Source organism: Asparagus officinalis, chromosome 6 (genome assembly GCF_001876935.1).
Source record: "Asparagus officinalis chromosome 6, Aspof.V1, whole genome shotgun sequence".
Classification (NCBI taxonomy): domain Eukaryota; kingdom Viridiplantae; phylum Streptophyta; class Magnoliopsida; order Asparagales; family Asparagaceae; genus Asparagus; species Asparagus officinalis.
Genome location: NC_033799.1, coordinates 51,135,931 through 51,206,397, shown reverse-complemented (window position 1 = coordinate 51,206,397; position 70,467 = coordinate 51,135,931). Strand labels below are relative to the sequence as shown.

At 37.5% G+C, this 70,467-nt stretch overlaps 3 protein-coding genes across 3 annotated transcripts; 1 reads left to right on the top strand and 2 right to left on the bottom strand.

The window, feature by feature from the left end:
• Window positions 20,070-21,836, bottom strand: LOC109846176 (galactokinase-like). The gene is made up of 5 exons (XM_020415399.1): window positions 21,737-21,836; window positions 21,518-21,600; window positions 20,886-20,954; window positions 20,442-20,502; window positions 20,070-20,296 (listed from the first exon to the last, which is right to left on the bottom strand). Exons 1-4 carry the CDS (start codon window positions 21,834-21,836, stop codon window positions 20,458-20,460), a joined length of 297 nt encoding a protein of 98 aa, XP_020270988.1. The 3' UTR covers window positions 20,070-20,296; window positions 20,442-20,457.
• On the bottom strand, window positions 24,601-25,224 carry LOC109846175. The gene has a single exon (XM_020415398.1). The coding sequence runs from the start codon at window positions 25,222-25,224 to the stop codon at window positions 24,601-24,603; it is 624 nt and encodes a 207-aa protein (XP_020270987.1).
• Window positions 26,578-32,160, top strand: LOC109846174 (putative disease resistance protein At1g63350). Its single transcript, XM_020415397.1, has 4 exons — window positions 26,578-27,517; window positions 28,104-29,962; window positions 31,731-31,880; window positions 32,134-32,160. Exons 1-2 carry the CDS (start codon window positions 26,616-26,618, stop codon window positions 29,944-29,946), a joined length of 2,745 nt encoding a protein of 914 aa, XP_020270986.1. The 5' UTR covers window positions 26,578-26,615; the 3' UTR covers window positions 29,947-29,962; window positions 31,731-31,880; window positions 32,134-32,160.

Sequence of the window (70,467 nt, the reverse complement as noted above, 5' to 3'; positions counted from 1 at the left end):
CCGACAGAGAGTTCGTCGGTCGACCGGTCCGGTCGACCGAGAGATTTTTCGGTCGACCAGACCGGTCGACCGACGCGCTGTCAGTTCTCCCAACGGCTATTTTTCTAGCCGTTGCAGAACTTCTGTTTTGGACTTTTTGGTCATTTTGTTTTGGGGGTTTTTGCTGAGATTTCTAGTGGGTATATATACCCCATTGCTGATGTCTTTTCAAGTTAACTAAGAGAGTTTTTAATCAAGTTTAATAAAGTTTTTAACAAGGGTTTTAGTTTGGTTTAAGTGTGTTTAAAAAGCTTTTAAGCAAATTGAGAGTTTGTTTTTGTGATTCAATTCTACAAGAGCTTGAGGAGATCATCTATTGGTGTTTGGGCATTCAACTATTCTCCCTCCAACTCTTGATATATTGAGAAGTTTTCTAAACTCTATTTCTAGCTTTTTTATATATTTGATTATCATTGTTATTAAGCTAGAACTACATTGAGTTTAGTTTTGATTTATATCTCTTTGTTCACACACAACCTATTGAGCTTATTGTATTTACATTCATAGTATAATTTAGGGTTGTGGGTTTGTGACATTGAGAGTGAGCTTAATTGAGTTCTCATCTTGTTAGAGAGAACAATCATTTGTTATATTGTGCTTATTGTGAGAATCACTTTGTAATACACTTGTACACCGAGTGAGGAGTGTGTGGTGAGAGTCGGGGATCGTCCCAAGAGGAGTGGCGTCGGTTGACGTGCCTAGGGAGAGGTTGTAACCGAGCACTTGAGGGAGACACGGCTAGGTCCAACACTTAGTGGGTGTAGAGTGTGATTACAAGAGTGTGAGTTGTAGAGTTTTCGGTTAGCTAGAAAACCGAGTGTGTAGAAGAAGTTCCGGCTTCCAAACCGGATTGTGTTAGTGGATTTCTCCCCGGGAGTGGGGAGCGGAGACGTAGGACGGAAGGTCCGAACTCCGTGATCATATTGCTTGTTTGAGTGTGCTTTGGCGTTCTTTCATATTTATGTTCATATCTTATATCGCCATTGTCATTAGCTCATTATCTATATCATCCACTATCTTGTTTACATTGTTTACCATTGTGTTTATATATCCTTGCATATATAGTTCATCATATAGGATATATTTCATTATTCATATTGCTTATCCTAGCTCATATATCTTGTTGTATTTCATACTTGCTAGGATAACGTATTAATTAGTTTTAATTGGCATTTAATCGGATTAGATTAGCATAAGACCCTAATCACCCCCCCTCTAGGGTCTAACACAGATGACCAGAAGTATACAGCTTTCAGGATCCAGAGCAACTTATCAATGGGTTATGAACATAATCTTTCATGAGCATTTGCGTAAGACAGTGGAGTGCTATGTTGATGACCTTTCAATCAAAAGTCATCATAAGCAAAATCACGTCAGTGATTTGAGAACGATATTCGAAATCATGAGAAAACATCAACTCAAGATAAATCCCACCAAGTTTTTCTTGGAGGTATCATCAAGTAAATTCCTAGGATTCATTGTAACATCTAAAGGAATACATGTCGATCCCAAAAAAGTGAAAGCTATCTAAGAATGCCATATGCGAGAAATCTTAAAGAACTCAGAGGTCTGCAAGGATGATTAGCCTATAACTGTAGGTTCATCGCCAACTTGTTTGGAAAATGTCAACCATGTCAAAGGCTTATGAAGAAAGGTGTCTCGTTCATTCTGGATGACGCATGTCAAGAACTTTCATTGACATCAAGGGTATCTTATGAAGCCACCCATTCTAGCCGCATGAGTATCAACCATTCTTGATCTATATCAGGGTGATGAATCACTCTCTTGGAGCACTTCTCTTTAACCCAAAAGAATGACAATGGTCATGAGTAAGCTATTTACTACATCAGCTAAACTGTAATCAGTGCTGAACATTATTACAATCCAGTCAAAAAGGAATGTCTAGCATTATTCTTCGCCATTGAGAAGATACGGTACTACCTCAGTTGGTGAATCCATCCACATCATGTAAAGTGTCAATCCTCTACTGATGCTCATGATGAAACTTGGATCACTGAACTCCAGGTTAGCGAAATGCACAATACTACTTTCACAGTACAACATGACATTCATACCATAGAAAGTAGTTAATGGTCATGTAATAGCTAACTTTTTAGCAGAGCATCCCATCCTCGAGTCTTCCAAACTCTGTGAAGCCATCCTAATGAAGTCCTCAAGTCAAATGCTACATCAAATTATTAGATATGGGAACTTTACTTTGACAGGGTATCAAGGCGCATCTATAAATGAGCAATTGTTATAGGAGGCGGGGTAGTACTAATTGATGCCCATGGATATGTCCTTCCTTAAGCCTACTCATTGGCCAAGCCATGCTCTAATAACATAGCCAAATATAGTACTCTTGTAATTGGGTTGTAACTTGCTTAAGATATGGGTGCCAAATACCTTGAAGTCTACAATGATTCCAAGTTGATCGTAAATCAGATCAAAGGAGGATATGAGGTCTGCTATGATGACCTCATGCCCTACCATGAATCAGCAATGAAGCTTGCACATTCATTGAAAGGCTTCTATATCAGTTATGTAGCGTGCCTTGAAAACACTCATGCGGATGCTTTGGCATCCCTTGCATGCATCACAGTGGCTAGCCATCAATTATACTCTCCAGAATAAATTCTTGAAGCTAACAAAGTGCATGTCATGCTAGCCTATTTCGAGACTAATGATTGGCAGTTCTTGATCATTGATTATGTCTTGTATAAGATACTATTTGATAATCCAAATCAAGCAATTTCTATTCAAAGAAGAGCTTCATGCTTCTTCTATGATTCCTCTACACAGATTTTGTACCGACAATCATTCAACAGTGTGTTGCTCCAATCCTTATCACCAAGTAAAGCTCGAGAAGCATTGAAGGAAGCTCATTACAGTTCACGTGGAGCTCATCAACCAAGTCCCAAACTCCAAGATTAACTTCATTGTCTAGGTTACTACTGCCCGACAATGATAACAGATGCGATAGTATATTCTAAACGGTGTCATGCATCAAGTCCATGTTGACTTTCAACACCAATCTCCAAAAGAATTGCATCCGACTGGCACCTTGTTGTCATTGCAAACATAGGGCATAGACATGATTAGACCAAATCATGTCCATCATCCACTAAAGGCTATCGCTTTTTCCTAGCCATTATAGACTATTCTCTAAATTGGCTAAAGTTTCTTTGCTCAGATAAGTCAAGACATCTCAAATAATTAAATTCTTGAGATATCACATGATTTACCGATTCGGCATCCCTAGAAGGATCGTCCATATTAACAGTCCGTAGTTCATCAATCAGTCATTCTTTAAATTCTGTAACAAGTTTAGGATTCAAGATGTGGCATCTACGCCATACAACCCCGCTACTAATAGTCTAGTCAAAGCTATCAATAAGACCATCATCAAACTTCGAAAGAAGTTCGTCTCCTCCAACAAACAAGATTGGGATGAGAAACTCGGAGAGTTATTATGAGTTTATTGAACAATAGTCCACACTCCAACTAGCTTTATGCCTTTTTCTTTAGTCCACGAATGTGAAGCCATGATCCCAATGAAATTCAGGTACCATCATTGAGAATCACATTTGTTGAGAAAATAACAACCGAAGAACATCATCAAAAATGTCTCCGAGATCTACAGGCACTACATGTTATGTTAACATTACACATCTATCAGTTTGATCCCATCATTTTCTCCCTAGCAAATATATAAATATAATTTGTTAACATTACTTCTTTATTGTATGCACGTCAAAGAAGATAAAAGCTCTTTGCTACCAAAAGAGCTAAATTATTACAAAGATTTTAGAGGGAAAATGGATAAAAAGTGTGTATCTATGCAATACACCAATGATCCTAGAATCCCTAACCACTTGAGTAGCTTGAGCCTTAATGAACACTAACCTCTTCATCTTACCCTCAAGCTTCGTAGCTCTGAGGCCCTACCCCTTAGTTAACTCATATGACTTGAGTTCGAGCTCCTCCTTTAAATATTGAACTGCATTTTGACCGTTCTTGAGTAGCGGCAATGGTTGCTTTAGCCTCATTGATTAATAGCATTCTAAAGCTCTGCTTAGTAGCTGTTAGCCATTACAATGCTATCACTCAGCCCTTGAAGCTTCATTTTAATTTACTCCTATCTCTTTGCGAGTGCACTCTTCAACATCATGATGCATTACTGAGAAATGATAAAATTTCAGCTCAATAATACTATCAATATCGCTCGCACGAAGCCGTTGTAACTTTTAAAATTGGAGTCTACTTCATCGATTATTAACTTGAATGGTCTAGTGCGTTCAAGACCTAGGACTGAAATCAAAAGACCAAGCTAGTTTCTCAACAAGTTAAGGATTCGAGAAAATAAGCCTTTCTGCAGATTCAAGGTAGATTCAATGCTTCGATTGAACAACTTCACCAAGCTCTTTGTTAGAATTTGAATCTCCAATGCAATCAAATCATTGAGATTAGGAGATTGATGAGTCCCTACATGACTTGAAGGACCTGCTATTGTGAAATCTACCAACGCATCTATGGTGGTTGGAAGAATAGTTGGCAGGCTTTGTATTCTTTTGCCCGCAGGAGGTATGGCGCAAGCATAACTAACATACTAAAAACATCTACCATGGAAGAAGTCACAGGTGTAACCCCGGCAGATGAGACAACAATCCTCATAATCATTTCCATAGTCATCGACACATCCATAGGCACGATCTCAATGCCTATAGACGTAACCTAGCTCATCAGAGACAACTGCAGCTATGATTGGGCCTCTATTAGAATGTGGTTTAGGGCTTGACGGTACTACCCTCCTAACCCCTGTCAGGATGGGAGAGACCGATGCACTATCATCTTTAGTGGAAGACTCATCAGTAACTAGTTTGCGACGCACTACTGAAATAGGTGCTGGTACAGGATCTACTATCATACTAGTAGGTGCTACAGATTCCAAGACACTAGAAACACCTTGAAAATCAGCCATAAGCTTAAAACTAACACTAGCAGTGACTGAAGTATGAAGTGCTCCATCCCTGATTTTCAAATCAGGTTCATCATCTGCTAAGAGGATAGATAAAGCGTCAATTACTGAAGTGAAGAAATCACACAAGACCGACTAGAAAAAATAGGCCTGGGATGTAAGAGGTGTGCCCAATATCGCCATCGAAGCTTATATCGCTAGGCTCACGCAAATAAGCATCAATATCATCAAGCTCATAACCCACCTGCTCCTCATCATCTTGACTAAGAAGAATGGGTTCCTTACTTGCATATAAGAAGCACATGTCAACCAATTGCACTTCAAACAAATTGATATAATCACATGAGTAGAAATCACCTGAAGAGCCAACTCTAGGTTCCTGTAGTAGGACCACGAGAGGCTCCTCTCTGATCCTTGAAGAGCCTTCAGGTACAAGCTCAGGCTCTAGAGGTGTCAAATGTTCTTTCTTTGAAAGTGTCTGAGAAGGAGGAACTTGTAATGGTCTCTTCTGTCCGTTGCCTCGACCTCTTCTAAGTGCTCCTCAATGAACATCAAATTCAGATAGTACTTGGATACTATTGCCAATTTGCCATTGAGGTGTAGGGTGCTCACCTGGTGCTTCCTAATCTTTATCATCTGGCAAACTTTTGCTGGTAAATATTGAAGTCTAGGAGCCCTATTCTTTGAATCCTTCTTGAGATGCTCCTTATACTTTTGAGTGATCCAATACAAGCCAGTCTTGTTCACGTGAAAGTTAGAATTATGAGCATTTACCCTACTATACTATTTGCAAAATTCCAACGTCATATAGCAGCTGGGCATTTAGTGGGGAAGCGAATGTCTAGCCCCCCGTAACCTCAGTAGAAAAATGGTACCAAGTACAAGCTCCATCAACCAAGCTTCCCATGCGTTAGAAAAACAAAAATCTAGCCTTTGTAGCCCCAGCAGCATAATGGTACCAAGTGTAAGCTCCGTTGACCAAGCTTCCCATGTGTAGCAACCCGTGATTTGGATTCGTGACATAGAACTGATCATAACCGAATTGACGAGCAAATCAGTAAGGCAAGTAAGGCTCAATATAACATTCCTGTAATGCCCTGCCCCGGAATCCCAGAATCGGTACGCTATTAGATCTGATGGAATGACTTCACAAACCACCACATGTCTTTTCAGCACGTTTTGTTCTCACTCACGTGCTCCCTAGAAAACTTCCCAGGGGGTCACCCATCCTAGAATTTCTCCAGGTCAAGCACGCTTAACTTTAGAGTTTCTAAGAGTTGGGTTCCCCAAAAGAAAATGCATCTTGGTGGTATGAGTATTCTAATCAAATCTATCAATACTAATCACATCACCCTCTCAAGGGTTGGGGTATTACAAACTCCCGCACTTAAACTCGCAACGCTCTCGTTGCGCCAAATCATATCATCTAAGACCGTACCATCCGTGTGAGATTCTAGATGTGGCTCCTACGGCCTCAAGAGGTGGCTCCCACCCTCTCGACGTAGCACTTTACGCTGCATAGCACTTAGCTCTCACAATTCCGGTTGGCTTTTCTCTGATACCAACTGTGATGCCCCTAGCTTCACACAAGGCTACAGTCCAAGGTGAAACCAAGAATGTTAAACCTGTCATGCACCACACCGTGCAATAACATATTTTACCATCACAATTACTATCTCTCTAGTAGAGTCAATAACAGATGTAGGTAAAAAACAAGTAGAAGATAAATACAAGAGATAACTGAAGAAATGATAGTGGTCAAATAGATATTTCATCATCCAACATACTGAAATAGAACTCAATGCCTGAAATGAGTAAACTGAAGTTCCAACAAGTCTCAAATACATAAAGTCTGAAAAAGAGGAAATAAGGCACACAGCCTTTACAACTTCTAGAAATAAACCCTCAAAATGTCTAAACAAAACCCTACAGTGGAGCTCAAAAGTAAAATATAACTATAATAGAATAGCTGAAGCTAAAGTGCTTCGCCATCAACCTACGACTCTTCGGGCTCCTGGCTCGTTACCTGAAAGGGAGAGGGACAACGAGCGTCAAAGTGCTAGAGAGCAACATCACAACCAACCCTAAGGAAAAAGGGCTCGTTGTATACAGAAAATACAGTTATAACATATATATAAAATCACAGATCTTACCTAGGTAATTACAACGTGAGCATAAGTACGTCGAGCGAAATAATCTAAACAAGGAAACCCCATGTATATACCATGTAGCTCAGATTGTAAATACCTATGTATAAGAGGGTTTTAGTATTTAGGAAGTTACAACACGAGCATAGGTACATCGAGCGAAATAATCCAAATAAGGAAACCCTCATGTATATACCATGTAGCTCAGATTGCAAATCCCTAAATACCAAACCCAAAATCTGATACAAGAGCATTAATAAAAGAAGGCAAACTCATCTCAGACTTAATTATGGTGTCGTGTCACAACTCATATAAGTGTCATGTCCAACTTATGTAAGTGTCAGTGTAAACTCTAAAGGTCTAAACTGATGTAGTGGATGTCCAACACATGGACTGCATATGAAAACTGTCCAACACATGGACTTAATGTGATAAATGTCCAACACATGGACTACACATCATAATTGCCCAACACATGGACTAGATGAATTATATGAACATGTGTATATACCCTAATTTCTTACGTGTCTCGGTTCGCAAACCTAAACTCGTATCCGCATGTCATCTCACAAATAAAGATACAGATTAAAATAAATCTTTAATACTCATCATTCGGGGTGACTTTTCGTTTATATTAAAGCACGCCACAATAATAAACAAACATATACAGTTTCAGTTAACTTGAAATAAATCAAACAGATCCAAACTGAAGAATTGCTAAGAATTGCTAAAAATTGCCAATGGAAGAGGAACTCTGCGGACATCAACAGGAGAAGGGCAGGCATTGATTCCCGCATCGATGGGGGCATCGATGCCTACATCAATGCCTGTATCGATGCTGGTATCGATACACATATCGATGCTGGTATCGATACACTGGGCAGTTAGTTACGAATGTAAGGCTAAAATTTGCTGTTTTTAGATAAGATTTCAATCCAATGGCTCTCATTCACTGATGTTTACTATAAATAGGGGTAGAGAGTGAGGGGTTAGGGGGTAAAAATTTTTATAACTCCTTTTGGAGAGGAGAGCTACTCTTAATTGAGAAGGTCTTTCAAAATTATAACTTTTTGTTACAATTAATAATAATAATTTTTTCACCACTTTAAATTTTTCTCTTATAACTTTTTGTTACAATTAATAATAATAATTTTTTCACCACTTTAAATTTTTCTCTTCTTCTCTTTGTTAGATGATGAAGATGATAATAATTTTTTCACCACTTTAAATTTTTCTCTTCTTCTCTTTGTTAGATGATGAAGATGAAGATGAAAATGAAGAATTATTTGAAGGTTTGTATTTCTTTTTTATTTCTTTTTTATTTTTTATTAGTTTAGATTTATTTCTATGCTTGAAGTTAGATTTTATTTTCTTATTAAATAGCCAAAAGGCTAGAACCCTCTTACCTTAGATTTATTTCATGCTTATAGAGTAGATTTATTTTCTTGCATTTAATTCTTATAATTTTATTTTGTAGTTTAGATTTTACAATTTATTTTGTAGTTAGATTTTAATTTCTTACACTATTCACCTTGAGGCTAGAACCCTCTTAGGTTTAGTTTTTCTTTTTTGTTTATTTTTATTTTTTTTGATTCGCCTTTAGGCTAGAATCCTCTAGGGAATCACCCTTTTCTAAGAAGTGGGTTCAATTTTAGATTACCCATATCTATAATTGAATCCATCATCTTTAATTTATTGCATTTTCTTTTATTCTAGAATTTTGTTCTTCATTCTTGATTTTGTTATTTGTTTCTTGATTTTATTCATTTTTCCTTCTCACCTTATTGATCATACTCATTCTTTTTCAAATCCACTCTCACTTACACTTTGCACCTATTTACACACCATTTTCACTCTCTCAATTCTTCACAATCAAATTCACTCATTAATCTTATTTGTCACGCATACAACATAAGAACCGATTTTATATTTTTTCCTACAAAACACCTTCCTCGTGGGATCGATGTTTTTATACTATAACTTGACACGGTTGTGCACTTGCAACCTTTTTGGTACATGTTTATGCCGCATCAAGTTTTTAGCACCGTTGCCGGGGAAGGTACTTAAGTAGGTTTTAATTATTTTGGTTCTTTAACTTGTGTGTTTATTATGAAGGAACCGCTTAGAGCTTAAAAATCTTAGATTGAAGATCAATAATTTGGAGCATTGCTTTCGGGTAAGTCTTCTTTCTAGTTTTTAATTCCACCCTCTTTAGTTAGCTTCACAATTAGAGACAATTTGGATTTAAAAAAATTATTTTTGTTGACCATAATAAAATCCATCTTTCTCTTGAACATTAACTAACAAGATAATAAACTCAAATAATGTTCCCCCTTCTCATAGTTGTTTGATTGTTAACCCTAATAAAAAATATAAAGATTTTCTTTTTATCATCCTTTTTAGTTGTTTTTAATTTCTAGGGTTGCATTTCATATAGTGTAGGAATTCACCAAAGTGATTGTAGCACTTGATTTAGCACACACTCAAAACATTCTTAAGGGCAAAACCCATAATCAAGATAAGGTAAGGGATTTTATCACCCTTTCCTTAGCCCACAAATCACTAATTCCTCACTTTAAAAACTCAAGCCTTCTAAAACTCATTAGACGTTGGCCCCTAAGGATTCGAGCTCAATATGGAACAAGAAATCCTTAAGTGAACCGGTTTAAGTTTTCTTAGATTAGTTGGTGTCTAAGGTAAGTTTTAGGGGTTGCGTAAAGCGCTCCGCAAGGAAATAGGTACTTAATTGATCTTTAATCACCCTCTAGTACTATCCTTACCTGGCTAACTACCTGGGTAAAACTTTAATCTTTTCACTATAGGAGTTTTTGGTTAGGAGCTGGTCTAGTTGAGTTAGGCTAAACCCTAGAATTAGAATTGATTAAAAAGTGATTGCTTTGATTTGTTTTAGTTAGGATTTTTCTTTTTCTTTATCTTCTCATAAAAAAAACTAAATTTTTTTTCTTTAAAAAAATAATAATAAAATAAAAAGAAATATTTTGGTGTATGCAACAGTGGATTAGGGATAATACACGTCGATTAATTTTCTTTGAACCAATCATAGAAATGGAGCATCCTAATCCACCCATTCTTCATGATATGTGCTATCCTATTAGGAATGCAATCCCCTCGTGCATTAGGCTCTCCGAAACAAATAGAATAAATTTTGAGCTTAGACCGCAATACATAAACATGCTTCCCAAATTCCTTAGTAATGAAACAGAAGATGCATATATTTTTATTTCGGAATTTGAGGAAGTGTGTATTATGATTAAAATGAGAGAATTAACCGAAGATGCGATTAAGCTTAGATTTATTCTATTTGTTCTTAAGGATAAAGCTAAAAAATGGCTGTACAGCTTACCAACAAATTCCATCTCAACTTGGGATGAATTTGTCACTGTTTTTCTTAAGAAAATTTTCCCTATTCATAAAACGGTAAAGCTTAGAAACAGCATTCAAAACTTTAAAATTATCCCGGGAGAACCTTTTTGGAAGTATTTTGACCGATTTAAAGATCTTCTCATCCAATGTCCTCATCACGGTTTAGAAAAATGGTGATTGTGCCAAATAATTTATGAGGGATTAGATTATTCTGTAAAAACATCCTTAGAATCAATGTGCCATGGGGATTTTATGAGAAAAAACACTAATGAAGCTTAGGAGTTTTTAGAGAGTCTTTCTGAAAAAACAATACAATAGGAACACTGCGATGATAGGGTTTTATCAGTTCTCCAATCTAAGTCTAATGGTCTTTTCTTAGAGTCAAACATTGCTTCTGAAGCGAAGATGGCGACGATTCTACGGAGGTTAGAATCTTTAGAAATTAAGGAACGAGCTCCAGCTCAAATCAATCATGTTTCTGCCTCAGGATGTCATAATTGTCAGTCTCCTACCCGCGTTTCAGAGGAATGTCCTCTCCTAGGAAACAACAATGTATTAGAACAGATGAACGCTGCATTCCAGCACCCTAGAAATGATCCATTTTCTCCAACCTACAATCCAGGGTGGAGAAATCATCCCAACTTTGTATGGAATCAAGGAAATTCTCCCAGAACTCAAAACTTCACTCCCGCTTCGACCCAACATTTTCCTAGGGGAAACACAGTTCCTTTCAATTCTCATACACAATTTCAACAACCCAATCTGCCGTATCAAAATTAGTCTCCTCTTCATCAAGCTGTAATTCAGACTCATCACAATCCAGATGAGGATAAACGTCTCAACATCTTGGAAAGGGGTTTGGAAACCATAATTAAGGCCTCCACTCAAACTATGAATATGTTGACTCAAACGTCTAGCACTCTGAATTCCTTCATGCAATCAACTGGACAAATGCTCAACTCCAACACTCAAGCCATAGCTAGATTAGAATCCCAACTTGGTCAACTAGCTAGTGCCGTGAGTGAAAGAGAGAAAGGAAAATTCCCGAGTCAACCCGTGGGTGGTCAACCCTAAGAACACAGGACGCAGTTCATCCTATGAAGCCCAAGTGAATGCAATCCATTCACTTCGGTCAGGTAGACAGGTCGATAATCAAGTGAGAACTCCTCCAAGTCAAACTCCTCATCCTGTACAAATTCCTTCTCCTTCTCCTTCTGATGAATCTATTCAACAATCACTCCCCTCAGATGACCAAGAACCTGAACCCGAACCTAAGCCTGCTTTTGATAGATTTAGACCGGTTGCTCACTTTCCAGATAGACTCAGGTCTAGGAAACACTCTCCTCAGGGGGAGAAGATCCTAGAAACATTCAAGCAGGTTAAGGTCAACATTCCTCACTTAGATATAATTGAACAAATTCTATCTTATGCTAAAATTTTAAAAGAATTGTGCACTAAGAAGAGGCAAATAAATGTTCCAAAGAAAGTCTTTTTAGCCGCCAATATCAGTGAAATGCTATCAAATCCCATATCTTTGAAATGTAAAGATCCAGGTTTCCCCATCATTTCATATATCATTGTGAATACTCACATTGATAAGGCGCTTTTAGACTTAGGGGCCAGTGTCAATTTGCTTCCATATTCAGTCTACCAGCAATTAGGTCTAGGTGTACTGAACCCAACCAAATGCACCTTACAGTTGGCTAATAGATCTATCAAGATCCCTATGAGTGAGTTAGAGGATGTTCTAATTAAGGTTAGAGATTTTATTTTTCCAGTAGATTTTGTAGTCTTGAAAACACAGCTTGTTTCCAATCCCAAAGGACAGACACCTGTCATTTTAGGACGACCCTTCTTAGCCACTTTTAATGCTCTCATCAACTTTAGAAATGGTCAAATGAAGCTGTCCTTTGGGAATTTGACTGCTGATCTCAACATTTTTAATCTAGGGGACCAACCAAATAATTAGCCTCTAGAAATAAACTACATTCAGGAAAGATCAGAAGAAGAAGAAGAAGAGTCTGATTTGAGTTTTGAGGAAATCTTTGATGAAGAGTTAAGAGTTTTTAGAAGAAGCGGATCAGGTCCTTGAGAATAATAAAACTGTGTTAAATATGTGATGCTTTGAATTAAATTTTGAAGAACTCTTTCTTAATGAACTTAGATTCTTGGAGAATAATCAACAACCAAATTTTCAGAACTTCACAGAAGAATTGGTTGTTAGAAAACAAAACTTCACAGTACAAGAGTCTAAGTTCATTAAGAAATGCAAAATACATGATACCAATAATACCTACCTTACCTTGTTGCAAAAATTATTGAACACCCTAAAATGTCTGGAAATTCACATTATTGATTATATCATTCTGAATTTGTTTAAAATCCGGGGAAGAATTTTCAGCAATAAGGTAGGATTCAATGTAGAACAGGAACTCTTCATATTGAATATTTCATTCTACATTGTTTATTTTGTTTATTTCAGAATAATAAAAAGAATTTACTCTTCTCTCATTTGAGAGTTTCTTGTTTAGTTGTAAAAAAAAAGAAGAAAAAAAAGAAGAAGAAAAAAGAGAAAAGAAAAAAAGAAAAAAAAAGAAACACAAGAATAAATTTTTGATTTAATTGTCCTCAGACCAAAGGTAATTGCAGATTTTTATCAGCCGACCAAATATAAGTGCTTCACTTCTTATCTGCTTTACTTTATGCATCATAGAGTTTGCATTGAGGACAATGTAAAATTTAGGTATGGGGGTGAGATTAGTTTTATTTTCTCTTTATTTTACATTTTTAGTTACTTTTTTTCCCTTTTTCTTAAAAAAATTATAAAAATATCGTCACTTGCCAAATTGATAGAGTTATGTAATAATTAATTAATTTGATAAATTTGAAATTTTCTAATCCCTAGTTGGTTATTTACTTAAGTTCACCTTTTATGATAACTCCTAATCCCTAGTTGGTTATTTACTTAAGTTCACCTTTTATGATAACTCTAAATAAATTTCCTAAGAAATAATTTTCAAAGTAGTATACTTTACTTAAGCCTTAACTTGGACTTTTATTTAAAATAATAAAATTTTTGTATGCTTAACTTAGAGTTGAAAATAATTTTTCAAAGTATCTTGATTTACATATTTTTCAAAATATATATACATATAAAAAAATATTTTCAAAAGAAGAGTGCGAAAAATGGGCACCAAAAAGAAAAAAAAACTCTTGAATTCAAGGTGATTCTATCTTATAAAACCTAAGCTGACCGAGTAATTAAGACCAAGGAGTATTTCCACACTTAATGATCTAAGCCTATTTGGGTTGGGATCCATTGGCTCAAAACTCGTTAAATGGTCACTTAGAAAACCCGTTAAAGTAGAAAAAAATCACCAAGGAAGAAAGAGTTAGAAAAAATAAAAAAATAAAAAAATTTAAAAAAATTAAAAAAATACTAATAAATGTTTTATAGTTGTTTATATGGTCTTGGAAAATATTTTAAATCAAGCAACTTGAAAATTATTTAAAACAAAGAGTTAGCATGTTCTTTTCAAAACTTTTAAATTAAATTTCTAAGTTTGGCTTGGTTTTGTATTGCTACAATGAGAAGATTTTCTTGAAAATATACCTTAGAGTTATATATAAAAAAGCTTTCTTGAGTGATAACTGGCTCCAATTAGATTATCTAAAGTTATCAAGTAAATTTAGTTATTTACTAACTTCTTTAATTTGACAAGTTGACCGAAATTTATGAGTATATTCACTGCAAACCCTCACGAGACTACAACTCGTCCACTAGGGCAACCTAGGGGTTTAAAGGCTTGTTGTATGCGCTAAATACAACCGCGATTCCTATAAAAGTGAGTTAGGATTTTCTTTTTCTTTCGTTGCTAGAGAACTAGTAAAAGTTTAGGTGTAGGGGTATTTGATAATAATATTTTATTATAATTTTATACCCTCATTATCTATTTTATATGAATAAATATACCACTAATAATTGTTTTTATCTTTTAATTGCAGGTTAATAAAGAATAAATCTCAAACTCTCATCTCTCAACAAAAACCCATTGATTAAATGAAGAAATGAAGCAAAGAAGCCCATTAGAAAATTAATTTCCAATTTATCCAAAAGCCCAAGCTAAGAAGAAGGATTAAAGCCCAAGAAATGACAAAGCTCAAAGTTAAAATCAAAATAAATACATGAAGAAATCAAGAAGCCCAAAAGCCCAAGCAAAAACCCAAAATCCAAGCTCAAAAGCCAATGGAAGAGGAACTCTGCGGACAGCAACAGGAGAAGGGCAGGCATCGATGCCCGCATCGATGCCTGTATCGATGCCAGCATTGATACCAATATCGATGCTGGTATCGATACACTGGGCAGTTAGTTACGAATCTAAGGCTGAAATTTATTATTTTTGGATAAGATTTCAATCCAATGGCTCTCATTCACTGATGTTTATTATAAATAGGGGTAGAGAGTGAGGGGTTAGGGGGTGAAAATTTTTATAACTCTTTTTGGAGAGGAGGGCTACTCTTAATTGAGAAGGCCTTCCAAAATTGTAACTTTTTGTTACAATTAATAATAATAATTTTTTTACCACTTTAAAATTTTCTCTTCTTCTCTTTGTTGGATGATGAAGATGAAGATGAAGATGGAGAATTATTTGAAGGTTTGCATTTCTCTTTTATTTCTTTTTTATTGCTTATTAGTTTAGATTTATTTCTATGCTTGTAGTTAGATTTTATTTTCTTGTTAAATAGCCAAGAGGCTAGAACCCTCTTACCTTAGATTTATTTCATGCTTATAGAGTAGATTTATTTTCTTGCATTTAATTCTTGCAATTTTATTTTATAGTTTAGATTTTACAATTTATTTTGTAGTTAGATTTTAATTTCTTATACTATTCACCTTGAGGCTAGAACCCTTTTGGGTTTAGTTTTTCTTTTTTGTTTATTTTTATTTTGTTTGATTCGCCTTTAGGCTAGAACCCTCTAGGGAATCACCATTTTCTAAGAAGTGGGTTCAATTTTAGATTACCCATATCTATAATTGAATCCACCATCTTTAATTTCTTGCATTTTCTTTTATTCTAAAATTTTGTTCTTCATTCTTGATTTTTTTATTTGTTTCTTGATTTTATTCATTTTTCCTTCTCACCTTATTGATCATACTCATTCGTTTTCAAATCCACTCTCACTTACACTTTGCACCTATTTACACACCATTTTTACTCTCTCAATTCTTCACAATCACATTCACTCATCAATCTTATTTGTCACGCACACAACATAAGAACCGATTTTATATTTTCTTCTACAAAATACCTTCCTCGTGGGATCGATATCTTTATACTATAACTTGACACAGTTGTGCACTTGCAACCTTTTTAGTACATGTTTATGCCGCATCATCGACCAGACAAAACACAAAACTGAAGTTTTCCCCATCAGTCTACTCATTGGTCGACTCATAAGTCGACTCATGAGTCGACTCATTGGTCGACTAAGCAGAAAACTCAGGATTTTTCTGCTCAGTTGACCAATGAGTCGGAGTCGACTTATGAGTCGACTGATGAGTCGACCAATGAGTCGACTGATGGGGAAAACATCAGTTTTGCATTTTGTCTGGTCGACCAATGAGTCGACCAATGACTCATGGGTCGACTGATGAGGAAATTTTCAGCAATTCTTCAGTTTGGATCAGTTTGAATTATTTCAGTTTAACTGAAACTGTATATGTTTGTTTATTGTTGTGGCGTACTTTAATATGAACGAAAAGTCGCCCCGAATGACAAGTATTAAAGATTTATTTTAATCTGTATCTTTATATGTGAGATGACATGCGGACATAAGTTTAGGTTTGCGCACCGAGACACATGAGAAATTAGGGTATAGCACATGTTTATATAATTCATCTAGTCCATGTGTGTGGGCAATTATGATGTGTAGTCCATGTGTTGGATATTTATCACATTCAGTCCATGTGTTGGATAGTTTTCATATGCAGTTCATGTGTTGGACATCCACTACATCAGTTTAGACCTTTAGAGTTTACACTGACACTTACATAAGTTGGACATGACACTTATATGAGTTGTGACACGACACTGTAATTAAGTCTGAGATGAGTTTGTCTTCTTTTATTAATGCTATTGTATCAGATTTTGGGTTTGGTATTTAGGGATTTACAATCTGAGCTACATGGTATATACATGAGGGTTTCCTTGTTTGGATTATTTCGCTCGACGTACCTACGCTCGTGTTATAACTTCCTAAATACTAAAATCCTCTTATACATAGGTATTTACAATCTGAGCTACATGGTATATACATGAGGGTTTCCTTATTTGGATTATTTCGCTCGACGTACTTATGCTCATGTTGTAATTACTTAGGTAAGATCTGTGATTTTATATATATGTTATAACTGTATTTTCTGTATACAACGAGCCCTTTTTCCTTGGGGTTGGTTGTGATGTTGCTCGCTAACGCTTTGACGCTCGTTGTCCCTCCCCCTTTCAGGTAACGAGCCAGGAGCCCGGAGAGTCGCAGGTGGATGGCGAGACACTTTAGCTTCAGCTATTCTATTATAGTTATATTTTACTTTTGAGCTCCACTGTAGGCTTTTGTTTAGATATTTTGAGGGTTTATTTCTAGAAGTTGTAAAGGTTGTGTGCCTTATTTCCTCTTTTTCAGACTTTATGTATTTGAAACTTGTTGGAACTTCAGTTTATTCATTTCAGGCATTGAGTTCTATTTCAGTATGTTGGATGATGAAATATTCATTTCAGGCATTGAGTTCTATTTCAGTATGTTGGATGATGAAATATCTATTTGATCACTATCATTTCTTCAGTTATCTCTTGTATTTCTATTTCAGTATGTTGGATGATGAAATATCTATTTGATCACTATCATTTCTTCAGTTATCTCTTGTACTTATCTTCTACTTTCTTTGTACCTACATCTGTTATTAACTCTACTAGAGAGATAGTAATTGTGATGGTGAAATATGTTATTGCACGGTGTAGTGCATGACAGGTTTGACATTCTTGGTTTCACCTTGGACTGCAGCCTTATGTGAACCCAGGAGCGTCACAATTCCATCCTATTTAGCCTAGCAATGAGGTGATCTAGTCTAACATTCATCAACAAGTTAAAACACTTGCTAGGTAAGCAAGTGAAATGCTCGCTACTCATATCGTCTTCAAACTCATCCCCTGGCCATTAATCACGGGGAAACAATAGTAAACATGTTTATCCTCATCACTTTCACCTTCCTCCTCATTACCATCACCTTCCTCCTCATCAGCATCATCACTATGGGAAGAAGTCCCGTAGTCTAATGGTCCCTCATCATTCGCTGTCGATAATCCAGGAGAACTTGTAGTGGCATCCGCTTTAGTCATAATGCCAGTCGTTGGGCTAGGAATAGCAGCCTCCGTCTGTGGCAGTAACACAGAAGCAGCAGGAGATTGACTTTCATTTGTAGGAGGCCTAGTCTCTCTAACAGAAGACACTGCAAGTGACGTCTCCAGAGTAGCATCTGAAGCCTGACCTGGAAATGGTGGAATGATAGAGTCCATGGTAGGAGAAGACTCCACATACCCAATCAATGACTCGTCCCCGCCCTCTTCTTGATCCAAAGGATGATAAGAAGAGAATTCATTGGAAAGAGCGGGACCCCTAGAGCGAAGTCCTGTGTGGAGGGGTTGATTGGCAATAGCAGATTCTTGTTCCTCCTCTCTCCCAGCTGACTTGAAAGCATCCGCCATTAGTTTCTAAGAAGGAAGGTCTACTAATAGTTTCCTACGAGTACGTTTCTCGTACTGAACTGCTTCTTCTTCGATAAGAGCCCTCTTTCCAGCTACCTTTGTTCTTGGAGTTTCAGCAGCCTTAGGGCTCGCTACTGGGGCACTCTCTGGTCCCATATCTCCTTCTTCTTCTTCAGCCTCACCTTCATAAGATAAAAACTCATTGATTCCCTTCAGACGAGATACCCGGGATCCTCTTCTGGATGAGTACATCTTTCTAATTTCCCGTAGCCCCGACAAATTCAACTTGTAATCAGGTATCTTGGAAGCTGTGTGATACCAGTTACAGAAAGCAATGGAGAGGAGAGAATTAGGCGTCTTGTGAGGTAACCTAAAAGTAGCTCCGGTGCAGCCTGCGGTAGAGTACGTAGTACCAGGCCCGAGCCCCTTCGTATATGTTACCAGCAATTGCAAGCTGACTCTGGGGATTCCCAATGTATAATTGATCATATCCAAATTGCCGAGCAAATGTGTACGGTTGATACGGCTCAATTATACATTTATCACCTTGCCTAAGGAGGAGATAACCTGGTCTAATGTTCAAGAGCCAGTGGAAGACCCCTCCATCTAAACGGGTAAAACCATCCGGGCCAGCTATATCCTGGAACACTTGCCCATATCCACCACCTTCAAAGTCTGGGAAACAGCGGAATAGCTGATAATTGAGGTCTCTCGATAAGATTTGACGAACCCTCACTACATATATGCCTTCCCAAGTAGCTCCTTCCAACCTCTGTACGAAAGGGACGAATCCTTCGTCCGAGGGAGATGAGGCACTCATCAAAAGAGGACAGTGGGATACATACCATGCCATCAAATAGGTATACGGCAGGTATTAAATATACTAGTTGTTAACTAACAATATCAATGCAAAAACCCTAGGTTAATTCCACTACAAATTTCCAATTTTGAGCATGAAACCCCTTCACCAAGATCCCAAATAGATTTTTGTTCCCCAAATTTCGCTGAAATTCAAAATTGAAGCTCTAGGTTGCGGTCATTCTTTTTGGAGTAACGTAAATATGTGAGGGATTTGGGGACTCTCTCACAGTAAGAGGTATTAAATATACTAGTTTCAGACCCGTGCGATGCACGGATTTTTCAATAATTTTCAACATAGATAAAGGTCATGAAGGGCTAATATTTGAATTCTTCTTGAAAAAGAGTAAAAGAGTAGGCATGTTAGTATTCAATCAAATCATAAACGGTTCTTGTTAAAATAATACAGAGCATGTTATTCAGTAATATTCATAAGAAGAGAAGTTTTGAAACAAAAGTCATTAAAATTGTTCAATAATCAATCTCAATTAAATAAAAATGAATAAATATTCTAGCAATATTCAATCAGATTTACTTACATATGTTATATAGTTTCTGTCGAGATTCAAAACATAGAGAACAATCCAAAAGAGCAGTGCACTGCGATGTTTCCAAATAACTCTTTAACCATACAACAATTATAAGATAACCCTGTTTAGAAATATGATACGTAATATATCAATATCTAAAAAAACGACAACATATAAAAGATTAGCTTAATTAGGAGTCTTTTGTTTAAATCTTAAAAAACAAATATCCCAAAAAATATTTAGCATATCTCAATAGGGTATACTTCATTAATTAAAGATTACACCAAAAATGTAGTTTATAATATATAAAGACTAAACTATCTCTAGAAATGTCTTAAGATGCATGTTATTATGGAGGCAAGCTGTAACAACATATAGAAGACTTTACCTTATGATTCAATAAAATTGTATTGATTGGTGGATATATCAATGTACATCAAACAGACTTTACATCAAGATTCAATGAAATCATTACTGCTAGACTAAGATTGTCATATGTATTTTCCCCAGAAGAAAGAAAAGTATCAACAATTTATGAGTGGTGGATTTCACGGAATTAGTAATCAAGACCATGAAGAATTTTAACCCCTGCTAAATCCTCTGCACATGGTAGAAGAGAAAGATATGAGGCCAATAACTTCTGTATAACTATATCCAAGAAAAGCTTATGTGTAAAAACATAGGTTAGTAACAATATACAAAAAAAAAAAATTCTAGAACAAAATGTAAAATTTGTGTCTCATACCCCGAGCAAGGACTTCCTAGAGGTCGCTCATCCTAGTACCACTTCCACCCAAGCACGCAAACTACGGAGTATAAGATGACGCAGAATATCATAATGGAGCACTGTCAAGAGGTTGATGATCAAGATTATTTTACTTCCATTAAGTATAACATACAGGAGGGCCTTGAGTATGAAAAAGAGTTTGTTTCTTCAGAAGCTAGTATTTAATGAACATATAACCTAAGGGGAAGAATACATGACTGCAACAATAAGAGCTTACAGAAGAGAAGGTTAAAAGTTCAACTCTTCATAAAACCAAAGCGTGTCGACCTCGCTTAGTACATGACAGAAAGTACAACCTTTAAAACAGTTTGAAGTAAGGATATAAGAGTTATTTTTTGCATCAAAGCATTTCATGAAATTAATGCAAGCTTACAAGGAATAATAAGCCATGCAATATTTCACCTGATCCATCCCGCCAGACTGTGTTCCAATGTGGCGTTCACATTCACATGTAAGTTGAGCAATTTCTTTCTGCAGAAAACAGAATAAGAAATATTAAAATGCAAGGACTTCTTAGCATTTAAATTCCTATCAATAAAAGACCAGTAGCTAATGCATGTGCATAAATCGCCAACCATACAATATAAAGTATAAAGACTACAAAATGAAAAGTGCACCCAGGACAGCTCAACAGGTTAGGGAATGTGAACTGGAAAAATAATTATTAAGCTCTCTTTCAGGAGCAATCAAAGATCCTACCCATTCATCAGAAAAAATCACTTCAAGAAGGCATACAGAAGCGATCCAGATACTCAAGAGTAAGGAGCTTATGGAATGTTCACGTTACAAAAGCAGAAGAAAGTTCCCTACAGTACAACAGGTAGAGATAAATCAAATAGTACCAATGGTACTTACTTCAGTATCTCTTATCAACTTCAAATTAAAAATCCAAAATCACCCACAAAAGAAGGAAAGAGAATGAACGAAGTCTACTACTTGAACTGATTATCACATGTGAACTAAGCTGTTGAATTTATGTCATTAAAATTGCAAAAACACATGGCTTTTTTTAATAAGATTTTGAAAACGACTACCTTTGGATACTTTGCATCAAAAGCAGCCATTATAGCAATTGTGGCAGAGCATACAAATGCTGCTGAGCTTGAGAGTCCAGATCCTGGACAAAAAGAATATCCAAAATTTTATTTGTTCCACGACACAACGGTGCTCAAACAAAATTTATAAAACTACCATATTCTGGAAGAACAAAACAATATTACAAAGAGAAAGCGATAATTGGACAGGGAAGGCACCTGTAGGAACTATCCCATCAACAACTACATCAAGGCCGACGGGTGCGCCCAGATCGAATCCTTTCGCTTTAGCAAACTCATAAAATCCCTTGTAACTCATTGATAATATATTTCCAAAAAAAACTAATCTTTGTACCTGATTAGCATCAGCAGGATAGGTACACAAGCTATACTTATCATTAACATTCCCAATTCTCAACAGCGGCTTCGAATCGCTCCTCTTCTTGATCCCTACAATCGTATCCTGCCGAATCGCCATCGGCAACACCGAGTACCCCTCATAATCAATATGCTCACCGATCAAATTCACTCTCCCTTCAATCTCATCACCATCATCATCAGATACGGTTCCACAAAAAACAAAACCAAAACAATCAGAACCACAAAAATATGTTAAAATTCCAACCTGGAGATCTAGCGAAAAGATCAGGCTGATCGCCGTCGAATAATTCAGCGAACTTGGATTTTAGGTTTTTGATTCGGAGCTCGGCCTCCTCGAGAGAGGAGCCGTAGATGGGAGCCGTCGCCATTAGGGTTTGGATTAAAGCTAGGGTTAGGGTTTTCTCCCCTCTGTTAGATTTCTTGAAGTGAGTGAGGATGAAGAAGAAGATGAGACGAAGAGGAGAGGAGGTTTGTGTAGATCAAAGTGAATACGTTTGAAAAGATGAGACGAAGAGGAGCACGAATTCTCTGGAAGCCGAAGCGGCATTGGAGAAATCGAAGAGCTATTGGTTTTGAGGAAATGAAGAACTGGGGAAACGAAGAGTCGGCTTGGGAAATGAAGAACTGGGGAAATGAGGTGATTGCCAGGTGACGTTTATAATTGTATGGGCTATTTTTGCCAAGTGGCATTTTTGCCAAGTGGCGTTACCAAGGGTAACACTTATTAGTAATAGTATATAGATAGAAGGGAACTTTCGTCCAAACGACAAAAAATTATTGTTGTTACAAGGATTCTAATGGTGGACATCTTGTGGTTTTTTTTTAAAGAAATACAAGTTGTGATATTTAAGTGCTAGATTAAACAAACTTTATGGTACTATTCAAGCGTCATTTAGCCTTAGTTATACTGTAGGAAGTTAAGGAGCTAGTTCACATGTGGGTTGCAAATAGTTGACCAGACACGTTGTAATTTTTTAGTTAAGGACTTGCTTTGTCTTTTGGTAAACGGGTAGGGTTTGAGGCAAGGGAATATATTCGGTTGGTTCGGGCCGGGTCGGTTTAAAAAATTATCAACCCGACCCGAACCGTCTTACTCATAAAACGGGTCGGTTCGGGTCGGTTCGGGTCGGTTCGGTCGGTTTTTTCGGTTTGAACCGAACCGTGCTCACCCCTAATCTATGACTGCAAATATACTAAATTTTCTCTAATTAAATTCACATGTCACAGTTATCCTCCTCATCGTTAGATCTCGAAACGAATTATTATTAAAAAAAGCCAAACAATAGCAGATCCAAAAGCTCACCGATGGTGGGGATCGTGGTGACGATCTCTCCAAGCTTCAGCTTGTAAAGGATAGTGTTTTTACCGGTTGCATCGAAACCCACCATCAGGATCATCATCTCATTCTTCGCGAACAACCGATTGAAGATCTTCGCGAACAACCGACTGAAAAGCATCGAGACCTCAACGAAAACAGATCTAAGATCAAAACAATAGGATCGAGATCGATTGGACAGCAAGAGATCTAGATCGCAGCAAATCTAAGCATTTAAACCGAGGGGGATCGATGGAGGAATTTAGATCGAGGTAAATTTTATGACGCTTGGGTTCTCAAGGCGGAGCACGGATTCCCTGGTCGACAGACACGAAGAGGCGATCTTGGGAATCGAAGAAAGGGGGAAAATTTCTAGCGTGAGGTGGGTGAAATAATTAGAGCTGAAGAAATAAAAAGGGGGTGAGGAGGTGGGTGTAAGGGGATGTGGGTGAAAGGCTAATATGGGGAATTGAGGAAAGGGAGAACAACGCGTGGGTGAAATAATTAAGGGGATGTGGGTGAAAGGCTAATATGGGGAATTGAGGAAAGGGAGAACAACGCGTGGGTGAAATAATTAGAGTGAGGAGGTGGTTTCCAGAATGATAGACTTTTGCCATGTGGCATTTTTTGCCATGTGACATTTTTGCCAAGTGGCGTTATCAAGGGTAACACTTATTAGTAATAGTATATAGATGGAAGGGAACTTTCGTCCAAACGACAAAAAATTATTGTTGTTACAAGGATTCTAATGGTGGACATCTTGTGGTTTTTTTTTTAAGAAATACAAGTTGTGATATTTAAGTGCTAGATTAAACAAACTTTATGGTACTATTCAAGCGTCATTTAGCCTTAGTTATACTGTAGGAAGTTAAGGAGCTAGTTCACATGTGGGTTGCAAATAGTTGACCAGACACGTCTTGCACTAGTTAGGTACATAATGCCACTTAGTGATGAAAGATATTAATAAAATACAGGCTAGAAAATCTTTTTATTTATTATTATTAATTTTTGAATGAATCTGCCACATGGGTTGCAAACAAGTTGATATATGGAACAGAAGTGGCACAACTGAACTTGTTTTCGTAGTTTAATAGACAGATAATGTATATATGTTAGCTGGTGCATCAACATGTTCGCAAGTTTAACATGGTAGCAGCATGATCGCTTCGGCATTCACATGCTCGATTTTACTTGAACTTCCAACTGTAGATTAATCTTATATCTTATCTAACAAAATTAGTGAGGTGGCGTTCCTACCAATTCATCTAAAAGAATTGGAAAGGCTTCTCATGTTTTTTTTTTTTTGTCAATGAACTTAATTTTATTCATCTTCTAATTTGTGAATGAGCAGTACATCTAAGTGCCAGCAGAGCTGGAAACCAAAGAATTACAGGTTCTCAAGAATATACTTCATATGTACATTTGAATTATCATTAAGAACTTTTGCAAAAACAGAAAACTTGATGTCACTAAGAATCTGAGCAGGGAGCTTCCTTTTGCCTTGAAAGATTCTCCGATTTCTCTCCCTCCAGATCATATAAACAGCAGTGGATAGGCACATCCTCTTCAATTTCTTCATAGGGCCCTTTCCTTTCAAACTATAAGAATACCAATTCAAAACCAAACCCCATACACATGACCACCATCTATATTTCAACCATTCCATCACTAAATTCCAGACTTCAGCTGAAAATTGACATTCAAAGAAGATGTGGTTACTGGTCTCCATTTCCTGTCTATTACACAGGACACAGTGAGTCTGATTTGAGCTCAGGATACCCATTCGGCCCAATCTATCTTTGGTGAGAAGTCTTGAATGACAAACTAGCCACATTATGAAAGAATGTTTAGGATATAAACAACTATCCCAAATAGTTTTAGACCAGGGCACTGTATTTGTAGACTGAATAAGAGACTTGTAGACTGCAGATAGTTGGAGTTTGTCAGCAGCATAACATTCAGTAATGACAGCCTCAATATTGTCAACACTACCAAACTTAAGCAACAACATATCCCTCACTTTAAGGAGTTGCCTCCATGCCCATGAATCATTTGTCTTGGAAGAAACATATCCCTCACTTTAAGGCTTCTCATGTTGTGGAAGGGAGCCAAGCGGTCTTGTTCCCTTATGATCAATTACACAATAAAACATTCTCAAAAATATTTTTCTGTAATCTTTTACAAGTAGCTCATAGATGTTCATATACTTTCATAGTTATCTCCTCCAAATAAATACTAAACTTTTGTAGCTGCTCGCATAAAGCGTGGAGGTTTTTAACCGGTCGATTCGGATCTGCGTTAGCTGTCCGGCATCCTTCGAATGCTATTTGTCCTCTTAACATTGACATTTTGCTCGTCAATTCGAATGCCCAAGACAAATGACTCATGGATGTGGAGGCAACTCCTTAAAATGAGGGATATGCTCGTGAGTAAGTTTGGGAATGCTGTTACGGCTAAAATAGCAGATTGTTGCTCTGATGGCAAGCTTCTATTATCTGCAGTTTACAGTGCTCTCATACAACCTACCAATACAGTTGCTTGGGCTAAGACAGTTTGGGATGGCTTTCTATACCCTAAGCACGCCTTTGTGTTTTGGCTAGCTTGTCACTCTAGACTTCTTACCAAGGATAGACTGTGCAGAATGAACATCTTGAGCACAAATCAACTTCACTGTGTGCTGTGTGACAGTCACCAGTTAGAGGCTAGAGATCATATCTTTTTTGAATGTCAATATTCAGCGGAAGTATGGACCTTGGTGATGAGCTAGTTGGGATATAAATGGAGGTCCTGTACATGGGACTTGTTACTGCACTGGTACTCTCACAAATTGAAAGGAAAAAGTCCTATGAAGAAGCTGAAAAGGATGTGCTTATCTGCTGCTATATACATGATTTGGAGGGAGAGAAATCTAAGAACTTTTCAGGACAAGAGGAGGCTACCTGCTCAAGTTTTCAGAGATATCAAGCTTTCGATTTTTTGTAAAATTCTAAATGATAGTTCACATGTACATATGAAAGAACTACTTGAAAGTTTGTAATTTTTTCTTTTGTTCTCCAGGCTTCTGGAGCTTTGTTTGACCTTATATGTTCAAATTTGGGAGATGAATAAAATTCACAGTTCATTGACCAAAAAAAAAATTGTGTTAACTTAATCATTCAGATCTGCGCTGATGAACGTGTTATTTTATTTGCACCAACCTAATCAAGCTCCCACTTGCAAGCCAAAGCCAACCACCCAAGGGAAAATAAAATTAAAAGACTTGAACATTGACTTTAACTCGTCGAGATCTCCTCCAATCGGTTTTTATATAACACAAGTTGTTTGTAAGGGGAGAGGACTGCATTACCCAAAACACTAATTCTTCCTCTCTTTTACATTTTTCTCGATCAAATTTTGTTAACCATGGCTGACTTAGCCGTTGATTTGGCAAAGCCAGTCCTTGAAAGAGTGAGAGACGGTATCATCGACCATGTATCCTACTCCCTTTTCGTGGGTGATAGAGTAGGAGCCCTCAAGAGCCAGATTGAGATATTGAAGGCCAAGCGGCGAGATGTGGAGGATAAGATTAAAGTCGATGAACCAGCGGGGATGGTGGCGACAATGGAAGCCGAAAGATGGCTCAAGTCCGCTGCACAACTCGAAAAAGAAGCTGAATCTATCATCAACGAGTACCGAAACAGAAGCTGCGTCCTCTGTTGCAATTTCTCCATCAATCTTTGGTCTAACCACTCCATCAGCATGAAAGCAATTGATAGCAGGACCAAAGTGGTGGATGAGCTGAGCAGTCTCACGAATGTCCAAATCACCAAGTATCCCCCTCCGCCTGTGGGGCAGCTCGTGTCCACGAGCAGTACTCTCGGTGCAGAGACCGGATCAGAGATCGAGGCCAAAGTCGAGGTGGCGCTCGGCTTCCTCAGAAACAGCGCGGAAGGGATGCTCGGTATCTGGGGCATGGGTGGTGTCGGGAAGACGACTGTGCTCAACCACGTCAACAACGTGTTGGCAAGAGACCCATCATCGGGGTTTCACCGCGTGATTCTTGTCACTGCTTCTAGAGAATGCACGGTTGAGAAGGTTCAAGCTCTCATGGTTAAAGCTTTGAAGCTTCCTGAATTAGGAGATCACAAAAATAATATCTTCAACTTCTTAAGTGACAAGAGCTTCGTCATATTACTGGACGATCTATGGGAGCGTGTGGATCTCGATCAGGTCGGTGTTCCACATCTTGGCGCGTCTGGTGAGCTCAAGCAGAAGCTGATACTGACGACGAGGTCACGTCAGGTGTGCGTGGACATGCACGTTCTGTTAGTCTAAGTGTGTAGACCCGAAGCTGCAATCGAAAAGACGAAGAAAACAGTCAGAAGACTGTGCGGTCGACCGCAGTGGCAGATCCGGTCGACCGCGTGCACTGCAGGAGAGGCGTGGCCGCTGCGGTCGACCGCAAATGTGCACAGGACCCTGTAAACAGATTTTTCTCTGGCCGGTCGACCGGCCTTGGCACGGTGGTCGACCGCGAATCGCCCAGACAGTTTCCTAAACCGTTTGGGACTCTGTTTTGTTTCAGGATTCTATAAATACCCAAATGTTTTTTAGGGTTTAAGGACATCAAAAAGAGAGCTTTTTGGCTGCTAAGAGAGAGAGAATCTCAGAGAGATTTACCCCTTGTTTGAGAGCTTGTATTTTCTTTTTCAATTAATAGAAAGATTGTGTGGTGTGGCTCCCGAGGACGTAGGCACGTTGCCGAACCTCGTTAAATCTGTGTGTTCGTCTCTTTTACTGTTTTTGCAAGGTTAGATCTTTATTTGTGGTTTATTCCTACTTTCCTACTTTCAACACAAGGTCCGGAAGGGCAAGGGTTCGATTGATTGTTTCGAATCCCCAACACGTTCGTCACACTATAAAAGTTGATTGTTTGGGCCGTGAAAAAGCTCGCCGTCTATTTCGGGAGAAAGTTGGAGAAGAAGTCATCAACTCTCATCCTCTAATTACTTCTAAGCTTGCGGACGAGGTCGCTGACGAGTGCGGCGGCCTTCCCATAGCTCTCATTACTATTGCCCGATCGATGGCTCATAAAAACCACGTCAGTGATTGGATGAACGCCATCAGAGATCTCCGTGAGTCAAAAATCCCAGCGATCTCACGTGCGGATGATCCTCTCCCACTTTTAAAAATTAGTTATGATTATCTAAAATATCCATCATTACAAGAGTGTCTCCTCCTTTGTGCCCTGTGGCCCGAAGATGCCGACATCCCAATAGTGGAAATCATAGAATGCTGGATGGGGCATGACTTAGTAGGCAAGTTTGATACTGTTGGCGAGGCCTACGAAAATGGGAGAAAGATAATCGATAGCCTCGTGAAAGCCAGCTTACTGGAAAGGAATGTGGACCCTTTTGTTACAGGTTCAGTGAGGCTTCATGATCTAATTCGGGATATGGCGTTGTGGATATCACGAGACAACGGGGCAAATGAGAGGAGGTGCGTGGTGCTTTCAGGAGTCGGGCCAGCTAAGGCGTTAGGGGACCAAAAATCAAGGAAGGGTGCGCACAAAGTGTCGCTTACGCACAACTTTACGACCAGGTTGCCATCCAACATCCAGGGTGCACACAATCTAAACACCTTGATGCTCAAAGGAAACCGTCTTGGTTTTAAAGAGCTTGAGGTTGTCCGGAATTTCCATCAACTTAAATATTTGGACCTATCTCGTAATGGACTAGATCACTTCCCACCTGCGGTATGCCAGCTGAACAAATTAGAATATCTTAACCTCTCAAAAAATTTGATCGCTAGTCTCCCTATGGAACTGAAAGAACTTACGATGTTAAAATACCTGCTACTAGAGGCCAATCTAATCTCAGAGGTACCTAGCGAATTATTTTCTAGCCTACGTAGTTTGGAGGTGCTGAAGTTAGACAGCGCTAGAGTGGGGTCTCAAAGGTTGATTGTTGACAATATGGACTCTTTGAAAGGGAGATTGAAAGGTCTCAGCATCAATGCATGCTCACAAACAGATCTCGATAAGCTAGGTCTATTATCCGTGCCCATTTGGGACCTCCGTAGGCGTATAGCAGAGGAGGAAGGTCCGGCCTCTCTCCAATTATTGCCTCGTCCAAACAGACCTAACGACCTCACCTGGTCAGAGTTGGACTCGTTGGCTATGGTACATTTTCGAAGTAAGATTGAAGAACTAGTCATCGACCAGTGCGACGGTTCATTTCCTAACAAGCTATTTGTTGGTTATTTATCTAATTTAAAGGAGGTGGTATGGAGGGGGGTGGACCAGAATGATGTGATTCCCAGGCTTCGTGCCGTTAGTATCTGGTCCTGTGATAAATTGCAACATTTGAGCTGGCTCATCAACCTACCACTCCTTGAAATGCTGCACGTTATATCCTGCGAAAATTTGAAGCAGGTGATCACGAAAGAAGCAGAAGAAGAAAAAGAGAGAGCAGGTAACAAGCCAGCAGGTGTCGTTACGTTGTATAGTCTCAGAGTCCTACGTTTGTTTGGTTTACCTGAGCTGGAAACCATTTGTGATTGCACCCTTCATTTGCCATCTCTGGAGGGTTTGGAAGTAACTCACTGTGAGAGGCTAAAGAAGCTTCCTTTCGACACACCTGCCTCCTGCAGAAAGCTAAAGGAGATTAGAGCTGTTAAAGAGTGGTGGGATGATACTTTAAAAATGGATGATGACATGAGAACTCACCTCCAATATTATTGTCACCTATGGTAATTAGATCCTTATGGAGGTATGTTCTTCTCCCCTTTTCTTCCTTTCTTGTGCATTTTCTTCTAATTTCCTGAGTAAATAGTCATCTTTCTTAGTTAGAAGTCTTTAGTATGTAGATACCTTATCGTTCCTGATTTGGATATTATTTTAATCTTAACTCTTTGGCATTTGCAGCTAGCTGTACAGGAGGAGTTGGGATTGGGATCCTCTACTAAGGCATAGTGCCTCCTAATATCTCCTAATGCATCTCCACCTTTCATTTTGTGCATAAGCACAAAATACGAGGAGGTACTAAATATCTCCTAATGCATCTCCACCTTTCATTTTGTGCATAAGCACAAAATACGAGGAGGTACTATGCAATGAAAGGTGGAGATGCATTAGGAGACAAAATACGAGGAGGTACTATGCAATGAAAGGTGGAGATGCATTAGGAGATATTAGGAGGCACTATGCCTTAGTAGAGGATCCCAATCCGAGGAGTTGGTGCCGGATACGAAATGGACCTAAGGAAGGAAAAAATTACTCATTCGATTAATTTAATTAATAAAGGGCAAGTTACACTTAGATACCGTATTGTTTAATTAATATTGCACCAAAGTACCCTCAGTGGTAAAACCATATTTTAAGTCCACACTAATTCTATCTTAAAATAGGATTTTGATAGGTTTAACAATAGATTTAAAAGAAAATAAGGGGTTGAAATATTCTTAAAATAGCGTGTGGTCTCACTTAAGAATTTTCGAGGGAAATTCTTACGTTTACGTTGCATTTGAAACTCTAGGGTATTAGGGTGCAACTTTTAGAAACTTTAGGGATTTATCCATAGGGTTTTACGTCTGAGGGTGCTTTGGTGCAATTATCGTGTAAACAATAGGGTATTTTTTGTGTAATTTATCCTTTAATGAAGGTTAGATTAGACATTTTCTAAAAGCAATTAACGATATGCTTTTGAATTGTAGATGCAAACGACTTAGGGCCTATTTGTTTGCACCGAAGTAATTATGAAGTAGCTAAAGTAAAAGAAGTAAATGCTATTTTTGCTACTTCCAAGCAAAAAGTGTGTTTGGTTCTTTGAAAAAACTTATTTTCAATACTTCCTTAAACGCTTATGTGGCGCCTACGTGTCATCTTTACTTTCAAAATATTTTTCCAATCCTCAATACTGAGAAGTAGTTTGGAAGTAGTTGAAATGCATATTAATTAGGAAGTAAATAATTTTTTATTAATATTTTCTTTATAAGTTACTTCTAACAACTTTTCATTGATCATATTACTTCCTAGTAATATTTCCAAATGTTATCCAAACAAAAAATTAAATGAAGTGGAAAAAATTTTACTTCCATTACTTCTAAAAATATATGAAACAAACAAAAAAATTTCTATTTCCACTACTTCCTACTTCATATTTTTGAAAGTTACTTCTATAACCTACTTCTTACTTCCAATATTTTCATTATCCAAATGGGCCCTTAGTTGATTTATGATAGAACTCAAATTTACTGATTTTTTGCAATATAAATGCTAACAATTTAATTGATTTATAGTAGATCTCAGGTCAACTATGACGGAAATCTTTTACTTTAGATGTGAAATATGAATTATTTTTTAATGGGTTGAAATGTGTGCTGTTCCGTTACCTTAACTATCAACCGCTATTTTAATCCATGATTTTATTATTGATTGAATTACAGTTTTATACATGCTAAGCCACAAGTACCCAAGTTTGGTTATAGCCGGTATCTTCAGTTTGGACTTAATGAACTTCTTTTTTTCATATATCACAGGTTTATACGTGATCACCTTGTTAATGTACATGGTTGATGGTGCTAATTTTTATTATTCCTTCTCATTCCATCCATCACGTAGTGAATTAACAGCAAATGTTAGCAACCAAGATTTGCCCAATGGAGTTCCTTCTGTACCTGTACCTAATGGTGAGCAAATAGGTCTGGTTATTTTCTCAATTGCAATTCATTATTCCTATTTTTTGTGTTTATTCTTTGTTTCTAAAATAATACAATTTTTGAAAGGCAACACATTGGCTTATTATCCTAGCCAACCAGTAATAATTATGCATTTCATTTTCTACATTTTCTGATCAAGCTTGAAGCTATTTCCAATTCATTGCATATTTGCATCTGAAGTTCATCATTGCTTTAATTTTGTAAAATCTCATGAATTTTGCAGGTAGCACATCGGCCTACGTTAGCAACCGAAAATTTCTCAGTGGAGTTCCTTCTGTATCTCTTCCTAATTATGATCCAGCATGTATAATTATCTTTGCACTCTTGGATATCTTCTTTCTATTTTTGTGAATTTCTCATATTAATTAATTGTACCATACATGAATTACAATATTTATCTCATTACCAAGCTTGAATTATGTTCCAATTAACTGCATTTTACACCTAAAGTTCCTCATTTTTAAGTATTCCATGTAGCAACCGAAACAATATTCAAAATAACCCATGTATGGTAACTTTCAAAGAATGGGATGAGGAATCTAGAATTTTATACGCAAGTCACTAGGTTTAAAATTTATGTTATTAGTTATTGTCATTCATTTGATTTATCATATGATAGTTGTTACATGTCCCAATGTTTTTTTCTTGCTAAAGTTGAGCAGTTTTGTTTACCATTCTCTCAGCTTCTCAACAAACTTGTACAAACTTGTAATTATTTGTATGACTTTGATTTTAGTTGTGCTTCAACTATAAACCTATGGTTTCATGTGCATATTTACCAACATTATGTGATGATTGTAGAATACTAATTTTACATTGAACTTGTGTTTGTAAGAACTTTAGAAGTCACCATATACATGACAACTAAAAAAAGTTGTATGTAAGCAACCTACAATCTATCTACATTGTATTGGATGGCTATTGTTGTGGGTTATTAATGAAAATATTATTACGTCATGAGTTTTAGTTGGTGACTTTTTTACTTTTAAGCTATGATGATTGTCAAATATTCTGAGATTAGCAACATATGGACATAGTTCGTGTCCTTGTTTTGTACTGAACTATCTTTTGATAATTCTGATTATTAATGAACGGGGTATAACCCTTGTTTTTACTTCAAAAAAAAAGTATTCTGAGATTAGCAACCTGTAATGTTTATTGATATATTGCATTGGATGGCTAACAATGATGATATTGACTAAGTTCTGAGCTCTCAGCCAAAGAATTCATAAACATGTGGCTGGTATATTTTACGTGATATCAACAAATATTTATGACTACTCATGTTTGATGTGATTTTCTATGTCATATAAACATTTATGACTAATCAAGATGATTATAGGGTTTTACAGGTCTCATAAGAAAGTTTCACAAATTCACGTGCGTATTTCATAAATTTGTGAATAATCATGTTATTACAGGATTCATGTGATCTTTTCCTGTTAAATAGATATTTTTCATGTCAAATTAGGTGCGTAGTTCATAACAGTTAAAATAATCATGTTATTATATGTTTCGTGGGATTTTTTTTGTCAAACAGGTATTTTTCATGTCAAATCAGGTACGTAATTCATAACAGTTAAAATAATCACATTATTACATGTTTCATCTGATTTTTTATGTCAATTAGATATTTATGACAAATTCGGCTATTTACTGGTTTTTCATGTTATATTTGCACTTTTATTTTTGGTAAGATTACCTCCATTAACGATCACAAACAAATTTGTCTTTACTGAGTGGTAAACTTATCATGGTTACCATATACACTTTTAATATCAACCAAATACAAGAAAAATGGGAAATGTCTAATCACTAAAAGTTCCCCCCCCCCTTTTTTTAATGCCAACCAAACACAAAAAAAAATGTATACATTGGTTTTTCATCATGTTTTATGTGTGAAACAAACGCAAACAATACATTTCTTGAAAAAGTTTAGAAAACCCAAAACTTGGGTTTCTTTACATAGAATTGCATTTCCCAATACATGGGAAACGAACCAAACAACCCCTAAAAGGAGCGATTTTTACTTATTTTTCTTTTCCATTTTCACTTTGTTTTCTTTCTCTCTTTGCTCTCACGCTCTATAGCAGCAAGTCTCCTCTTGGGATTAGATTTAAGCTTTCATCTGAATTCTTGGCTAATCTTATGATTTCAATTGTTCTTCTCTCAGTTGCTTCCTAGGCAATGTCGGCGACTCGCCACTCTAGATATCGGCTGCTTGTGGTGGTGCTAATATAGGAACATCTACTTTGAGTTCTCAAATTGTGGTGGTGAATTTTGTGAATTTGAGATCAAGAAGGTTACTGTGTGTGTTGTTACTAGATTTCTCCAGGACATTTTAATTGTCATGGTGTAGTGAGTATGCATTCTTCATTTCCCCCGCGTAACGCGGGGGTTTTTTGCTAGTATACAATAAGTCCGGATCCTTAAACTCTAGACTCGTGAAATAGGCACTACTGCTTTTTCAATATGACATGACATTTATACCTCAGAAAACAGTCAAAGGACAGGTCATAGCTGACTTTCTTACAGATCATCTTATCCCCAAGTCTTCTATGGTCCATGAATACATTCTAGATGAGGTGTTTAAATCGAACACTATCAAAAACCATTAGCAACTCTACTTTGATGGCGCATCGCGACATAGCAATAAGGGGTCAAAAATCGCAGGAGTGGGGGCATTGCGTATTGATTCCCTTAGTCGCGTCCTTCCTCGAGCCTATTCACTAATTAAATCGAGTCATGTTTTAATAATGTAGCTGAGTAAAATGCCCTCTTAATTAGCTTACAACTGGCCTAAGATATGGGTACCAAATTTCTTGAAGCACATAGTGATTCTAAATTAATCATCAATCGAATAAAATAGGAGTATGAGGTTCAACATGACAATCTATTGCCATATCATGAAGTGGCATTGAAACTCGCTCATTCTTTTGAAGGCTTCTACATCCACTATGTAGCTCGCCTGGAGAACAATTATGTTGGTATCACTTGTAACTACCTTAACTTGACCTCCTAGTCTATCAAGCAGATTACAATAGCCAACCATCAGGTATGTTGTCCTAAACAAATCTTGAATGCCAATGAAGTTCATGCTATGTGATAATCACATTTTTACTATGATTTTATACCCTTATTATCTATTTTACATGAAGAAATACACTACTAATAATTATTTTTATCTTAATTTGCAGGTTAATGATGAAATAATGAATAAAAGCACAAAAACCTCTAACTTCCTCATTTTGTAACCTTTTATTGAAGTCCAAGGTCAAGCCAAGAAGCCTACAGAAGTTGAAGAAAATAAAAATCTACAATCATATTCAAGATGGTTGGCCACAAAGAAATGATGATATCTATCAAGTTAGATTTTTTATATAAGTATCGATACAGGTATCGTTACGGGTATCGATAATGGTATCGATATTGTAAAACCCCATAAATTTAAATATTATGTGATAAATAATAATAAATATATTATATGGTGATAAATAACATATTTTGATGTTTGCGTATGCAAGGAATTGATTTGAGATCAATTCAATGTATATATGACATGACATTTATACCTCAGAAAACAGTCAAAGGACAGGTCATAGCTGACTTTCTAGCAGATCATCTTATCCCTAAGTCTTCTATGCTCCATGAATACATTCTAAATGAGGTGTTTGAATCGAACACTATCAAAAACCATTAGCAACTCTACTTTGACGGCGCATCGCGACATAGCAATAAGGAGTCAAAAGTCACAGGAGTGGGGGCACTACGTATTGATTCCCATAGTCACGTCCTTCCTCGAGCCTATTCACTAATTAAATCGAGTCATGTTTTAACAATGTAGCTGAGTAAACTGCCCTCTTAATTAGCTTAAAACTTTCCTAAGATATGGGTACAAAATTTCTTGAAGCACATAATGATTCTAAATTAATTATCAATTGAATAAAATAGGAGTATGAGGTTCAACATGACAATCTATTGCCATATCATGAAGTGGTATTGAAGCTCGCTCATTCTTTTGAAGGCTTCTACATCGACTATGTAGCACGCCTGGAGAACAATTATGCTGGTATCACTTGTAACTACTTTAACTTGACCTCCTAGTCTATCAAGCAGATTACAGTAGCCAACCATCAGGTATGTTGTCCTAAATAAATCTTGAATGCCAATGAAGTTCATGCTACGTGATAATCACATTTTTACTACGATTTTATACCCTTATTATCTATTTTACATGAATAAATATACTACTAATAATTATTTTTATCTTAATTTGCAGGTTAATGAAGAAATAATAAATAAAAGCACAAAAACCTCCAACTTCCTCATTTTGTAACCTTTTATTGAAGTCCAAGGTCAAGCCAAGAAGCCTACAGAAGCTGAAGAAAACAAAAATCTAAGTTTGGTTTACGGTTTCGTTAATGTGAAGACTGTTTCACAAAGAGAAGGGATTAACTTTCAACATTGAGGAGCTCATTCTCAATCATCTACATCTTTTTGTTTGAGAAGTTTTCTAAACTCTTTTATCTAGCTTGTTATATTATTTTGTTTATCATATTTATTTCCTAGATTAATTTGATTTTAACTTCATTGTTATTTATCTTTTTCACATACAACCACTTGAGCTTATAGTATCATCACATATTGTATAATTTTTGTTGTGAGAGTGATTAAGTGAGCTTCATTGTGTTCTCATTCATTGTAGAGAACAAACTATTTTATTTGAGCTTAACTTGTGAGTATCACATTGTAATACACATTTACACTAAGAGGAGTGTGTGGTGAGGATGAGGTCGATACCAAGAGGAGTGGCGTCGGGAGTGAAGCCTTGTGAGAGGTGTAAATCTGAATACTTGAGGGAGGCGAAACGTGAGGACCAACACTTGAGGTCGTAGTTTGTGTATGTATATTGTGAGAGCTTTGTAGTATTTTTGGTAAGCTAGAAAACCGATATTGTGAGGTGTAAACATTATTCGGGTGAGCGTAGAAAATTCGGTTGTGTTAGTGGAGTTCTCCACGAGAGTGGGAAGCAGAGACGTAGGTCAAGAGGACCGAACTCCGTAATCATCTCTTTGTGCTTGAGTTTGCTTTGTGTATATTCATTCTTGTGCTTATATTTTACATTCTTGATTTTAACTCATTCATATATCTCTTGCAAGAATTATTTAATCAAAAAAGTTTTAAATTAGCATAAAATCAAAATTAGATTAGCATTGACCCTATTCACCCCCCTCTAGGATCTAACAATTGGTATCAGAGCTTGGTGCTTTTTTATTTAAGGTCTAATCACCTTGAGTTAAAGATCCAAGTTTCTATATTGTTGCTAATCTAGTTTTGATAATTTTTTTCTTGCATATATATCATAAACATGCACGGATCACCTAGCCTTGGTTATGCAACTAATATTGCTCCTAGAATAAGTAATTTCCCCTATGCACAATGATGTATTAGATTTAAGCTATTTGCTAGATCTACAAATAATGATATTTGGAAAATTGTAGAATGTGCATATATTGTACCCACTACGGAGAAATCCAAGTGGAATAGTAACGACAATAGATTATTTGTTATGAACAAGACTTTGCTAGAATCCTTAATTGATGCCTTCGGCTTATCTTTACCTAACAAACTTGATTCTTTTGATAGTGCTTACACCTTGTGAAAATTAATAGACATGCTTTGGAGGCAATCCGACATGCTTTGGAGGACTCCGCTTCGAGATCCAAAGAAGCCTCATCATCACACATACGACCACTAGGCATTACCGTAGTGTGGTACGTGAATCCAATAATGATGATGATTTAACTTTTGATGAGCTTGCATATGAATATGTAAAATTGATGCATGAACATAAAAAGCTACAAGATAATTTTAAAAGTCTAAAAAACAAGCATGTTGATTTGAAATCCACTCATGAAGCTCTAGCTACTAAGTTTGACTCTATTGCAAATGAAAATATTATTCTTAAAGAAAGAAATGGAAAATGCTAGCTTGCTTCATAAAAAATGTGATGCTATATTAGAAGTGGAGAAGATAAGAAAGAAGTTTGATTCCTTTAAAAATGATCATGAATGTTCTACTTCTAATAACAATGCATATATAAAAATTGATGAATTGAATCATGTCAAAAAAAGAATATCTACTTTAGATTCAACTTAAAAAAATTACATTGATAATAATAAAAAGCTTATGGACCTATGTGCAAAGTCCCGTGAAAATTCTTCCAAGAAAACTATTCACTATGCACATATGTATAACAAGATTTATAAATATTCTATTTGCAGTCGTAAATGTCATATTGCTAAGTTTTGTTATGATGCACAAAAATTGAACAAATCAAAAATTAATGATACTTGTGCATCCCATCAAACTTCCTCTTCTCATACACATGTACATGCACCTATTGCACAACACAAACATGCTCATGTGTATAAGTGTAAATTTTGTGGTCGTTTGGGTCATTTGACCAAATTTTGTTTTGATTTAAAGAGAGTTTTTCGCTTGTAAAATAATCTTTAAGATAAATCTATTTTTGCAAATAATTCTTGTGCACCACTATTTGATCAACACAAACCTTTTAAACCCTTTCATTGCACACATTGCAATCCAAAAGGCCACTTATACAAATTTTGTTTTGACCATATCTGTGTGCCATACACACCCAAATGGGTTCATAACCCAAAGGTCTTAAGCTTAAATGATAGGGGTCATGTCCCTAAGCAATCCGGCACCAAAAACATTTGGGTGCCAATACAAAATTAAAGTTTCATCTATTTTGATTTTGTTTTCTTTGTGTTCTGGTTTTTACGTATGATTTGTTTCTCAAAATTCATTTTATTAAACGAATTATGTATATTTTTCAAAATCTTATGGAAGAAAACAATTTCATCTTTTAGAAATTTGATTGGTTTATCTATTTTTTAAATAATTTCTAAATTTCTTAAATCATTTTCTCAAGTTTAGAAACATGCACGGGAACTGTTTTTAACTCATGAGTTCCCTGTTAATGGATATCATCTTTCTTCTAACCCGACCCGATCTTGTACCCATTTAACCCGATCCAATCCCAACCATAGATTGCATCTTGTGTTCATATCTAGGCCCTCAAAATCATTCTATGCATGCCAACTTTCTCAGCCAAATTCTCTCAGCCGAACCCAAATCCCTGGCTTAGTTTTGAGCTCTACCAGCACCGCCCATCGATTACCGCCACCTCTCCAAACTGAGCCGATAAATCCTTCAGGACCCTAGCTTCGAAGCACCGTTCGTCGACCACTGCTCGTCAGCCACCACTGTTCTCTCCAGCCGATCGGTCAAGTGTCGTCGAGAGGAATTCTGCTGCTACCGAAACCCATCAACCCATCATCGTTCAGTACATTTCAGCATATTTCTACATTCTCTCTATTTCTAAGTTAAATTCCTATCTAGAGCTTATCCATTAGGCGCTGTTTCTGATTCTGATTTGATTATCTGTTGCATATCATGTCTTCATCAAAAAGAACCAAAATCAATAGGAGTGATAGCTATGCATCTCAATTCTCATTCTATGAACGCTATCTCCTTAATACCCATTTAGTTGCAAAATATCGAAATATTTGTCAACTAAATATTTTTCCAGGTCGTTATGTTAATTTTGAGGATTTCTCCAACTTTCAATTACACACTTATTTTGCAGATGTGGGTTTGGACAAACTTATTTCACATAAACACCAAGTCCCATATTATCCGAACCTCATTCATCTGTTTTACACAAATCTGGTTCTTGCTGAAAATAGTGATCAAGAACCTATCATTAGACCAGCTTGCTGAAATCCTTAACATCCCTTCAGGAGAATTCCATCCGGCAATTACCACTTATTGATAAAGATATAAATTCGTTGATTTTTCTTCCCGGCAAAACTTATCCTATGTCTAACACGTCCATCACCTCCACTGCTAGACTGATTGCGCGCCTGAATTATCAGTTATAATATTTTACCCAAAACTGGAGCATATCGTCATTATTCACAATATTTAATGGCCTCTGTGTATGCTCTTTATGGTAAACTCAAAATCAAATGGAGCAGAGTCATTTTTGATGAGATGGCATCTAAGCACACCACTTTCTTACCTTATGGAAATCTTCTGACAAAAATCTTTCAGCACTTTGACATCAATCTCTCTGGTGAGCATCATATATATCAAGCCCACTCATGAATACATCGATTGATTTAGTCTCACTAGAATGAGCATTTCAGATTCTCCTCCTCCTGCTACTCAGTTATCTCTACCTCCTCCTCCTGTACCTTCGTTTTGTCCATCTAGTTCTAGGGTTCGATCTTGTTGGGCCAATTGTTGGGCGCAGAGTCACGCCCATCGCCACGGAAGCGATATCACCTGAGAGAGAGCCCTGACTTTTGTTTTCACAAAAGTACAGGTCAAACTCGATATTTGTGTTTCACGAAGGAAACCTAGACTCAGTAGCAAAATATCTCAGCGAAGTGAGATATCCACTCTTCCTCTCATCAGTGCAAGGACTGAACTATCGAGGGCACCTGCAAGTAAAACAAATAGTTATGATAATACAAAGACGAGATTTATGTGGTTTGGCAAACTAGGCTACGTCCACGGGAAGGGGGGTTTCACTATGAGGAGAATACCAAACTTACAAGTTCTCTCTCAACTCACTCTTTCTTTTCTTTCAAAGAAACTCACACAACCCACTTAGTATTTTATCCACACTAATTTTTTCCCCCACACAATAACTCCTCTACCCCTTCTCTATTTATAGAAGAGCAAGGGGCAACGATGAAGATTTTGGGCAGGAGAAGAGACGCAGGAAAAAGGAGCGCGCGCGGGAAATGAGCGCGGGAAGTAAAAGGCGCGTGAGCGCCTTTGCGTGCGTGTGCACGAAGGAAGCGGGCGGGCGGCCCACATGGGTGGGCCCCCCCGTCCCCCGCTTATAATTCTTCACCTCGTACATCATTTGATAAACCTTAAATTTTGGACGAACACCAGAAGAACCCCACGAACTCCACCAGAGAGGTCCAGGCCAGAACCAGGTCAAACCAGCTGCGTCACTATACCGCAACTGCTGATGTACCCTCCACCAGGATCAAGCTAACCGTAGTCTAGCAATTATCCTCTAACATAGTCTCCATCATACATCCATCACCGCCCCGAAGGGCCATGCCCTCTTGGGCAAATCAACACGGGCTAATATTAAGCAAGTCCAAGCAATACTTAAACTTGCTACCTGTGACCACCTTAGTTAACATGTCCGCCGAATTCTCATTCGTATGCACCTTCATGAGAGAAATATCACCTTCCTCTATGACATCCCGCACAAAATGATATATGACGTCGATATGCTTGGTACGAGCATGATGAACTTGATTCTTCGCCAAGTGAATCACACTTTGACTATCGCACCACAAGTTCACGATCTCCTGCTCAATCCCCAAATCGTCTAGAAGACCCCACAGCCACAATGCTTCCTTCACTCCCTCCGTCATGGCCATGTACTCGGCCTCTGTTGTAGAAAGTACCACTGTAGCCTGCAACATCAATCACCAACTAACTGGAGCTCCATGTATCCTGAATACATAACCAGTAGTAGATCGCCGTCTATCTAGATCGCCCGTATAATCTGAGTCCACATACCCGTTGACCTGATATGTATCTCCACCAAAACACAGACCCGTATCTGCGGTACCTTTCAAGTACCTCAGGACCTATTTCACTGCTTCCCAGTGCGCCTTTCTCGGATTCGCCATGAATCTGCTGACCACACTAACCGCCTGTGAAATATCAAGGCGTGTACACATCATTGCATATATTAAGCTGCCAACTGCACTAGCATAAGGGATACGATCCATGTGTGTCTTATCTTCCACTGTAGTGGGAGATTGTTTACCTGAAAGCCTAAAGTGTGGAGCCAATGGGGTCACCACTGACTTTGCACTTTGCACCCGAACCTCGCGATCACCCGCTCTATGTAGCCCTTCTGACTCAAGAACAATCGTCGATTCGTCCGCTCTCTTCTAATCTCCATACCCAGTATTTTTCTAGCAGCGCCCATGTCCTTCATCTCGAACTCATTGCTAAGTTGAGATTTTAGCTTATCTATCTCCACCTTATTCTTCGATGCAATAAACATGTCATCCACATACAACAGGAGATAGATATAATCACTTCCATAAAGCTTTCGAATGTAAACGCAGCAATCATAGTCGCTTCGGGAAAACTCATGTTTCAGCATGAAGGAGTCAAATCGCTTGTACCACTGCCGAGGAGATTGCTTCAATCCATACAGTGATTTCCTCAAGCGACATACATGATGCTCCTTGTCCTCAACCTTGTATCCCTCAGGTTGATGCATGTAGATGAGGAGATTGCTTCAATCCATACAGTGATTTCCTCAAGCGACATACATGATTCTCCTTATCCTCAACCTTGTAACCCTCAGGTTGATGCATATAGATCTCTTCATCCAAGTCTCCGTGCAAGAAGGCCATCTTTACATCGAGTTGTTCTAGCTCAAGATCACCATGAGCAACAATACTCAATAGCACCTGAATAGAAGTGTGTTTGACCATCGGAGAAAATATCTCATTGTAATCCACACCCTCTCTTTGTGCAAACCCCTTAGCCACTAGCCTCGCCTTGTACCTCGTTCCACCGAGCTCTGAAGGATCTTCCTTTCTTTTATACAGCCACTTACAACCTATAGCTTTCTTTCCTACGGGCAATGGGACCACCTCCCATGTTTGGTTCTTCCGGAGAGATTCCATCTCCTCCTCCATCGCTGCCAACCAACTCTCGCTATCTTTATCCCGAATAGCTTCCTTGAAGGAGGCCGGCTCATCTTCCTCCACCGATAGTGCATACTCAACCAAATTAACATGCCCATAGTGCTTCAGCAATTGATCAGTCCCCAGCTTCTGTACCTGCTTGTATGCTCGCCTTGGCCTAGTGGAAGCCAAGCTATCCTCGAGCTGCTGTTATTGTAGTGCATGTGTATTCTCCTGCTGAACACCAGAAGAACACCGCGAACATCACCTGAGACGGCTACAACCTGGTTGGTCTTTTGGTTCTATCTCAATAACCTGGGACTCGGGAGTCCCAACAGTATCAACACCACCATCTTTGGGCATCCTAGCAATCATGGACTTCTCATCAAAGGCAACGTCCCTGCTGATCATGAACTTTAAATCTTCTGTACACCAAAGGCGGTAGCCTTTTACGTCCTTTGCATACCCGAAGAAAATTGCCTTCTTAGCCCTCGCGTCAAGCTTTCCCTCGTTGACGTGATAGTAGGCGGTACACCCGAAAATGCAGAGCCTCTCATGATCTGCATGCTCCCCTAACTACACCCGATAGGGTGTATCACCGTCCAATGTCGAATATGAAGATCGATTCACTATATAGCAAGCTGTAGCAATCGACTCAATCGACTCTGCCCACCATTCTTTGCCCAAACCAGCATAAGATCGCATACTCACTGCTTTCTCCTGCAGTGTTCGGTTCAGTCTCTCCGCGACCCCATTCTGCTGTGGTGTAGATCTAACTGTCCAGTGTCTAACAATGCCCTCCTGATCACAGAACTCCTTGAAGGCACCATTTGTGTACTCTGTACTGTTGTCAGATCTCAGCGTCTTCAATTTCTTCCCTGTCCTGTTCTCAACCATCGCCTTCCACTTCTTGAATGTCTCAAATACCTCATTCTTATGCTTCAGGAAATAAACCCAAACATACCTGAATGATCATCTATGAATGAGACAAAATATCTGGAACCACCTTTGGAAGTTGTCGAAGCCGGACCCTAAACATCCATGTTTACATAATCTAGAATCCCTCTGCTCTTGTGCTTGCTCCTCAGAAACTGGACCCTGTGCGCCTTTCCATACACACAATCCTCGCAAAAATCCATACAAGGTTTTTTCAGATTCTTTAGCAAACTCCCTTTACCAAGCAGATCCAGACCCTTCTCTGACATGTGCCCAAGCCGCCTATGCCATAACCGTGTGTACTTACATGGGTCTCCACCACTTCCTTCAGCTCCAACTGCTGCATCTCCCGTCACCGTCTTACCCAAGAGAGTATATAGATTACCGTGACGAACACCCTTCATCACTATTAAGGAACCCCGAACAACCCTCTTCACTCCATTTTTTGTTATGATCTTGCAACCCCCGGAGTCCAAAGCACCAACTGAGATTAGATTCTTCCGCAAGTCGGAAACGTGCCTTACATCCGTCAAGGTTCGAACCACTCCATCATGCATCTTGATCTTGATATCACCTAGACCCACCGTTTTACAAGCATGGTTGTTCCCCATCAGTATGGTTCCACCATCAATGCTCCTGTAGGTAGTAAACCACTTCCTATTTGGACACATATGGTAAGAGCAACCAGAATCAAGAATCCACTTCCCGGAGGTATCCTCGTCACCCGTGATGACATAGCATTCCTTATCGCTCCCTTCCCCTGAAGCGTAGCTTGCCTCTTCATTGCCTTCTCGTCTTTCAGTCTTGTTGTTGTTCTTTTTCCCACCTACTCTCTTGTTAGGACAATCGACCTTAAAATGCCCAACTTCACCGCATTTGAAACACGCTCGTCCCGCAAGAGGTCTCGATTTCGATCTAGACTTTCCTCCCTTGCCTTTTCCTCGCTCATTGCCTCTTCCTCTGGCAAACAATCCCTGCGCTTGTTCTTTGTTACCACTGGTGGCCATATCACTAGTTGTAATTTTTTAAAGATCATCTGCTAGAAGCGCCGTTCTAGTCTCATCCATAGACAAATTGTCACCCACAAGCATCAGTGCTTGAACCAGATTCTCATAGGACTTCGGCAGAGTTAGAAGTAGTAGAAGCGTCTGATCCTCGTCTTCCACTATCACCTCAATGTCCTTCAAGTCTGATAAGATCCTATCAAACTTGTTAATGTATTCCCGGATTGATGAGCCATCCTCCATCTTGCAAGTATACAATTTGGATTTTAAATAGATCCGGTTCGTTAGACTCTTCGTCATGAAGGTGCTTTCAAATCCAGCTCCTCCCAATCCTCATCAGACATATTTTTATTCTTCTCTTTTCCAGCCAAAACCTTGTGCAACTTTTGCGAAATAAGCAAATTTTTTATTTGCATCCTACAATAGGAAAAATCAATTTTCCCATTGAATTTTTCAACCTCGTACTTTCCAATTTTATTTCTTTTACTTGTAGAAGCCATTATCTGTTTGAATTATGTAAATCCGCTTCTCTCAGGAATTTTTAACATTTACTTGTGTTTTACCACACAATATTTAACCACCACCTCAGATCAGAAATTTTACAACCTCCAGTCTGAATAAGGGGCCCAATTGTAGGGCGCAGAGTCACGCCCACCATCGCGGAAGTGATATCACCTAAGAGAGAGCCCTGGTTTTTGTTTTCACAATAGTACAGGTCAAACTCAATATATGTGTTTCTTGAAGGAAACTCAGACTCAGTAGCGAAATATCTCAGCGAAGTGAGATATCCACTCTTCCTCTCATCAGTGCAAGGACTGAACTATCGAGGGCACCTGCAAGTAAAACAATTAGTTATGACAATACAAAGATGAGATTTTTATGATTCGGCAAACTAGCCTACGCCACGGGAGGGAGGGGGGCTTCACTATGAGGAGAATACCAAATTTACAAGTTCTCTCTCAACTCACTCTTTCTTTTCTTTCAAAGAAACTCACACAATCCACTTAGTATTTTATCCACACTAATTTTTCCCCACACACGTGAGCACCTTTGCGTGCGCGCGCATGAAGGAAGCGGGCGGGCGGCCCACGTGGGTGGGCCCCCCGTCCCTCGCTCACAGATCTCATCCTTCACATGCTTCATCCTCTACCACCTCTAGTGTTCCGGATGACTTCGTTTACCGTTTTGAGAGTTTAGAGATGAAGGTTGATCATCTTGGTAGTAGGCAGGAAGAGATAGTTGAGGTAATTGCTAGGCTTGAAAATAAGATAGATGGGGTCTTAAGATTTCTACATCATCCTCCTCCTTCGGGTTCCGGCCCTTCTGACTCCTGAAGACTAACTTGGAGCTTTGGTATTTTGGTTTGTGTATGTCTTTAACTTTTGAGAACTTTGTTTGAGAACTTATGTAATATTTTGACTTGTGGTGTTTCATGTATTTTGGTTTAGCGCAAACAATGTAAACACTAATATTATGTTTATGATTTATCTCATGGATGTATGGTTAGCATTTTCCTTTTTCTCACTTTCCTTCTTGCATATATATCTCTTATGTGGCTTGAAATTCTTTTTACGAGGACCCCTTGTGTTGATATGAGATACATAAATGCGTAAACTGTGATTTATGTCCTTCGGGTAAGCATGATCGTGAGCTCTCATTTTGCGTTTATTTTATATTCTCTTATGCATGTTGAAAGGGGGAGCAATCCTCATTTCTGCTTATACTCTTTCAAGCTTATGTGTAGGGGGAGTTCTTGCTCCCGTTTTATTGTTTCTTTTCCCTATTTTGATGTTGCCAAAGGAGGAGAAAATATACTAGTTTGTGAGTATTTGGACTACTTCATGCTCTATATATTATTTTAAACAATTGTTTGTCATCATCAAAAAGGGGAAGATTGTTAGGACTCATACTTATGAGCTTATTTCTCTAATATTGTTTTGATTATTCCAAACAATTTCTAATCTTGTTTCTAGCATATGTGTTTGTATTTAACATGCATTCAGGATATAGTTGAGCATGATGAGTATATAGTTGGAGGTTGGATGGAATCAAGCTAAACGAATATATCTTGGAGGTTAGAGGAATATAGGAATGAAGCCACGTGTTATTCAAGTCAAGTCTACACTGTGCTTCATCCGCAAATCCAAGACGAGCTCATTGAGTAATATCAGCTTGGGTATATAGTTTCTATTTTCGGTTTTTATACTTCATGTGTATTATACTTACAAGCTCATATCACACACACGTTTTTGAGAAAATATCATATTTATGTGTTACGGACTTAACGATAATATTTTATATCCTTATCAAGTCCATTAAACCACTCAAAAGTGTTTTCAAACATGTTTACAACTATTGTGTCAAAATCAAGATTTTAGAATGGGTATCTTTGACGGTTTTGCAAATTGATGAGATTTCACAAACGAGAAATGCAAATTCAAAAATTTCTTCGCTAACATGTTTGTTTTTATGTTGTTTATAAACTTTCCCAAGAATTTTATTATTTTTAGAAATCGTTTGCTATTTTTAATTGAGTATTAAAAGTCAAATTTATAGTTTTTCAAATGTCTGGAATGTCAGCTCTTTGGTCGACCATCTGCTTCTCTGTGGTCGACCAATAGCTTTTGTAAGCGTTTGTGTGTTTGTCTGGTTGGTCGACCAACCCAACCCAATTGGTCGACCAACACCTTCTCTGTGGTCGACCAATTACAACTGGTTTACAGGGGTTGAAAAAATTTCTCTGGCTGGTCGACTAGCCCAACCCAATTGGTCGACCAACGCTATAGCCGTTGAGTACAACGACTAGTTTCCAGCGTGATATTTTGTCTGGTTCTTTGGGTGTTTTTGGGCTGTTATTTTTGTGAGCTTATAAATAGCTTTTAAGCTTTTTTTTAATTATCTAAGAGAGAAAATTTTACAAAAGAGTTTACAAGTGTTTAAGGGTTTTTAAGTTTGGTTTATGGTTTTGTTAATGTGAAGATTGTTTCACAAAGAGAATGGATTAACTTTCAACATTGAGGAGCTTATTCTCAATCATCTACATCTCTTTGTTTGAGAAGTTTTCTAAACTCTTTTATCTAGCTTGTTATATTATTTTGTTTATCATATTTATATGCTAGATTAATTTGAGTTTAACTTCATTGTTATTTATCTTTTTCACACACAATCACTTGAGCTTATAGTATCATAACATATTGTATAATTTGGGTTGTGAGAGTGACTAAGTGAGCTTCATTGTGTTCTCATTCATTGTAGAGAACAAACTATTTTATTTGAGCTTAACTTGTGAGTATCACATTGTAATGCACATTTACACTAAGAGGAGTGTGTGGTGAGGACATGGTCGATACCAAGAGGAGTGGCGTCGGGAGTGAAGCCTAGTGAGAGGTGTGAATCCGAGTACTTGAGGGAGATGACACGTGAGGACCAACACTTGAGGTCACAGTTTGTGTATGTACATTGTGAGAGCTTTGTAGAGTTTTCGGTAAGCTAAAAAACCGATTATTGTGAGGTGTAAATGTTATTCGGGTGAGCGTAGAAAACTCGGTTGTGTTAGTGGAGTTCTCCACGACAGTGGGGAGCGAAGACGTAGGTTAAGAGGACCGAACTCCGTAATCATATCTTTGTGTTTGAGTTTGGTTTGTGTATATTCATTCTTGTGCTTATATTTTACATTCTTGCTTGTAACTCATTCATATATCTCTTGCAAGAATTATTTAATCAAAAAGTTTTTAATTAGCATAAAATCAAAATTAGATTAGCATTGATGACCCTATACACCCCCCCTTCTTAGGGTCTAACAGAGTGAAGTGATTTGTTTAAGCCCACTGTATGGTATCGAATGTACCGACAAGTGTTAAAGTGGCCTTTTAGCAAAATTGAAGTGGCCTTCGGGCAACCTATGCTAGTGCTAGGTACACTCTATCCCGAATTGACCTATAGTGAATCAGTGCACATTCCTATGCTATTGGGCCATAATTTTTGTAGCCTTAGTGTGAAGACTGAGGAAGTTTTGACAAATGTGAATTTAGATTGATACCTATAAATTAAAAGTATTAATTCACATTATTTCTTAAATTTGTTTTCACTAATTATCTTATGTGATACATAAAAACATTTTCTGTGCAATATCATGTATGCTCCTGAAAACATTCTCAATAATAGCTTACTTAATGTTAATATTGATATTTTTCTTAACAACTTGTCTAACCCGCAAATGATAAGTGCTCTGTTCATAGAGTGTAAGCCCACCCTATTATTTTTTAATCTTTTTTCGATGAAAATTAGATATCTCGGAAGTTTGTGACATGAGAAAAATATTTTAGAAAGAGCTTTGTGTAGGATCTGATTTGATACACAATATAACACTAGAGGAGGGGGTGAATAGTGTTCTTTTTAAATTTTATGCAAAGTAGATTATAATTTGTGTGAAAGATAGCACAAACACAGAAATTTACAATCACAAACATAATAATTTATACTGGTTCCACCTCCCAATTGTATATCCAGCCCCCAAGCAAATCCCGCTTGAGAGTTCCACTATGATTTTGAAAAACTTATAAAACCAAACAGCAAAACTGATAAATTTTCAAGTCCCTGTAAATTGCAAACAATCTCTTCACCAAGAGATTACACCTCACACACCCGTCAGAACACTTGCCTTGTAACAACTTGATTCCTATAAGCCTTGAGTGTATTAGGATGTATAGCGGTGGCTTAGGAATGTTTTGAATCTCTAAATATTGCCTAACTTCAATGTATAATGAATGAGGGTCAAAGACTAAAAAACAGAGAATGCTATATCTCAAGACTTAATGAAAATCTGGGAATTTTAATTCTTGAGAATTCACAATTCTTCAATCTTATGTATAGGAATTCATGTTTCAAAATTCTGAACTTATAACATATTTATGGCCTTGAAAAGACAGGTTTTCAAACCCTAAAAACATACACAAAACGGCTATAAACTGACAATTTTTCAAATTCTAAAATGTCAGAAAACTGTCTTAGTAGTCGACTAATAGTCGTTGTAGTCAACTAATCTGAGTTCAAATAAATTTTATAATTTCAGGATTTTTCTTAGTAGTCGACTATTATAGTACTTAGTCGACTACTTTGTAAAAACAGAAAGTTTTGGAATCAAAATTTGAAGCTTAGTAGTCGACTATAATTCTTAGTAGACGACTAATCTTCATTTTTACAGAAACTTATATTTTGATCTTCGACTTTAATAGTCGACTACTAGTTTTATTAATCGACTACTAAAGGGTGAAAATGTCATGTATAAAATATTATAAACTCATTAATTTACTAGATACTTTAATGGTTAACATAGGGGATTTCAATTGTTAACAACACACTAAGGCTGTGTTAGTGTGTTCTAATCTCTATGTGTGTGTATATGTGAGTGATCAAGGCTTGTACAAAATATCTAAGTAAAGAAAATGAAAAAATTACATTGATATATAAGCTCTTCATTTTCTTCACATCATGAGGCCTTGAACTCAACTTTCAATTTCTCCTATTTTATATTGAAAGTTGTATTATCATGTCAGTACACAAAATAATATACATATAGTAATATGCTTAATAAATAGATTGTTATCATCAAAATTATATCATAGAAACATGATATCCAACATTCTCCCCCTTTTTGATGATGACAAAAAAATTATGCATATGTAAGAATAGTCTAAAACAAAAATTAAATTGTTAAAAACTAATATACTTACTCCCCCTAAATAAAAGCATATTAGAGTTTGCAAGTCTACATATCTACATAATTTATACCATTCTCCCCCTTTGTCATCAACAAAAAATAAATAAACAACTATCCTAAACATTTCATAATTTCTTCTTCATGAGCCAATACTTCAAATAAATCTTTAAGATTGTGAACATAATCCATCACTTCACTCATCCATATGGGTAGGCAAAGACTTGTCATGAAAAGCAAAATTTCAATAATTTCCATCGTTACAATCTGTTTTTAAGATAAGTAACTCATGAACAATCTATAGAATATAAAAAAAACAACCAGAGTAATAAGAAACACACTTGCATACATAGTTGTTAAACATGTAAACAAAAACATAGTAGTAACAAACATTCTAAGCAAATAACAACACATAGTTTTTAACATAAGTCTAACAAACACACATACTAAATACTAAATTGTTTTTGTCAACACAAACTGAAACTAAACTATTCTTAAAGATTCATGCATGAGCTTCTAATTTGATGGTCCTGGTGGAGGTTGATTTTCTTGGATGTAGGCACTGAGCTTCATATCCAATGTGTCAAATTTCAAGCTCATTATGTCAAACTTCATCTCCAGGATATCAAACTTGTTTGACAATGCCTCTTGTTTCTTCAGCACAAGTACATTTTGGTCATACAATGATTTTTTTCCAGACTCTAAATCAAGTATTCTTACAGACAAAGTATTGTATTATGCATCAGAAAAACAGGAGGGTTCAGTCATAGGTTGTAAAAATTAACTAGCTGATGGTTCAGCTTCATGTGAGGCTTGAGGAATGTCTTGATGCAAAGTTTCTTGGGTAGTTGGCGGTTCATCTTGTGGATTTTGTTCATGTAGTTCAAAATTGGTTAACTTCATCTTAGTTAGGGCATTGGAGTCAAAGAATTCAATGGTACGAATCATTGAAGTTTCAGTATTAAGATCAACATTGAATTTTTCAAAAATCTTTGTGATAAATGCTCCAAATGGAAGAAACCCTCTAGGAATGACTAGAAAATAATCAAAATAAACTTCAGCCCAATTAACTTGAATATTTGCCATTATGGCATATAAGGCTTTAGCTAAGTCCAGTGAAAAGAAATGAAAACTCCCTGTTTTTGGAAGCATATTGTATGCTATGATTCTTGCAATGAAACGAGGAATTGGTCTTAATGTGTTCGAATGATTCAATGGTAAACCATGACCCAGAAGAAAAATTAGATTTTTAAGTACATTTTCATCTCTCATTTTGATACTACGAAGAGGGACACCTTGATACGGGATATTAAATATTTTTCCTATGATTTTAGGAGTCAAATTTATCTCAATACCCTTAACAGTAGTGTTAATCTTTTTTGTTTTGTCAATTGTTTCAACATGTGCTAGGTTAGTATAAAACAATTAAACTAACAGTGGATAATGAGGCTTCTTATTTTCAGATGAAAATAACTCAAGTAGTCCAACATTTTTAAAGTAATTAAGAACTAAAATTATGAGTTATAAATTCATCAAATTTCACAAATCTACCAGGTAGAATTTCTAAATTTGAGAAAGATTTGAAACGTTCAATCAAGGAATGATCTTTTAAATAAATAGTGTAATCCTTAATAAAATTTGTAGTTTCTGAAGGTTCTCACCTAGGTCTCTTTGATCTAGACATTGAGCAGATTCTAAATTGAAAACAAGACTAAGGAAGAAAGCTTACCAAACTTTAGAAGCACTGAGAGAAGTTAGTAGTCAGCTAAACTTATTTGTAGTCGACTACTAAGTACTTATGAACTTAGAATCAACTAATTTTTGATAGATTTTTGGGAGGATTTGAGAAATTTTGATGCCCTAACTGAGGATGGCGGTGATCTGAATTGGGAAAGGGTTGCTGTTAGTTTTTAGGAGAGGATGAAGTGGGTAGTTTTTGATTTAGGGTAGTTTTCTTTTAGTAAAAAATGAAGGGTTATGATTTGATCAAAAATTCACACTAAAGGTTGAGATTTGATCTAAGTTAATATAGATGTAAGGCTAGGATACATCAAATAAAAAATGAATGGTTTTGATCTATTTAACTTAAGTTTTAACGGGTATTGGGTAATGGGTTAAATAAGTAAAGATCCAATATCCAAAAACAATTGAATATATGATTAAGTAGGTTTTGTAGTCGACTATTAGTGAAATTAGTCGACTACACTGTATGTAGGCGTCAAAAAATGCTGAGAGGTATCCAAACACAGCTCAAAAGGAAGTCATCCAAAATGTCAAAAAGAACACAAGTATAGACTATCTCGCATGCGAGACAGTCTTTACTGTCTCGCACGCGAGACAGACTTGACTGTCTCGCTGTGCGAGACAGTCTTTACTGTCTCGCGGGTGAGACAGACTTTTACTGTCTCGCCCACGCGAGACGGGAGACAGTCTTCACTGTCTCGCCGTGCGAGACAGTCTTTACTGTCTCGCCGTGCGAGACAGAATTTATTGTCTCGCACGTGAGACAGCTCTCAGAGGGCCAAAACTACTATGCATAACCGCTAACACGTGGCCACTAACTGTTCAAGAACGTGGGAAACGTCGTGGGCGAGAATCACATTGATAACTGCTAAAATAACGGAGTTTGAAACGTGGGAAGGCAGTTACAGCAAAAACTGCCAGGAATATTCCTTTTTCGAGATAGTGTTTACTGTCTCGCGAGCCGAGACAGCAAACACTGTTCGGCCGCCGAGACAGCAAACACTGTCTCGGCAGCCGAGACAGCAAATGCTGTCTCGCCAGCTTGTTTTCCGCCAACTGTTCCTAGGGGCTATAAATACCCCCGAAGGCCATTTTTAAAGGGGCTGATCATTCTTGAGCACTTTGGGAGCAGAGAGAGCAGAGTTCCTGAGCTTCTGGCAATCCCTTGAGATTCTAGCTTTGACTTGATCTCAAGAAGAACGACAATCTTACTTTGATAAGATCTCGTTTCAAATTCTCACTTCGATAAACGAAGGAAGAATCATTAAATCCCTCACGATTCAATCAGAATCTGTGATTTGGTGGTCCACGAGTCAAAGCGCTCCCGGTACAGGCAAAGATCCCACGCAAGCAGCGATCCAAACATTGATCCTGCGTTTGTTTCTCAAGAGTTGTAATTTTTCCTTTTGTTGTGTAAAAGGAGTCTTATAAAAAGGCTATCTCTTTTTTTTGAATTTATTATAATCCACCAAAGATATAATGAATTCCATGACAAAGTCAACTTTTGACGCAAACAAGCTGGCGACCACAGTGGGAGCCAACGGTCTCGCTGCCGAGACCGTCGTGTCGCAGTCAATTAACAAGATCCCGGTTGAATCCATGGTCGAATACGAATTCGACCAAACCAAGTTTGAGGAATATCTCTCATCATTCTCTTCAGGATCTTCATTGTCTCGCAAGTACAAGAGGATCTCACCATTGAAGAAGACTTCCATGCCAAAGAAGGCACAAAATGAAGACTCTCGCCTGATTGTTGCTGAGGATTTTACTCGCAACACCTCTGCTCACAATGACTCTTATCTAGTTAAAGAGTCATCGAATCAAAGCCCACCAGCACTGACGAAGATCGCCAAATGGCTAAGGCGTTGGAACAAACCGACGGGGTTTGTTATCACGCGGACCTAGAGTCGAGGAGACATCGAGTGGTTCAGTTATCTCAACAACCAATCACTCATATCTCTGCTAAAATAACGACGGGTGAATGGACTTTTGTCAAGAGGGCTCGCTCGACCCTCAAAGAACGTAAACAAAAACGTCGTGCAAACGCTGCTCATGCCCATGCTCTCTTACAACAAAGACGAGAAAGAAACAAGGAAACGGTGGCCAAAGAACCACCAAAACTCTGCAAAATTTGGATTCCAAAGTCTGGAGTTAAATAAAATCAGCATTCGGAGCCTGTTAAGACTCTGCACCCACAAGGGGGTGGTTCTAAACATGTGACTCCTAAAATAACCTTGGATCGCTCAAAGGCAACAATAAATTGTCTTGAGAATGCCAACAAGGTTTTACATCCTCAGAAGAAAACACGTTTGTCAAAAGACATCGTTATACCTGGGGGGTCATACCAACAGACAATAAGATTTTCCGGCAATCATACCGGTGAATCATACTATCAAGCTGGGGGTATGAACAAAACTCGAAAGAGAACTGTCCGGGAAATGAGCTCTCATTGTCCCTATGCGCGACTCATTAGAGCAATGCTATCAGAATGTGATTGTTTCAAACGAGAGGCCATTCCACGAAGAGTCTCGGTGTTCCACAGTTTTTTCACCGAAATGTCGAAGCCTAAGCCGAAACATTTCCGCAAGAGAAAATCAGCTGCCCAAGATGATGAATTCCCTGAAATCACCATTAACGTGGCTGATAAAAGAAAGTCTAAGCGGCATTCAAGTGACTCAAATCCCGATTTTTCCCCGAGAGGAACAAACCAGAGAAGTACTCACGATCACCTCTGATCAATTTGCTCAAATGCTTCAAGAAGCTCTAGCGAAGCAACGTGAAGAAATCAGAGCTGAGATGAAGACAGAGATGAAGTTAGCTATTCAACAAATGAGAGAGTTGCTAACTCAACAACCTCAACCTCCTGAGTCCAGTCAGCGAGATGAATCCAGCCGCCACACTCAGAATGGTGTAGATGACAGTGATCTAGAAGTGGATGAAGTCATTATGGCTGATACACCTCCCAATGACAATAACACTAGGGGTGGTTCAACAGATCCTCCTAATAACAACATTAGGGGTGGTTCAATTGCACCGCTTAGTAACACTGGGGGTGGCCTAATTATTTCTGCTCGACATCACTCAGAGAGAGATGAAGATGAGGACAAGAAAATGCAAGAGCTTGAAAACAAAATCAACGCTTTGATGACGGCTCAAGAAGTGAAAAAGACGGGTATTCCATGTCCCTATCCAAGAGAATGGTTTGAGGGGAAGAGCGCGCCTACTCAGCACTTGATTTATTTCAAGTCTCATTTGGGCATGATCTCTGGAAATGAGGCTTTAATGGTCTGGTCATTCGTTGGCACCCTTCGTGGGCCCGCCTTCGATTGGTACCGACGTCTCAAGCCAGGGAGCATCAATCGCTGGGATGACATGGAAAGTTTGTTCATCAGTAATTTCTTCGATGATGACACCGAAGTGTCAATCGGGACTCTTCTGGATGAGAAGCAAAAAGACGGAGAATCTATTGATAATTTTGTCAAGCGCTTCCGTGACAAAGCAATGAATTGCAGAGATCCTGTTACAGAAAAGTTCATCCTGCAAACATACCATAATAATCTCTCCATCGATGTCCTGGAAACCCTGGGGGTCGTACCATCCAAAACTTGAAAAGATTTTAAAATGCGAGCTGAACACTTTCTTAAAATAAAGAAAGCTGAGAGAAGCCGAACGACGACATCTGCAATCGCTGGGAAGGCGACTCTCGATCCGAAGTTTCAAAAGGAGTATTCTTTCGAAAATGATAAACCCCCAGCCATATTAGAATACCTCATCGCTAATGACAAAATTGAGCTGCCACCTATTAAAGATCAGGAGGGAGCTAAAATGATTACAGATCCAAACTACTGTGCATACCACAGAAGGGTTCTTCATCCCACCAATATTTGCTTTGGACTCAAAAACAAAATCCAAGCCCTAATTGACACCAGCGTCATAACAGCAAAACAAGCCGATTAAAGACGACCTTACTCCATTGGATACACGAGTATAAACCGTTTCCCCATAACTCCATTGGGTACACGAGTGTAAACTGTTTTCCCTGACTCCGATGAGTATACGAGTATAAACTGCTTCTCCATCTCACTCCGAAAAGTATACGAGTATAAACTGCTCTTTAATACTCCAACAGGTATATGAGTTTAAACTATTTCCTTTCTTTCACGGGAAGTTCCTGGAGAACGCCATGAATAGTACTCTTAAGGATAACCCGATCATGTAGCCAAAAGTAATGATAAACCCAGTTTCATAAGAAAAGCTGGGGGTAGATGGTTCATGTAAACGGGAAGTTCTCAGAAGAATGCTATATGTAATTTTCTTAGGGATAACCCGATCATTATAAACAAAGTGATAAACACTACATCCCCACGGTGATTTCCGAATACTCTTTTGCTGAGGTGAGATTCGATCACTTCGTTGGATCAGTCTTCCCTCACAAAATTCTCTCTTGGTCAAACCTTTAAACAGTTAGGACCAAAGCCAAAATCCCCTCTCGATTCCTTCCATGAACGAGAGGTCCACAAATCGAATGATCAAATCTTTAAACAGTCAGGATCGCCTCAAAACTCCCACTTGGTCAAACCTTACTACAGTCAGGACCACAACCAAAATCCCCTTTCGATTCATTTCATGAACGAGAGGTCTACTTTTGAATTGAATAATCAAACCCTATGACAGTCAGGATTATTCAAATCAGTCCTGATTCTCTAAGTGGAGATCCTACTTTGGGTTTCTTTTGCACCAGGAGATAGAATATAAAATTCTTCCTCTCCATCATCGGGTTCATCTTTACCAACAAACAAGAGACAAGGAGATAGAATATAAAATTCTTCCTCTCCATCATCGGGTTCATCTCTACCAACAAACAAGAGACCAGGAGATAGAATATAAAATTCTTCCTCTCCATCATCGGGTTCATCTCTACCAACAAACAAGAGACAAGGAGATAGAATATAAAATTCTTCCTCTCAATATAAAATTCTTCCTCTCCATCATCGGGTTCATCTCTACCAACAAACAAGAGACCAGAAGATAGAATAAAAAATTCTTCCTCTCCATCATCGGGTTCATCTCTTCCAACAAAAAAGAGACCATATCACTCCAATAGGTACACGAGTCTAAACTGTTTCCCTACCATCAACAGGAAGTTTCTGGAGAATATCACTCAAAATATTCTTAAGAATAACCTGGCTACCTCCCAACGGGTATACGAGGTCAAACTATTTCCCGAGAAGTCCAAAAAAAATACATGAGTGTAAACTGTGTTCCTATGAAGACTAATACAGTGATTAACAATGCGGTATCAATTTGATGACAAAAGCTGAATTCACAAGTACAAATTTCAGCTTCAATTCAAGATCTCGACGACGGTCAAGCGATGAACGCCACGCCGAAAGAACCTTAGCTATTCTACAAAGCACTGAATAGACTAAGAGACAAAGAGATCAAGTGTTGAAGCCATCTACAGGTTCTTCTATATGATCTACCCAACCAAGCATTGAAAGGATCATAAGTAAGACATATCTTATCCAAAGCATCCCAGAACTCCTCTATAAAAGATTGAGTCTGGAATACTTTGGAGGGGGTATCTGTAGGCGTTAAAAAATGCTGAGAGATATCCAAACACAGCTCAAGAGGGAATCATCCAAAAAAGGCAGAAGAACACAAGTATAGACTGTCTCGCACGCGAGACGACTTGACTGTCTCGCGTGCGAGACAGTCTGTACTTATCTCGCGGGGCAAGACAGACTTTTACTGTTGCTCGCCCACGCGGAGACAGTCTTCACTGTCTCGCGCCGTGCGGAAGACAGTCTTTACTATCTCGCCGCTGCCGAGACAGTCTTTACGGCTCTCGCCGTGCGCAGACAGTCTTTACTATCTTGCCCCGTGCGAGACAGTCTTTACTGTCTCGGCCGGCGAGACAGAATTTACTGTCTCCGCCGTAGACAGCTCTCAGAGGGCCAAAACTACTTTGCATAACGCTAAGAACACGTTGAGCCACTAACTGTTCAAGAACGTGGCGAATACGTCGGTGGGCTGGAGAATCACGGTTTGGATTAACTGCCAAATAACGAAGTTTTGAAACATAGGAAGGCAAGTTACAGGGAAAACTTTACCACGAATATTCCTTTTTGCCGAGACAGTGTTTACTGTCTCGCGGGCCCCGAGCATAACAAACACTGTCTCGCCCGCCGAGGACAGCAAACACGTGTCTCGGCAGCCGAGACAGCAAATGCTGTCTCACGACCTTGTTTTCCGCCAACTGTTCCTAGGGGCTATAAATACCCCCCGAAGGCCATTTTTAAAGGGGCTGATCATTCTTGAGCACTTTGGGAGCAGAGAGAGCAGAGTTCCTGAGCTTCTGACAATCCCTTGAGATTCTAGCTTTGACTTGATCTCAAGAAGAACGACGATCTTACTTTGATAAGATCTCATTTCAAATTCTCACTTCGATAAACGAAGGAAGAATCATTAAACCCCTCACGATATAATCAGAATCTTTGATTTGGTGGTCCACGAGTCAAAGCGCTCCTGGCACAGGCAAAGATCCCACGCAAGCAGCGATCCAAACAACGATCCTGCGTTTGTTTCTCAAGAGTTGTAATTTTTCCTTTTGTTGTGTAAAAGGAGTCTTATAAAAAGGCTATCTCTTTTTTTTGAATTTATTGTAATCGACCAAAGATATAATGAATTCCATGATAAAGTCAACTTTTAACGCAAACACTGTAATCAACAGAGAACAATTTTTCTATTTTCAATTCTTATTAGTCGACTACTTTTCTTATTAGTCGACTACTAAGAAATTAACAGTATTTTAATATATGTAATATATGTGCATGTAGTCGGCTACTAACAAAATTAGTTGACTATTAAGGCTAATAGTACATATGTATTGATTTTAAAACTTAATTTAGATCTTCCAAAGAACATATACCTAATTCTCTTCTTAAATTAAAATATATTTCTTCTTTTAATGGTTTTTTCAATATATCAGCAATTTGTTTATCAGTTGAAATAAAATCTAAAGAAATATCACCTTTAAGTACATGATCACATAGAAAATAATGTCTTATGTTCATATGTTTTGTACGTGAATATTAAATAGGATTTTAAGATAAATTAATGGCACTAGCATTGTCATACATTATGGATAATGTGGTACAAACTATACCATAATCAGATAATGTTTGTTTCATCCATAAAACTTGAGCACACGTAAGACTAGCAGCAATATGTTCAACTTCAGTCGTTGCCAATGATACTGAATTTTTCTTTTTACTAAATCAAGATACAAGTGAATGTCCAAGAAAATAATATGTACCACTTGTACTTTTCCTATCGGATTTACATCCAGCAAAATCAGCATCACTATATGATAATAAGTCAAATGTGTTATTCTTAGGATAAAATAATCTATAATCTGTAGTGTTTTAAAGATATCTAAAAATTCTTTTTACTGCTTTAAAATGAGATTCTTTAGGATTAGACTGAAATCTTACACATAAACATACACTAAACATAATATCAGGTCTACTTGCTATAATGTAAAGAAGTAATCCAATCATACCTCGATATATCTTTTGATCAACATTCTTATCATTTTTATCTTTATCAAGTGATGTAGTTGTACTCATTAGTGTTGGTTTGCTTGTTGTATTTTCCATTCCAAAATGTTTAAGTAATTCTTTAGCATACTTGCTTTGGTTGATGTATATTCCTTTCTTCAATTGTTTAATTTGTAGCCCAAGGAAGAAATTTAGTTCACCCATGTGACTCATTTCAAATTCATCCTACATAGTCTTAGCAAACTCTTAACAAAGATCATTGTTAGTAGAACCAAATATTATATCATCTACATATATTTGAATTAAAAGAATATTATTAATTATTTTCTTTATAAAAAGTGTAGAATTAATTTTTCCAATTTTAAAACCGGAAGTTAAAAGAAAATTCTTTAATCTATCATATCAAGCACGGGGTGCTTGTTTAAGACCATATAATGCTTTCTTATGTTTAAAAACATATTTTGGAAAACTTTCATGTTCAAAGCCGGGAGGTTGTTCTACAAAAACTTCTTCTTTAATAAAACCATTTAAAAGTGCACTTTTAACATCCATTTGATATAGTTTAAAATTCATAAAACATGTAAATGCAAGTAAAATTCTAATTGATTCTAAATGAGCAACCGGTGCATAGGTTTTATCATAATCAATACCTTCTTCTTGATTATAACCTTGTGCTACCAATCTGGCTTGGTTTCTAACTACCTAGCTAGATTCATCCAATTTATTTCAAAATATCCATTTGGTTCAATAATGGATTTATCTTTAGGTCTAGGAACAAGATCCCACATATTATTTCTTGTAAATTGGTTTAATTCATCTTGCATAGCAAGTATCCAAAAATCTTCAAGTAAAGCTTCTTTTATATTTTTAGGTTCAATAGTAGAAATAAAAGCAGCATGAGCAATCAAATTATAATGAGATCTAGTAGTAACTTTATTAGAAATATTACCAATAATTAAATCATGTGGATGATTTCTAAGTTCTACAAAAATTTTTGGTAAATCATTTTGTAAAATATCATTTTTTGAAATTTCAAGTATTGGAGTATCATGAATAGAATCAACTAAATCATCATCATTATTTAAAACAATAGGTGTTTTTGTAAAAGTCTCATTAAAAGTAATATGCATAGATTCTTCAATGGATAAGGTTCTTTTGTTATATATTCTATAAGTTTTGCTATGATTAGAATATCCAACAAAGATTCAATTGTCAGATTTAGAATCAAATTTGTCCAAATTATCTTTTGTGTTTAAACTAAAACATTTACAACCAAAAATTTTAAAATAAGAAACTTTAGGAATTTTATTATAAAACAATTCATAAGGTGTTTTCTTTAAAATAGGTCTTAATAAAACTCCATTAAGAACATAACATGTTGTAGAGACAGCTTCTACCCAAAAATACTTCGATAGATTACTATCACACAGCATGGTTCTCATTCTTTCAAAGTTCCATTCTTTCTTTCTACAACTCCATTTTGTGGAGCCGCTCGAGGAAAAGAAAAAGTGTGAGAAATACCATTTTTATCACAAAAATTTACAAAAAGTTTATTCTCAAATTCTCCTCCATGATCACTACGTATAGTAATAATAGAAAGAGATTTTTATTTTGAATTCTTTTGCAAAAAATAGAAAACTCATTAAAAGCATCAATTTTATATTTAAGAAATATTACCCATGTAAATCTTAAAAAATCATCAACAATTATAAATGCTTATCTACTTCCATTTAAAGATGCTACTCTAGAAGGACCAAAAAGATCAACGTAAATTAATTCTAGTGATTTACTTGTAGAGATTACATCTTTAGATTTGAAAGAAGATTTATACATTTTTCCTTGTTGACATGCGTCACAAAAATTATCTTTATATAAATGCTTAGGTAAACCATTAACAGAATCATTCTTAGAAATTTTAGAAATATGTTTAAAGTTAATATGACCAAAATGTTTATGCCATAAAATAGAAGCATTAGAAGATGTAAGAAAACAATGTTCATTAGAAATGTTCTTCATAGATAAAACATATATATTATTTTTTCTATGCCTTTAAATAAAACAGTAATCATATCAATATCATAAATTATGTAAGATTCTTTTTCAAAAACAATTTTAATTCTTTTATCACAAAGTTGACTTATACTAAGCAAATTATGTTTAAGACCATCAACTAATAAAACATTATCAACACAAAGTTGACTTATACTAAGCAAATTATGTTTAAGACCATCAACTAATAAAACATTATCAATAATAGGTTTATTTGATACTAAGCAAATTATGTTTAAGACCATCAACTAATAAAACATTATCAATAATAGGTTTATTTGGATTAGCGACAATTCCAATACCGATGACCTTTCCTTTATTGTTATCTCCAAAAGTGATGATACCACCATCATTGTTTTGAAAAGATGACAATAATTGTATATTACCGGTCATATGTTTAGACCAACCACTATCCAAAATCCATATATCTTTCTTAGGTACCTGAGATGATAAACATTTATGATTCTGGTACTCATACTTGTGTTGGGTCCATAAAAATTAGCCTTTAGGAAACCAAACCTATGAAGAGTTTGATTTTCCAAAATAGTTAGTAGATAAACAAACATCTTTAATAATGGCAGAAACGTAAGACTTTTCCTTTAATGAAGTTAATTCTTTAGGCACCCAAATAGATAAATATTTTGATTTCTTTTCACATAAAATATCATCTTTAGTTTTATGTTCATACAATTTAGAAATTGGTTTTATAAAAATGGTTTTCTTAGAAATATTTTCGTTACCATGAAAACCTAATCCTTTTGTCTTTTGATATTCTTTTTGATATATTAAGATTTTCTTTACCTTTATTGAATTTACTAACATTCAAACATATATCATCATATTTTAATTTAAAAAAAGAAATATCTTTATCTAAAACATTAATACGAATTTTTAAATCATTGCATTCTGATTTTAGATAAACATTTTCATTAGACAAAATATCATTTTCTTTAAGCAATGATTTATTTTCCTCTTTTAATTCAATTACTTGAGAATTAGAAATAGTAGAAGAATAAAACTCAGAAATTTCTTCAAGTAATCTTTTATTTTCACCTTTAAGAAAATTATGTAAAGCCTTTAGTCTTAAAAATATTTTATATAATTCATTGAAAGTATCTAAAAGCTCTTCATTATCACTTACTTCATCTTGTGCCATAAAACACATATGAGCGCTTTCCTTTTCTTTGATTTCTTCATCCGAAGACGAATTATCACTATCATCCCATGTAGCCGCCAAAGCCTTCCTTTTCTTATTACTTTGAATATTGTTGAAGTTGTTGAAATAATTTAATTTTTGCTTATTCTTTAACAATGGACCGTCTTTCTTCATATGTCCTAGTTTGTTACACTTGAAACAAAGTAAGTTATTTGACTTTGAATTTTTTTTATTTAAACTTACCTTGTTTTATGAACTTTTGAAACTTACGTGCAAACATGCTCATTTCTTCATCATCATCTGAAACTTCTTTATCGGAAGTAATATTGAATGCAAGCACTTTCTTGTTCTTTGTTTCATCCTCGTTCTTTCTATCTTCAATTTGAGCTTCATAAGCCATGAGGTTGCCAACAAGATTTTCTACCATAAGAGTTGATAAATCATTTGCTTCCTCTATTGCGGTAACCTTCTTTTCTCATTGTGGAGTAAGTGAACGAAGTATCTTTCGCACCATCTCCACTTGAGTGTATACTTTTCCAAGACCGATAAGAGAATTGGTGATATCAGTAAACCTTGTAAACATCTCTTCAATGGTCTCGTTTTCTTTCATTCTAAACATTTCGAATCTGTGTACAAGAATAGAAAATTTAGATTCTTTAACCTTATTTGTGCCTTCATGAATTACCTGGAGTGTGTGCTAAATGTCGTATGCAGATGTGGCTGTTAACACCCTGTTGAACTCATTCTTGTCAAGAGCACAGAACAAGGCGTTCATTGCTTTAGAATCCAAATTTGCATTGTGTAGGCATATAAAATTGCTTATAGGTCCTTTAGCTCAGCTCGGCACAAACCGACGAACCAACGAGGCGACGAGATCGACGAATCGCATCAAGCGACGGAATGCATCCATACACGTGCGGGATCAAGCCAAGGGTTCGAAGAGTCAACGAGTCATCCAACCAAAGGCATACTCGGACGAATGACGATCGAATCAAGATCGATTTCGGACTCCAACTCAGAAGCGGATTTACTGCCAAATCAGGAATCCAATTTACTGCCAAATCAGATCATCAAATCAGAGACCAAGTTAATCAAATCACGGACAGAACCAAAGGCGGAAAACACCAAAAACCACCACCTAGAGGGGCTCGGCCGAAGCCGAGCCAACTTCAGGTGGCTCGGCCCAAGCCGAGCCACCTCAAGGTGGCTCGGCCAAGGCCGAGCCACCCTTTAGGACTTCAACGACTTGCTCATCCAGATCTGGTGCTCGACGACCGTCAACGCCAAATAAGGCAGGAGTTCGAGAGGACCGGATCTCAGATCTACGCGTACGAACTCCGGATCTAAGCTTGGTCTTAGATCCCGAGACTTGAGCGATTGTTTCCTTGGTGAATCAATCCCTCCCGGCTATTATTTCCTTCGTGGAATAATACCCGTCGTACTGCGTAGATCCGACCGGATCTAGATCGCGCGGTGGTCCACGGCAAACAACCCCGGCGCAGGCAAAGAACCCACAAAGCGAGCGACCGCAAAACAGGAGCTCGTGATTCGTTCGACAAACAAGGAAACAAAGTTGTAATCTTTTTATTTTTATTTGATTTTCGTTGTAACCGGATCTTACAAAAAGACCGGATCTTTGTAATCGATAAACTGTTACAAGAGTGTACAATGGAATCATTAATGAAGAAAGCAACGAATTTTCCCGCGAACAATCTGGCGACCACAGTGGGAGCCGACGATCTCGCCAACGAGATCGATGCGTCGCAGCCGTGGATCTCAATCCCGGTCGTGGAGGAGGTCGAATACGAGTTCGATAAGACCAAGTTCGAGGAGTACCTTTCATCCTCGTCCAGATCTACCTCCCCCCGTAAGTCCAAGAAGTCCAAGTTCTCTTCCAACAGAAAGGTGCGTTGGTACGAAGAAGTTGGATAAACTGTTACAAGAGTGTACAATGGAATCATTAATGAAGAAAGCAACGAATTTTCCCGCGAACACATTGTTCCTTACAAATGTAGTCCATTCTGTGAAAGGAGTAGTTGGCTTCTCGAATTTTGTTTCCACAACATTCCAAAGTTCGTAGCCAATCAATTAAAGATATATTTTCATCCGACACTTCCAATAGTTGTAATTCAGTCCATCGAACATTAGTGCACGATGGTAGAATGTCCTTCCTTGAATTGAGATGTATTTGTTGTACTTGAAGATGACATCTTTCACCTTATTCTGATACTAATTGTAGGATCTGATTTGATACACAATATAATACTAGAGGGGGTTGAATAGTGTTCTTTTTAAAATTTATGCAAAGTAGATTATAATTTGCATGAAAGATAGCACAAACACAAAAATTTACAATCACAAACACAATAATTTATGCTGGTTCCACCTCCCAGGTGTACATCCAGTCCCCAAGCAAATCCCGCTTGAGAGTTCCACTATGATTTTGAAAAACTTATAAAACCAAACAGCAAACCTGATCAATTTGCAAGTCCCTGTAAATTACAAACAATCTCTTCACCAATAGATTACACCTCTCACACCCGTGAGAACACTTTCCTTGTAACAACTTGATTCCTATAAGCCTTGTGTGTATTGTGATGTGTGACAGTGGCTTACGAATGTTTTGAATCTCTAGAAATTGCCTAACTTCAATGTATAATGAATGAGGATCAAAGACTAAAAAACAGAGAATGCTATATCTCAAGACTTAATGAAAATCTGGGAATTTTAATTCTTGAGAATGCACAATTCTTCAATCTTATGTATAGGAATTCGTGTTTCAAAATTCTGAACTTATAACATATTTATGACCTTGAAAAGACAAGTTTACAAACCCAAAAAACATACACAAAACGGCTATAAACTGACACTATTTCTAATTCTGAAATATCAGAAATCTGTCTTAGTAGTCGACTAATAGTCGTTGTAGTCGACTACTCTGAGTTCAAATAACTTCTGTAATTTGAGGATTTTTCTTAGTAGTCGACTACTTTGTAAAACCAGAAAGTTTTAGAATCAAAATTTGATACTTAGTAGTCGACAATAATTCTTAGTAGTCGACTACTCTGCATTTTAACAGAAACTTATAGTTTGATCTTAGATTTTAGTAGTCGACTACTAATTTTATTACTAGACTACTAAGGGATGAAAATGTCATGTATGAAATATTATAAACTCATTAATTTACTAAATACTCTAATGGTTAACATAGGTGATTTCTATTGTTAACCAACATACTAAGCCTGTGTTAGTGTGTTCTAATCTCTATGTGCGTGTATACGTGAGTGATCAAGGCTTGTACAAAACATCTAAGTAAAGAAAATGTAAAAATTATATTGATATATAAGCTCTTCATTTTCTTCACTTCATGAGGCCTTGAACTCAACTTGCAATTTCTCATATTTGATATTGAAAACTACATTGTCATGTTAGTACACAAAATAATATACACATAGTAATATGCATAATAAATAGATTGTTATCATCAAAATTATATCATAGAAACATAATATCCAACACTTTGATGCTAAGAGTCATAGCTATCTAGAGATGCTTTATGTTGATGTAATAAGAGTCTTTGGACTCATTAGACTAATCTTGATGTAGTTTGTTATGGGACTTCTATATGTCAATAAAGTTTGTTTTATGCTAAATTTTATTTGTCATATAGAAGTGTACCGTAGGCTTGGCATGTGCCTTCGCACATATCACCATTGTCATGCGTCTCAAAGTGTGCTGTGCATTTTGGGTGCATGACAGGTTTTCAAAGAATCACAAATACAAAGATAGAATTAGCAAATGCTACTTTGTACAGCCTAATGCGCCTACATCTAGAAGCTTGGTCAAAGATGAAAATCATTTATAGTTGTGCATTTAATTTACCATCTCTGGAGATTTTGGACGTAACCAACTGTGAGAGGCTAAGGAAGCTGCCATTCTACAAACCTTCCTCATGCTGAAAGCTAAGGAAGTTCATAGCTCAGAAAGAATGGTGGGATAATAATTTAGAAATGGATGACAACGTGTGAACTTACATCGAAGCTTGTTCCTTAATACAAGATTATTGATTCCAACTTAAGGTATGTCATTCTCCTTTTAGTTCATCATGTAATTGCCTTTTGTAGGTTGTCTAAAAATCATAATGGATAGTTGATCCCCATCAAGCTTCAATAATAAAAGTTACAATCAGATGGGTTTTATGTCAACAAATGAAAGCTACAAATGGAGGACTTTTTATATAGATCGAGAAGAGTTACAATTCAATGACACTTCCGACAACTGATGAAAATTCTATTCAGTGGTCTTCACAATCAGTAGTGAGAGTTACAATCTGACGACTTTTACACCCCACAATATCTAAAGCAAGGATCAATGAGCAATAGCCTTCACAACACTGTAATAGAAGTGGTTGCAAGTCAACAACCACTTCTAAACGCAGAGTTTACCTCTGCACTTCTCAACTGAAAAACGCAAGCGGCATGTGTGTTCTTCAGCAGGCACTCAACTCTACATCTAAAATCTGAGACGAAGAGTTAAGACTCAGAATGCGAGCGGCCTGTGCGTTTCCAATTTATAGCAGATACCCAACTCTACGTCTCAAGTCTCAGATGCAGAGTTAAATTCCAGAACGCTAATTTAGGCGTTTGACTTGTTCAAACACAAGCTGAACGGCCTAAAAACTATTTATCCCATATTTTAAGGGATTTTCGCCCACTTAGGAGCAGATTTAGCGGTTGGTTACACCCCTTATCCCCCTATAAATAACCGTATTATTCAACAGAGAAAGGGGTTCGGAGTGGGGAATTTTTCGACAGAGATTCAGATCTTTTGAAGATTAAGGGTGAATTCTTGGGAGATTGGAGATTTCGGCCATATTTCGAAGATCAAATCATCTATGAAATCAGCACAAGAGAGTTTTTGGCAGTTAGGAGATCAAATTCTTCAGCAACAAACAAATCCACTTGGCTACTAACCAATTATTCGGTTTTCAATAACTCTTTTTAGAGTTTTCAACTCATTCTGAGTTCTGAAACTCATTAAGAGTTCCCAACCAAACTTGTCAAATAAGTTAATTGTTCTCGTGAGACAAGACGATCGGATCGTCAATGGAGAGCAAATTCGACGCAGGCATTCGAAGGAGGCACTCCATCGCTACCGTGAAGAACTCAGTATTAAACAAATGAGAGAATTCAAATTCATTCTCCTCTCTTTTGTAATCAGGAAATTCAATTGTAACTGAGATTAAAAGAATACAAGTCAATTTTTCTTTCATTCTTTTACTGCAAATTTTCCAATGAACAAAAGATGCCGACTCCGTTGGGGACAAGTTTCTCTGACGAGGAAGTGGTGACGCAATCCGACGTCCACCTCACTGGAACAACCGTCGAAACTCTCATTGTAGAGTTCGACCAGGCCAAGTACGAGAAGGCCCTCTCCTCTGGATTGCTTAGCCCTAAGGCTAGGCATGACACCCGCAAGATCTCCAAAGAGATATTAACTACTACTGAGATGCCGAAGAAAGTCCTCTCCTTTGGCCAAGATTCCAAACTCGTTCAACGAGTAAAAGACTCCATACACGCATCAACACGGCGTGTCATAGGTCATAAGAGGCCTATGACGGAGGAAAATCCAATCAACGCCGATGACGTTGCAGCCAATGCGTTGAAGCAAGCTAAGAAAAACGCCGCTCGACGAAGGAGAAGATTCATAAGGCGAGCGCACTTACGGAACAGCCAATCTCTTACCCAACGCGAAGATTGCGTTTTTGAGCCTCTGCCCGAACCCTGCGTTTCTGCTCCAGAAGACACACTTCGTGGTAACGAGCCCGATTATGAGCCTCGTGTAATCCAACTTAAACGCGACCCTCAGGGCTGCGTTGTTCAATCCGGACGCACATCTCAGGGGTGCGTCTCAAAAGCAAAACGTGACCCCCAAAGGCACGTTCAACTAACCAAACGCACACCACAGGCATGCGTTCAACCAAAACAAGACCCTCAAGGTTCTGTTTCATCAATCAAACGCACACCACAAGCGTACGTTCAACCAAAACAAGACCCTCAAGGGTCTGTTTCATCAATCAAACACACACCACAAACGTGCGTTCAACCAAAACAAGACCCTCAAGGGTCTGTTTCATCAATCAAATGCACACCACAAGCGTACGTTCAACTAAAACAAGACCCTCAAGGGTCTGTTTCATCAATCAAACACACATCACAAGTGTGCGTTCAACCAAAACAAACCCCCAAGGGTCTGTTTCATCAATCAAACGCACACCACAAGCGTACGTTCAAGCCAAACATGACCCTCAGGGGTCCGCTTTATCCAACATCAATCAAACGCACACCACAAGCGTACGTTCAAGCCAAACATGACCCTCAGGGGTCCGCTTTATCCAACAGACGCACACTTCAAGGATGCGTCCAAAAACATGACCCTCAGGGGTCCGCTTTATCCAACAGACGCACACTTCAAGGATGCGTCCAAATAAAACACAACCCTCAAGGGTCTGTTTCATCGGCCAAACACAGGCCTCGACCTAATGTTTATAAACCAAAACGTGACCCTCGTGTTTCTTCTCAAGATCACGATATGGTTCGCCGAGTTCAAAAGAGTCGGCATGGATTCAAAATTCATGCCCAGAAAAAATCAGTTCTACCCACTCAAGGGCAAGGGGTTCCATCTTCGACCTTACGAGACTCTTCCCAAGTCTCTGATTTGTGTGAACTGCTGTCAAGAAGGAGACCTACACAGTAGGCAGCTCATGCCTGCCAATGTGAGTGGCTTATTTCTGCAGTTTTTTTTGGAATGCCATTGCTGTACGCCTGAACCTCGCAAGTCTATGTTCGACAGATTGGCTGACATCTCCAAACCTACCAAGCGACGACGTCATCATAAGAAGAACATTTCTGAAATTGAATATCCTGAGGTCACTATCAACGTGATCGACAGAGGGAAGCCTCGACTCCTAACTCTGATGGATCAGAAAGAAGCCACTCTCTGACTATTCGAGATATTTATGACGAGTTTGAAGGGATATATTGCCACACTCGAACCCGGACAGGAGCCATCCGCTCGGTTAATTATAAAAAGTTAGCCAAGGGGATTACTTCAGATGATGAACATTCAGCAATTGCTGACTCTCAATCCTCAAGCTCTGTTGTGGCATGAGAGGTTTCCGTTTACATGACTGGAAACCCCAAAGACTTAGCCAAAAGAGTTGACGAACACCACGTCATTCTCCAAGCATAACAGGAAACACTTCTCCAAATGAAGGATATGTTAGCCCAACTCCTTACTGAAAAAGGTCAAAGACCAGAGTCCTCCCGGAGGATGATCTCTAAAGGAAAGCAGAAAGCGCCTGAGCATTCGAATAACGAAACTCTGAACATAGAATCTTCTTCCGAAAATGAAAAGGAGATGGAAAGAGAGCTACACCTTCAGTCCTCTAAGGTGGATGAACTAGAAGCTCGCCTCAATGCAATCGCTAACAGAAGCGAGCTCCACGAAGAAGGAGTGGTACGGTCTTATCCTGCTGAGTGGGACACAGCTCCCTACCCACCAAAGTTTAACGCTCTAACCTTAAAACCGTTTGATGACATATGATTGCCAAATCAGCA

Excerpts from the sequence above, each read along its gene's own strand:
- LOC109846175 (XM_020415398.1), bottom strand. The coding sequence starts at position 25,224 with ATGTTGTTGCTTAAGTTTGGTAGTGTTGACAATATTGAGGCTGTCATT.
- LOC109846174 (XM_020415397.1), top strand. The coding sequence starts at position 26,616 with ATGGCTGACTTAGCCGTTGATTTGGCAAAGCCAGTCCTTGAAAGAGTG. Across the intron at positions 27,518-28,103 it reads TGCGTGGACATGCACGTTCT|TCACACTATAAAAGTTGATT; the intron begins GTTAGTCTAAGT and ends CCAACACGTTCG.
- LOC109846176 (XM_020415399.1), bottom strand. The coding sequence starts at position 21,836 with ATGAGTTACAAGGGATTTTATGAGTTTGCTAAAGCGAAAGGATTCGAT. Across the intron at positions 21,601-21,736 it reads TGATGGGATAGTTCCTACAG|GATCTGGACTCTCAAGCTCA; the intron begins GTGCCTTCCCTG and ends CTTTTTGTCCAG. Across the intron at positions 20,955-21,517 it reads TTGATGCAAAGTATCCAAAG|AAAGAAATTGCTCAACTTAC; the intron begins GTAGTCGTTTTC and ends TGTTTTCTGCAG.